This window comes from Cataglyphis hispanica, chromosome 16, assembly GCF_021464435.1.
Source record: "Cataglyphis hispanica isolate Lineage 1 chromosome 16, ULB_Chis1_1.0, whole genome shotgun sequence".
Classification (NCBI taxonomy): Eukaryota; Metazoa; Arthropoda; class Insecta; order Hymenoptera; family Formicidae; genus Cataglyphis; species Cataglyphis hispanica.
In genome coordinates this window covers 1-72089 of record NC_065969.1, presented here as the reverse complement: position 1 = coordinate 72089, position 72089 = coordinate 1, and the positions used below count along the sequence as shown (strand labels likewise).

Here is a 72089-nt window from a genome sequence, read left to right as displayed (position 1 = left end):
ATGAACAAGTAGAAGCTGTCTATGTTAACTGCTCCAACCACGATATTAAAATAATTGTGGACTTCAACGCACGGGAGAGAACCGGAACTGATAGGTAGGTACAGGCCTTACGAGAGAACCAGCGATAACGGAGAAAGACTAATAAGTTTTGCAGCCTCCAAGGCGCTGTCTATAGTGAGTACGATGTTCACAATAATATCACAGCAAACCTGGCTTTCTTCCGGTAGCACAACCGCTAATAGATCAAATAGATCACATCTTCATCTCTTACAGGCATTACAGTTGCGTCAGGGATATCAGATCACACCGGGAAGCCGATGTCAACTCAGATTACTTTATGGTACACATGAACTTTAAAGAAAGAATTAGAATTAACAAGCAGTACTCGAGAGGGTTAAGAAGTGGAATCTGGAGTGCCTTGATCTGGAGGTGTTGTGTGATCTGAAATGTCTGGAGATCTTTGTTTTCTCTTGATGATAATATACTGACAATAAATGAATAATCACGTTTTTACAAGGAACAGATTCTTTTTCTCGTTTTTTCACAATTAATGTGATCCGTGTTAGCTCGCTCGATGGACAATAACGCTCTCTTCGCGCTTGCGCAAAACTCAGCCGCGCCACTTATCGATATCTCAAGACAAGTCTTCTCGCCAGGCAACCACGATATATAACTCTTACGAATAATAAGTTCGTAACAGAGGGAGAAAAGAAGGGAGTTCCAGGAGGCCATCGTATCGAGCGGGAGATAGGCTAAGGCGGAGGGAGCTCGAGGGCAAATAGAGACAGCATGGGCTGAACTAAGGGAGCTGGTGACTGGAGCCAAGCAAGTATATAAGGAGAAGATAAGACCGCCAAAGAACAACTGGTTCGATGACGAATGCGAAAAGGTCCAGAGAGTGCGGGACGAGCGGAGATTGAGCTGGATGAACAGGCAAATGAGATGCAGCTGGGAGGAATTTCAAGAAGTGAGAGCAAATGTCAAGAGGATTTTCAGAGGGAAGAAGAAGGAGGCCCTAAAGGAAATAATAGAACAAATAGAATCGGCTAGAGTACGCAAAGAAAATTCTATAAAAACATCGACACTTTTCGGAAGGAGTTTATAGCCCATGAAGGCATAATAAGAAACAAAGACAGATATCTGCTGGTCCTGGAGAACGAAGTACTCAATAGATAAAGGAATCACTTCCGGGATTTATTGAACCCAGTAAGTGAAACGGAGGAACTTGTAGACCAGCTGCAATGGACGCTGCACACCGAGGACGCAGAAACGAAAATGACTCCACTGACTACCGAGGAAGTAATGGACATCATTATTAACCTCAGGAACAATAAATTCCCTAGAGCAGATGGAATACCTTCGGAACTATATACAAGGCAGGAGCTGATCGACGAGAGCTGATAGCATAGGTATGGGAGCAAGAGACGTTGCCGGACGAGTGGAGAGAAGGCCTAGTGGTCCCCATATATAAGAGCAGTGCTAGGATTTACTTGCACATTTCGGACCGATTCCGTGGCTCACCTCCACTCCTTGCTCGCACGTTAGCAATGAGTCGCCAGATACGCGTAACTAAAGCTATGTCCTCACTGGAGCAACAATGAGCAACTTTTTGTTGCTTGTTGCTAAATGTTTCAAAATAATCCGACATATGTCAACTGAAGGTAATAATTCGTCCTGAAGCAACATAATCAAAAGAATATTTGGATTTTGTTCCTATTCCCATCTTCCCATTTGTTGCCAGTAACAAGTTGTCCACATTGAAGAAACAAATCAGTTTAGTTGCAAATAGAATAATGACAGAAGAAGACGTGCTTCTTGCAGCTGTAGTGTATGTCATTATTAATAGCAACAAAAAGAAAAAACATTTCTGCATTTATATTTTTTATCAAAAGGTGCCCATAAATATATATTTTTCTTATATTCTTCTATTATCTTGATAATTATTTCATTATTCCATTTTATAGAAGACAAATGTGGATAATGCGACCGTAATCACGACTGTATTGTTGGCAACTGAATGTCCACACTGAAGGAACATTTGTTCCTGTTATGTTTTGTTGATGCTCGTGTTACTAATTTTCCTTTCATCTTTACCGCTTTGAATGGAAACACGCAACAAGCGGAAACTTTTGTCCCTGGCAACAGAAACAGTAAGAAACCTCAAGAAACTTTCGGTAACAACCAGCAACTGTTTTAAGAAACATGGAACATCAACAAAAAGTTGTTTGTTATTGCTCTAGTGAGGACGCAGCTTAAGGAGCGCGACGCTACGTCTCAGGAGTCAGCATGTAAGAATGCCTAAATATAAGATAAGACAATATTTTTCTGAAAGCACCGTGAAAATTGTCAAAATTAAAACTTTTTTTTATTAAAATGTTTTATATTTTATTGATATAAAATATTATATTTTTTTCTATCACATTAAATTATTAAATCAATATGTTATATTATATATTCCGTTAATTTACATATTTTGTGATACTTTATTCAAAGTTTTTTCTTAACCTGCTTTACAATTATAATTATAATATAGAACAATTGCAATATAATTATAATTACAATTACAAGACAATAGATTTCCCCATCACCCATAAGGTACTATTGTTAATGCGTTTTTTTAAAGTGGTTTCCCTAGTAGGCCCATTCTACTAAAGAAGAATAATCCGCTCGCGTACATATATATATGGAAAGGAAAAATTATATTAAAGATGAAAAAATAAAAGAACAAAAGCAGAGACCAATCTTGTAAACATTAATTTGATTTTCTAAGCCGTTTATGTGAATTTACATGGGATAAAATATCTATGGGAATATTAGATGAACTAGAGCGCATCAACGAAGATAATGGTACATCACTCAAACAACGTTTACCTGTTTTCGTATAATTTAATTTTAAAAAGGAACATTTACATAAATACGTAGAACCGAACATAGAAAAAATTCGAAGACCAAATTTTATAAGTTTGGGATACTTTGATAAATCTAAAATCTTTAAAAATTTATCTTTTTCTGGTTTAAGAGGCAGATCATTTTGCAAATAGCAAAGTTCTGCCTGAAGTTCTACATTTTGTTCTTCAATCGGAACAATAAGAGGATTCTCAAAAAGAATTAAATCTTTTCTAAGTAATTCGAAATCATTAAATCGCGTATCAAACTAAGTTATTAAAGAATTAATTAAATGAAGTTATTTTTTAAAATTACAATCTTTGCCGTATTCTTCAAAAAGAATTTTGCAAGATGGATAAAAGTGAAAACTATCTTTTTCTAAATGATGTTTAAATAATAGTAATTATTTATGGAATTACTCGATATGACTGACTAATTTTGATATCGTTTAGTTGGCCTTTTGCAGTTTCAAATATAAATTATTTAAATGGAAAATTAATGGAAAATCTGTAATAACAGCTAACTCAGAAAGAAAATCTAGGTTTTCGAAAAAAAATTTAAATTCGTTATAATTTACAGATATTTTTTGCAAGAAAAGAAAGATTTCTTTTCTTATTGCAAAGAATTTCTCTAAACATTTCCCTGCGGTAAGCCATCGAACTTTGGAATGTAAAGGTATATTTGTATAAAATGCATTATACTCTTCGAAAAAGAATTGGAACTTTCTATAACTCAGAAATTTGTGTCCGTTTTTTATTGCATTAATAATTTTAGAAACTATCTGCTTTGCGGTACACTATTTTCTAGTTACCTTCCTTGTTAAATGTCTCGTGATTTCTTAATGTTTCCTGTGCATACTTTAACTTTCTTTCACATTAATTTTTTCATATGTGAAAGATGGCTAATGGACAGAGGTATGTGTAACATTATGATAAAAATTGGGAGAATAATTTTTTCACGTTTATTCGTAATAGAAAAATTTTTTTATATGGTTATAAACCTTCTCATGTTAAAAAATTTTTGATCGAAAGACATTATATAGAAACATTTCAATGAATATGCAAAATATAACTGTGAAGAAAAAATTAATTTAATAAATAGTTTAAAATTAGTATATGAAGAAGATTGTAATGATAATACAAAATCGATTTTGAAATCTATAATAATGCTGTATCTTCTAAAAAAGCAGGAAACACTAAGAAATCTCTGTGCACTTTAAAACTCTGTACTTAAAGGCACTTTGCACAAGACACTTTGCACGAGACATTTAACAAGGAAGTGACAACCGTTAGCTTAAGAAACAAAAAAAGACCTTCGGGGCTCGATTCGCTTGTCGACGTGGCCGTGTCACACAATCGCAATTATGCTAATGCCAACACGATAAACACTAATAATTTCGAGCCGAGCTCGAACGCAAAAATAACACGAAATCGCAGCCACGACGGCAGAACGAAGAATTCCAATCGCGATCGCGCGTGGCTACTATATAGCGGGATAACCTCACCGGCAACGATGCTCTTTCCTCGGGTATCCGGGAGCTCGGCAGCCTCTCTCCGTTCGGCCTCTCGAAGTCCTGCCGCAATCCCTTGCACCCTCTTGCTCTCTGCCGGGATCCCTCCTCGCTCTCGCTCACGCTTATTCGCACTTGCTCTCGACTTTGTTCTCGCCAAAACATGTCTATCGCTCTCTCATGCTCGCGGCAGTCTGACCCGGGAGCACCGCGATCTAGAATCGGTAACGCCGGGCCAGCCGGGGATGCGCAACCGGGGTGCGTGTTATCACGGCCAATCACGCGATAACACGCGAGGCCGCCGCCTGGCGGCACGCTCATGATCGTACTGGGGGCGCGCGCACCCCCGAGATCGCGATCAATATATTTTCCACGGGGCCCTTCGGAGAGGACCTTGGCGGTTCCGCCGGGATCTCGGAAGCGAGGAATGCAACGGTGTCCCTCGCCGACCTTCTCTTTTTCTCACCGTGTCTTGCGGTGATGGAGCTCCTTCGGGATCCTTCGGGGCACGTCTCTGCACGGTCCTGCGTCGAGGCGCGAGGATCCTCCTCGTCCTCTCGCGCTTCTCGCCCCGAATTCGGTGGCTGATAATTCCTTTGCTTTTTCCTTTCGTCCTCCCGAAAGTCGTCTTCCGAGTTGTTGGGATCGTTGTTTTTGATGCGGCCGTTTTCCCGCTTCTCCGGTAAGGCTCCCATGTTGTATCGCAATAAGGAAATAATAATACAATTAAAAAGTTGAAATAAATCCGACAAATAACGCCCCTCTGGAGATTTCGGTACGGCTCTAACGTTTTGAGACTGGCACGGATGCTTTTTTCGCACTCAGCGATCGGAGAGGGATCCGTCACAGTTCATACCCTAAAAAATATAGATTTTATAACATTTCTCTTATTTTTATATTTAATTCAATGATATGCCTGAAAAAGGATTATTTTGATAGAATAAACCATACATTTTAAATTAATAAATGTTTTCATTATTTAGTTACTATCTAACAATTTCATTTTAATTCAATATAAAAATTAAATTTTATAATTTTATTTTAATTTTATAAAAATTTAAAAAAATTTTTAAATAATAATTTTTAAAATTATTTTAATTTTAAATTTCTATATATTTTTTCTTTTAATTTATTTAATAAATTTTTATTATTTGAAATTTAATCAATTTTGCTTTAATTCCATTATTTTTTATGATCTCATCATAATATGATTTTTATAGAAATTAATAATTTTTATTTATTTGTTATTTATGTATAAAATTAATTGATAAAAAATTATTTTTATATATTATATCATTTAAGAAATTGCATCTTTAATATTAATTTTTTCATTATCAATAAATAATTTTTTTTAAATAATAATTTTTAAACCTTAATTTTTTAATTGCTCTTATATTAAAATTAGGAATTCCTCCTTTCCATTTACGAATACCCTTAATTTCTTTATTTCTCTCATGAGATATTTTATTTTTATTTTTAACTATTCGAAAAACTATTCCCTTTTATATAATATCCATTATTGAAATAAAAAAAATTATTTTATACTTATTATAATCCTTTCCATCTTCATTCATTCCTACTTTTAAAATAATTAATTTACTTATTTTACTTAATTTTAAAATTTACTTAATTTTAAATTATTATTAACTTATTCTTCAATTAATCAATCTAGATGAATATTAATATTAATTTTCTTAAAAACCTTATTTTGATTAACCTACATAATTTTTTATAGACTAATTCTTTTCCTAATTAATTTATTTTTAACTTATTTCAAATTCTGTTTTAATTTTTTTAAAATAATTTTTCTTTAAATTTCAATTTAATTTCTTTAATATTTCTTTAATATTCTTTTATATTCTTTAAGATTTAATTTAGCAAGAATTCCTTCCTTATCATTTTTTATAATAAAATAATTAAGAATTTATATTTTTATCTTTAATTCTAATTTACATTTAATTTTTATTTTAATAATTTTTAATTCTTTTATATTAATTTATATTTACATTAATTTAATAAATTTAACAATATTTTTTTATATTAAAAACTAAATTAATTAATAATTTTATTAACTTTAAATACTTTAATTTTAAAAATTTATCTATTTTCTTATATATTAGATTATTATTATCTAATAATTTTTCTCATTTAATTTTAAAAGATTTTAAGTTAAATAAAACTTTAAGCCTTCAAAGTTTAATATATAAATATTTTTATAAATCTTATTTATTAATATTTTAATTTTTTTTAAAAAACATCTTTAAATTTGCAATTTAATATTTTTTAACTATAAAATATAATATTTTTTAGCATCAGAAAAATTAACTTTTCATCAATAAATTTATAATTTATTACTTTTATCAGACATAATACTTTTCACATCTTATTATTTTTAATTAATATGAATAAATGATTATATTCAACTAATCATAAAGATATTGGAATTTTTTATTTGCCATCTGGCCGGAATAATTGAATCATCAAAAATAATTATTCGCTTTGAATTAGGATCCTGTTGCTCATTAATTAATAATGATCAAATTTACGGGGAGGTCCCGTTTGTCTACATTCTTGATTGCCTACAGCTTCGTTTGCCTACAACGTTTTGTCAACATCAATTGCCGACATTCCCGATTGCCTACAGAGCGATTGCCTACAAGCATTATTGTACACATAAATGTACATATAAATGTTGTGCCTCACAGGGAGGCACTGGAATTTTCGGGATTCACCACTAAGCGACATGACCAAATATGGTTGTGTCGCTTGTTTCGAATTGTTAGGCCGAAATGCAAGTTAAGATCGTTCGATCGAAATTCCTTGCATTTCCGGTAGTTCGATCCTTTCGCAATTGCTCAGCCTCGGCGCATGGCTCGCTTCGTCAGCGTTTCATACAGCGTTTCATACAGCGCTGGTAACCTTACACGTCTTTCTCAATATCTCGCTACTCGTGTTAAGAAATATCTCTTTAAGCTATTTAATATTAATAATAATTCGGTTATAGCTATTTGGGCTATAACATAAAAATTAAAAATACAAACGTACGTTTGTACACATGTCATTGTGCACATACACATTGTACACATGACATTATTGCGCACATTCACATTGTACACATGATATTATTGTGCACATACACATTGGACACATGACATTATTGTGCATATACACATTGTACACATGACATTATTGTGCACATACACATTGTACACGTGACATTATTGTAATACATTCCCTCCCCTTGGGGAGTGAAAGAGGGACCTTCGGCCTCCATCCCGCTGGTAGGCTGGGTGGACTTTGCTTTACATTGTAATACAATTTCACACATAATTATTTAAAAAAATGTTAGTCGTCGGCTAACATCATACGAATGTGTTACAATGTGTATAGCGCAAATAACGTCATGTGTACAAAACGTTAATATAAATTTCTTATATTATGTGCACAATAATGTTATGTGTATAATGTGTATGTGCACAATAATGTCATGTGTACAATGTGTATGTGCACAATAATGACATGTGTACAAACGTACGTTCGTATTTTTAATTTTTATATGTGTACAATAATGCTTGTAGGCAATCACTCTGTACACAATCGGGAATGTCGAAAATTGAAGCTGTCGGCAAAACGGGCAAACAAGGCTGTAGGCAATCGGGAATGTAGGCAAACGAAGTCTCCTCAAATTTATAACTCTATAGTAACTAGACATGTTTTTATTATAATCTTTTTTATAGTTATATCTTTTATAATTGCAGGATTTGGAAATTTTCTAATTCCTTTAATATTAGGATCTCCAGATATAGCCTATCCTCGAATAAATAATATAAGATTTTGATTACTACCTCCTTCAATTACCCTATTAATTTTAAGAAATTTTATTAATGATGGAACAGAAACTGGATGAACTATTTATCCTCCTTTAGCTTCTAATATTTTTCACAATGGCCCTTCTGTTGAACTTATTTTTTCTCTCCACATCACCGGTATATCTTCAATTCTAGGTGCAATTAATTTTATTTCTACAATTTTAAATATACATCATAATAATATTTCAATAGATAAAATTCCCTTACTCGTTTGAACAATTTTAATTACAGCTATTCTTCTTCTTCTTTCTCTTCCTGTTCTAGCTAGAGCTATCACTATACTACTAACAGATCGAAATTTAAATACTTCTTTTTTTTATCCTTCTGGAAGGGGAGATTCCATTCTTTATCAACATTTATTTTGATTTTTTGATCATCCTGAAGTTTACATTTTAATTCTTCCTGGATTTGGATTAATTTCTCATATTATTATAAATGAAAGAGAAAAAAAAGAAACTTTTGGAGCTTTAGGAATAATTTATGCAATTATAGCAGTTGGATTTTTAGGATTTGTTGTTTGAGCTCACCATATATTTACTATTGGATTATATGTTGATACTCATGCATATTTTACCTCTGCAACTATAATTATTGCCATTCCTACTGGAATTAAAATTTTCAGATGAATTACAACCTTACATGGTACAAAAATCAATAACAATTCATCTTTATGATGAACCACAGGATTTGTTTTTCTATTCACTATAGGAGATTTAACTGGAGTAATACTTTCAAATTCATCTATTGATATTGTTCTTCATGATACTTATTATATAGTAGCTCATTTTCATTATGTTTTATCTGTAGGGGCCGTATTTGCTATCATTGCTAGATATATTCATTGATTTCCTTTAATTACAGGTCATTCTTTAAATAATTTCTTATTAAATATTCAATTTATTTCTATATTTATTAGAGTTAATATAATATTTTTCCCGCAAAATTTTTTAGGATTAAGAGGAATACCACGACGTTACTCAGATTATCCTGATACATTTTTATCATGAAATATTATCTCTTCAATTGGCTTTATTCTTTTAACAATTAGTTTAATTTTTTTAATGTACCTAATCTGAGAAGCTTTATCTTCTAAACGAATAATTATAAATTTATTTTTCCTAAATTCTTCATTAGAATGACTAAGATCATATCCCCCTATTAATCATAGATACAATGAAATTCCATCAATTTAATATTAATTATATTTAATAATATTAAATTTAATATGGCAGATAAAGTGCAATGAATTTAAACTTCATATATAAAGATTTTTCTTTTATTAAAAATTAATACTTGATTATTAACTTTACAAAATTCAAATTCTCCCATTTATAATATAATAATAAATCTTTTTTCATGATTTTACTATAATAATTTTAGCTTTTATTACATTATTAATTTTTTTTATTATACTCACTATAATTAACAATAAACTTATTAATCGATTTTTACTTCAGGGTCTCTACTCAAAGTCGTTTAATTGAAATAATTTGAACAATTACTCCTATATTAATTTTAACTTTTATTGCTATACCTTCAATTAAAATTTTATATTTAACTGATGAAATATTTAATAATAAAATTACAATTAAATCTATCGGACTCCTATGATACTGAAGATGAATATTCTGATTTTATTAATATCGAATTTGATTCATTCATAATTCCTACACAAGATCTTAAACCCAATGAATTTCGTTTATTAGACGTAGATAATCGATGTATCTTACCTTTTAATTATAATATTCGAATTTTAACAACCTCTATAGATGTAATTCATTCCTGAACTGTCCCCTCTCTTGGTATTAAAATAGACTCTACTCCAGGACGACTTAATCAATCTCTTTTATTTGTAAATCGTCCCGGATTATTTTTTGGTCAATGTTCTGAAATTTGTGATATAAATCGCAGATTTATACCCATTGTTATTGAATCAACTAATTTTATTAATTTTAAAAACTGATTAAAATCATTTTTGCTTAAATAATTCAAATAAAATCTTTATAATTTAAATTTTATCATTAAATGACTGAAAAAGTAAGTTTTGATTTTTTAAATCAACCAATAATAGTTTTATAAATATTTTTAATGTAAAGAATTAGTTTAAATAGATAACATTAAATTGTCAAATTAAAATATTTTCTTATTAATTGAATCTAACCTCGATGGGTCTCTCGACTTGCACGTTCTCGGTATCGAGTGTCCCATGAACAGGTTATTACGGATCTTTACATCTATCGCTTCGACGTCGAAAGCGACTCCCCGTAATCTCTTTAAGAATAGAATACAAAGGCGCGAAGAAGAAGGGGCAATTTTGACGCGGATATATAAGGACAGTCCTGTCGTTAAGCGCTTCATTACCAACGCTATTTTAAGAGAGCTCGAACAGATAACGGATAAAAATATTGAAAAGCTTCTTACGAACAAATATTTTTATTATCTTTATCGCTTTCTCTCTAATCATCCGCGTCTACTTTTTCCAGACAAGCTAGCGACCAAATGCCGAGACGCAACGCTAACAACGCAATCGCGAGACCTCTCAGAATCTTGGGAAAGTGCTCCTCATTGACGAAAACGGGATACAAACATCTGGAAGTCTGTATCAACGCCAGTCGACCTTTGTTCATGGAAATCGTTCTCGAAGATAGTCGCGGCAAGGAGATCTCACTAACGCCGGATACGTGGAAGGAACTGATCGATCTACGACCTACCTGTCGTATTTTCGTCCGACGAGACGCGTCCTCCGACACCGATATATATCGGGCAATTGACGCTTCGATTCGGCAGACTGTTTAGTCTCCGAATTCTCCGTCTCGAAACGCCCAAGGATGGCTATATTGAGAAACACCGTCATATATGTATTACATCTGGAGCATTGCGTCAACTGCCTCGTTATATCCTTGAACTGTTTAACCGCCTTCACCGACAACAAGCTGGCTCGTTTCCTCATTACGATAGACGCTCGCGATCCCGCGCTTATTCCCGCGATGATACGCTACAACGAGAACTTCGACCGCAACTGATTGACCACGAGTTGCAGGCTCTGTTCTTCGGAGAATCGTAATACGTCTACCGATGTATTATCAATATATTATAAAAGAATAAATATATATATAAATACGTATGCAAAAAGGAAATACGGGAATTATATTTCGCGTTATAAAAGAAAAAATAAAGCGCTCTTTCTCTCTCACGAATCGATCTCTCGTCTCTCAATCGTCTTCCACCGATACTCTGTCCTGTTTCTTCGCCGATCGTCTCACGGCGATATCTCGTTTGAGAGACGATGCTCGATTCGCGCGGAGCGGAGTCGTTATCTCCACTTCTTAAAATTTACCGTACGTCGCGACGCCTTTTAATAGATCGTGCTTCCAAATCGCGCTCTCTAAGCGACACCGATAAAAACCGCGAGTTTGTCTTCCGAAATCCCCCTCATCCCTCTTCCGCCCCTCGTCCTCAACGACACGCGCACTTCCCCTTGCCCCACGCCCCCTCGCCCTACGTACTCCCCTGCCGTTCCCCGTCGCTTCCCTCTGAGATATCTTTCTATCTTACTTTTTCATATATCTATCTCTTACTCTTACAACCAGTTCTTAAGAACCGGGTGGGTTGAAAGCGGCCATTCTTTCCTATTCCTATAGAATGGGCTTCCGAACCGGCGCTCTACTCTCTGGTTTCTCAAATTGAGAAAGATCTCATGGAGGGAGGCTACGCGGTGAAGACATTTTTGGATATAGAGGGTGTCTTTAATAACACGTCTCACGAGATGGTTTGCAGGGAAGCAGCGCTGCGAGGCGTCCCACAAGCTGGTCCAGTGGATCAGGAGTATGCTCCGTCGGAGAGTTGTAACGACGCTTGGCGCTGTTAGTCGGCGGCTGAATGGAGCCCACAAGGCGGAGTGCTCTCTCCACTATAGTGGTGCTTAGTCGATGGACTACTCATCAAGTTTAATAATAAGGTTAATAACCTTTCTTTGAGCAGGGATATGCGGATGATTTGGCGATCGTTATGCGAGGACCCTTCCTGGACACGCTCATGTAGTAGTAGTAGAGTAATATGCTCTGAACTCGGTTAATCCTCGAAAACGGAGCTGGTCATTCACTCGCAGACACAAACTAGGCTGTGGGATCCACCTTCAGAAGTATCAGGCTGATACCGTCTAAGTTGGTGAAATACCTTGGAGTCATCCTGGATAGGAAACTGATTGAAGGAGGATCGGTGTAAGAATGTGATCTCCTACTTCTGGCTGTGCAGAAAATCTCTTGACCAGACCTAAGGCCTCAGGCTGGGGATGGTCTACTGGATTTATTTTGTTATCCTTAGATCTAGATTGCTGTATACTGCAGTATGATGGCCTAGAGTACTGTTGGTCTCGGCAAAAACATCGCTGCAGTACCTGAAGGCTCTTATCCTAAGAGGGGCTTTTGAAGTTATGAAAACCACATCAATTGCTGCGATGGGAATGCTGCTCAATATTGAGCCGCTTTGCCATACGGTAGTCAGCGCAGCTGCATCAGCGGTCTGAGATGCGAGGAAAAATGGAGGGGTGGTAATAAGTAAACCAAGCTTTCCGATGGGGTTTCCTATCTTTAACATGGGGTCCTTTCCCATCCTATCTTTAGCTTGGGGCAGGACAAAATCAGTTCTTCGTGCTCTGAAGGCGCCGTTCAAGGTGTGCTTTCCGAGCGAGAGAACTGGCTTAGGCCGCAGAGTCCAGTGCTGAAGAATGGGCTCATTCTTTTCACGGATGGATCCAGGATCGGCTCGGAGTCAGGAGCCGGCGTTCACTGTCGAGGAAAGGGATCAATGAATCAATCCCATTCGGTAAATTTGCCACTGTCTTCCAAGCAGAGATAGTGGCAATCTTATGCTGTGCGCAAAGACTTCTCACCAATGAAGAGAGGGCAAACGCATCAGCATTTGCTCGGATGTCAACATAGAAGAATACAAAAGAACATAATTGATCATTGATTGTAATAATGAAAAATATTAATCAATAACTTTTATAAAGTTAACCTAATTTTTAATAACGATACATTTATATTTTAAACTAATTAAATTAATTTTATTTTAATTCTACTTTTATGTCAATTACAGGTGATGAAACGCAAAAGTATATTTTGTTTAATTGAAACTATTGACATATGTAATGATAATGATGATTATCACACTTTAAATACATATAAGATTTCTTAAAATGTTGATAACAGTCGGACATTTTACACGCTTCTACTTTTATTGTATCGAGTAGTGTAACAGTGCGTCGCAGTTGAAACACTCCGTGTCAAACACAGTTATACAGTAGTGTAACACTATTACTTCTCCCTTTGGAAAAAGAAAATTAACTACTTGTGAATTTTTGTCTACATAATTTTTCACATTTTACAATGGTTTCTTAAGATTACTTTATTTAATATAGCATTGCGATATTATTTGTCAGTTTTATCTCCGCTGTTACGTTTATTTCGCTTGCAGTTTCGTAGATGTGCTCTTGAATTATTTTTGGTCTTCACATCGAGTTTATGCTAGTTTTTATTGGTTTTTGTTAAACATTTTTCTTAATGTATACTATCGTTATTATAGCGATTATTATTATTTCCATACAATTTGACGTTACTGGATATATGATATGTTTGTTTGTAGAAGAATAGTTATTGTTTAGATAGATAGATAGATATACGATTTATTGATTCCCTTTGGGGTTACAATCTCTTGCAATTACAACTCTCAACCCCTCTCCTACCCCGTCCTAGCCTATAAAGCTTACATAGCTATACTCCCTTCCACTCTTCGTCTTCCCCATCCGCTTCCTCGCATCCTTCCTCCATCTCCATTCTCCATTCCTCCCAATCCGCTGTTTCATCCATCCCTCCTCTCTACCGTCCATCTTCTTTCCATCTTCCACTCATCCTGTCCTTCCTCTTCCTCCACTCTTCCTTCCTCTCCTTCCTCCATCTCTTCCTATCTTCACCTCCTGATTCTCGTCCTCTCCCTCCATTTCTTCCTCCATTCTCTCTCTCTCACACTTCCTCTCTCTCCTACCTCCTCTCTCCACTGTCCTCCATTATCCTTCATTCTCCACTCTAATCTATTCTATCTTCATCCATCTGTGATCTATCGTTCCTATGTCTCAATCCTATCGATCCATGTCCATCCGTTCCATGTCCTCATCCTCCTTGGATTTCCTGCCTCATCATTATTTGTCCTTTTCCAATGACGCGCCCTGTGTTGTTCCATGCGTCCTCTCTCTTGTCAACATCTTCTGTTCCTCTGTCTTCTTTTCTCCTCTTCTTCTTTCCATATGTCTCTTTCTCTTTCTCTCTTTCTCTCATTATTTCTTTCTGTCCTAACCTCCAACTGCCAATATATCCTTAACTCCTTTTAATTTCTTCATTTTCTGTATATCTTTCTTCCCTTCATTCTCATCTGATCTCCTCTCTCCGCTCTTCCTTCTCCTCCCTTCCTTGCCTTCTTCCTTGCTCCTGCATTCCATGCTTTTTTCCTCGAGCACATTTATGACCACCCTCCCTCCGCCACCCAGACACGGAACCCCAATAGTTATTGTTTAAGTCTTCGTTTATTTCGTCGAGTCTTTCGCTCAGATCCCTTAATTAGATCGGATTTCTAATGATTTTACGTAATATTATTGGCTTTATTTTACCTAGTAATTTGTCAGTTCGTTCGTCATTTCTAATTGTTAAATTGTAATTCGGTAGACTTGTTTGTACTATGCTTATTATCGCGGATTTGTTGTTCATATTATCACGTCTTGTGTCGTCAATTTACATTTTTCTTTTAATGTAATTCGTCCGATTCTTCTTATTTCTAGTTTTCGCGTTTCGTTTTTACATGCTAATTCGACCAGTTGTTTTTCTCGTATGGAATATAACCATGAATTCGCGTTGCTTAGCGCTATCCATATTGTGTTTGTGTATATGTGTCAAATATTACAATTGTTTGTGTAAGTATCTAATTGTACGTACACTTATACTTCGCATAACGCTCCGTCGTCTATGGATGAGTTCAGAAAACACAACTGTTGTATAACTGCTGAGTGAGCGCTCACTGAGCAGAATACTTTGTCCGAATAGTTTTCTAAACAGGTTTTTTTTTGTTTACGCTGCGCGATTGAGCAAAGTAAAGACGCGAACAACACAGCTAGTCAAAAATAGAAAGTCAAAAATAATGAATATACACAATTTTTTAATTCTTAATTTATTAAATGACAATCTTATAGAAAGAAATATTGTAAAATATATTTATATAATTGAAAAATTAGATATATAAGACAATATAATTTTATATATAATTTTATATATAATATAATATAATTATATTATATATTATTATATTATGATATAATATAATAATATTATATATTATATTATATATTATATTATGATATTATATATTATATTATGATATTATATATTATATTATATAATATTATATATAATATTATATATTATATTATGATAACATAATTTTATATATAAGATAATATTAAGATTAATTGAATATAATTATATATCCATGCTATATATAAATATATAAGCCATTAAATTAATAATTTTTTAATAACTCATGTGTTTCTCCAGTATCCATTTTACTGTAGGAAGTATTATTGTAAGTATATGTATATTACTTTGTACATGTTATTATTCATCATTATACAAATGCGCGAATTTGAAATGTTATACTGATTGCAATGTGTTGTGTTCACTGAGCGTACTTGGAAACCGCTCAGAAAAATGGCGTCCGCTCATTAAACGTGTTGAGTTACGTACACTGATCAGAGTGTGTTCAAAGAATACTCAGTCAATGGTTGTGCAACGGTTGTATCTTCTGAATGCACCCTGGGTAGGGTAATTCTGTTCGCAGATATATTGATCGTTATTTCACACATTTATCTAGGTCGCCTTTGGTAGGCGTAAAATACGTTCGACTTTCCGTGTTTATCGCTATTATCGACTAATTTACTTCTATGAATATAAGTGTTTTATTAGCTTTATGCGTCGGGATGACTTTTAATATTTTGGATATGTGATTAATGGAACTTTTATAACTGTGAATATATTCGCGTTGTCGTGGTACGCGCTAATTGTTAAGAAATTTTCGATTATTCTCCAGTTTTCTGCGAATATTTGAAATGGGAAGTGCGTTACCTGCGGTATTTGTGACGCAGTTTCTTTAAGGTTTTCTAAAATGATTTCTATATACTAACTTTATGTTAATTGTTCCGCTTTTTTTGCACTCGTCATGTGTGCGATAATGTCCGTTAGAATAGAATAGAATAGAAATGAAGTATGAAGGGCAATTCTCAGGAGCGAAGCTCCGCCTACGGCAGGTAGAGCAAGTCTATCGTACCTTTCTGATAAGCGGCTTAGTTCAAACCTATTCTCTTCCAGAAGAGAAGGAAAGTTTTAACCAAGAGGTTTCCTATCTGCTGAGGCCTTGGAAAAGCAGACCAAAAGCAGTTCCAGTCTAACCATGGCATAAGTTGAGCAGTCACACGACACATGGAGGTTGGTTTCCTTCAGTGCGTCACATTTCTTGCAGTTGGGCCTTATGCTGATGCCCAATTTATGTGAGTGATAGTTGAGAGTGCCGTGCCCCGTGAAAATACGAGTCATCATCCGGCTTCTCGTCTACTTTAACTTTTTGATACAGCTGGCGAGGTCCTCCCACGGAGAATGCCCGAGGAGAGTTTTCGCCTGTCTACATCCAACCACTCCTTTTCAGGAGGCCAAATGATCAGCACCAGCGACTGATCTCTCTCTTGCCTAAACTGAGGGGATTCCGACCGCCGGCTCCGATCCCACCAACGCAGTCGAGCCAGCTCTGGCAAGCTGATCGGCCGCTTCATTGCCTCTGATATCAGAATACCCAGGCACCCAGATCAGAGCAACTTCATTGTCTCTCGCAAATTCTCTCAGATGCATCTGTAGTCCCTCTTTTATTAAGCGTTATAGAAAAAAAATGATACATGACATTTCTTCTCAGTTTTATCTGCTCTACCTGCACACGACGGGTAGTGCGACTGCCTCGGGACATCCTGTATATTTTGTTATATAAATATTATTATACAGAGTGTCCCAGACCACCCGTACACCCCTTTTCTTTCAAAAATTAAGCATTTTAGAGAAAAACATTTTGAACAAAAATTATATGGTTTTAAAGGCAACATAAGACGGTGTCATTGGTTTGACCATAAATGGCATCGTTAAGGTCAAGTCAAGAACACCTTTAATTTTTTAAATAGAATCCCCTATTTTTTATTGCATATTCTTATAGCTTATGTCGAGAGCTTTCCAAAGCACTATAATAAAGTATTTTTTTATTAAGAATTTTTTGAGTTATTTTGTATCTTATGCTGACATATTTTAGTATAAAATATATATCTCGAAAATTATTCAGTATTCATTAATTGTATCGTAAGACTTTTAAGTACAGAATAATAAGATGAATCAAATGGTGTACAGAAAATAATTGTTTTTTAAAAAAAGTATGCAATTATTTGCAATATATTTTTTTATAACAATTACTTATTTTTTCTTTACACCATTTGATTCATCTTATTATTCTGTACATATAATTATTACGATACAATTATCGAACACTAAATAATTTTCGAGATATTTTATATTTTATACTAAAATATGTCAGCATAAGATACAAAATAACTCAAAAAATTTTTAATGAAAAAATATTTTATTATAGTATTTTGAAAAGCTCTCGAGATAAGCTACAAGAATATGCAATAAAAAATGGGGATTTTTATTAAAAAAATTTAAGTTAACCTTGACCTGACTTTGGCAATGCCACCTATGGTCAAATTAATACTATCATTAAATTCGTCTTTTTATGCCTTACAACTTTTATCTGAAATATTTTTTTCTAAGATGTAATGTTTACGAGCTATTTGAGTATCCAGACTTTTGACACACCCTGTATATATAATTTTACATCTTAAATAGAGAATAAAGGATAATTTTAAGTTTATCTACCCAATTTTTAAATCAAGAAACAATCAGTCCAATATCTAAATTTTCTATGTTAGGAATGTAACTGATAGAAATAGTTACAATTTTAATCTTCTGCCATTTAATCATCTCAATTGCTCTTTACAAACTTTATATAATTCTCATGACTGAATCTCAAATGCGAGATAGATGCATCGCGCGTCACATAGCAATAAATAAGTGAACTAGCGATTGAATACTACATATTTTTTTGTAAAATTTTTGAAATATTACGCGCAGTAACATTTCTCAAATGAAATATTAAATAAATAATAATTTTGGATCTATGAAAACATGCACATTGATTATTAATATTAAACGATTTTTCATAATTTTGTAATATTTTCAGTATACGCGAAAAGTGAAATGATTGCACGTAAGTTCACTGAAATATTGAAAAAAAATAAGGTTCTATTAATTTTTCAACAATATTATAAAGATTTGTAAAGTAAGTGGTAAATATCAGTAATGTGATCATTAAAATGTTTAAGTTGTAACCTACCTATAATCCCTATTACATTGTTCAATGCTGTGAGGGACACATTCCTCAGATATAAATATTGGAAAAAGTTAAAATCATCTGTGATCTACTTAAAATAAAAAATATATATACAATATATATATATATATATATATATATATCTTATATTTTCAAAAATATGCTGATAAAGAGCTCGTTTTATTTGATTTTATGGATTTTTTGTGAGATTCCATATACATTAAAAGAAAAAGTTTGAACTATTCAATTATTGGTAAAAGAACGATTGAAAATAGTATTTAATCGATTTTTGTCAATGTAATATTTTTTTGTAAGAGTTTCTTAATAAAAATAATATTAGAAGGTTTGTGGCATGTTATATGAATATTAATATAACATTACATGCAAGATTTCTATATAAATGAAATGAGTTTGAACAAACATTTTCATGCTATTGGGAGATTAATAGTAGGTTTGATAATTTCCGTTGAATGTTATCGTTTTATGTACAATTTAAAGTGACTGCATCAATCTTATAACTAATTATATAGATTTATTAAAGAGGTTTTCTCTACAAAAATTAAAAATTAAATTATCATTTATAAATTCGTTAAATTAATACTATTATCTTATCTTTGTGTGCGCACTAATTGCATCAAGAAATCTATTTCATAAATTCAAAAATATATTAGTTTTTAATATAATTATTTAGGCAATTGGATATATTTTATTTATCTATTTATCTATTTTTGTGCGAAAAAAACAACTAAAAAATATATTTTTGATTTTATAAAATACAAACCAATTATATCATTCAGAAATCTATAATTTTAATCTATAAAATAAAAATTTTCTTTGTTAAATTGATGATATATTATATATGGATTTTGTAAAATATTTTGATATCAAAGAAATCATTTATGTTAGTATAAAAATTTTGCTGATTATTAAAGTTTAGTAAAATTTTTTAATAAATTTGAATTATCTATATATTAAAATATACAGGATCTAATAATAATCGCACTATACGTTATGTGCAAGTAGAGCGGATTAAATTAAGCAGGAAAGTTCTTTACCATTTTTATGTATAACGCTTAATAAATAAATAATTATTCTCAATAAAAAAATTATTATTGAGTAAAGTTTGGCCAAACATCGCCAATCTTTAGCTAGGCGCACATCGGTGAGCCGCGCTGTGACAGTTGAATGTTCACGTACACTACCAAGCATGCGGCTCACCGACGTTTGTCCGGCTAAAGATCAGCGATAATTGATCAGACTTTACTCAATAATAATTCTTTTATTAAATGTTATACAAAAAAATGGTATAAGTCCTACTTGCTTTAATCTGCTCTGCACATCTGTCTGCACATTATGGGTGGGACAATTATTATCAGAAACCTTATATATATATATATATATATATATATATATATATATATATATTCAAATAGAAACATATCCATTACTCATTATAGATTATGGAAATCGAATCAATTGACACTAAACAATTGTGCCGGGAACGCTTCTCAGTTCTAATTACACACCTAGAATCACCGCTACTGTTCCGACTTAGAAATAATGAAAGGAGCTTTAGAAAAATTAGAAGACCTAAATTTTTGGATGACAGGACGGATCGCGGTACACTTCGAATCACGAGAGATAAAAAGAGGTATAGCCGTCGCTGTAAAAAATGATGGGTTCTGGCAAAGGGAATTACTAATTAGAACCAAAAGAGCAGGAGATATGGTCAAAGTTTTACTTAGATATCGGCAAAGCGATCATTCTACCAAAGAATGATATTTATAAATTGGAAAATGAATTCAAAAGACTGCCGTGGCAAGCAAAAGCATGCGGCTTGCCCTATACGAGCCCGGTAACTGTTACCTCAATATGGCCCGATGACATAAGAAACTTTTGTCGGCTCATAGCAGAAGAGCACAAGGAATGGATAAAAATAAAATAACCTCTCTGGCAAGGTGCAGCCCTTGTTAATTTACAAATACGGACGGAAAGTTTTTATGGATCCTATGACTTCAAAAGGACATTGATTCGATTTGGCATCGCTCGGCAAAGCACCAAGAAGATCGAACATGATTTTCCTGCATATTTCCCTGCATATAAAAAGAAAACAAAAGAAGGACGCATGAAAAAAAACAGAAAAAAATCCCCTGGTGTACATAAACTTATACAACATCTCACCCATATTAGATTTCCATGTTCTACTACTATTAATATTATACCACACACGCACGCACGCACGCACGCATCCACACACACACACACACATATTGCAACGTCTTTTCCCTCCGCGTCTAACCGTCGAATGTTGCGCGCATACGCCGTCGCGATTTCTCCGTCGCGCCGACGAACGGGAGTATGATCCGCCCGGACGGGGGAAAAGGGAAAAGGGATCGTCGTTAAAAAAAAGAGAGTGAATCGAAATATAATTACCCGCCGGGTGGAAACGGGGTGGAAGGCGTTCCGCGCGTGCCTTGACGAAACCTTAAAACTCGCGAGAATTTTAATTGGGCGCCAGATCCGGTCTTGCACGTATCAATTCGCTAAATATGCGAAATAGGCGCGAAAAAGACGCCAAAGAAAGAAATAGATTTCATCGCGAGCGGACTAGCTCACCTAACGGTAGAGGGGCAGGGCGTATGTTGAACGAATGCGATATAGAGACAAGAAGCGACAAATACACGTAAAAAGAAAGTAAAGTCGTCAAACGTAACAAAGAAATAACAGCTTTATTAATTTGGAAAAGTTGTGTCCAAATAATAAACAAAGAAGCGGCTTATTTGGTGTCGATAAATTCGCGGAAGCGAGACTGGATGTTAGAGTCGGCTTAGCGCCACAGAAAAAAGACGCCGTTAAATCAAGGTCGGTCGGTCAGTATGCTCGAGCGCAATTATACTGGTCGATTATCGGACCCCTCATGGATCGATAATATATCGCTCGCTATTTTAACATGCTGTATGTTCACCATATGCATCCAGTGCACCCCTAAGCATGCACCGCGCAAATATAGCTCGCAACGCTCTGTACAATTTTACGCACCAACCACGAAATCACTCTATCGCTCATCTACTTCACGCATGTTATTTGATAAAAGAAATAAACGGAAATATATCCGCACGAAACACACAAATTACTCCACGACAGACTACTCACACATACCGGACTTAAACGCTAGACAGGCGAGAAATTTCACGACTATTATATTACGCCGTATTACCGAGCCGCGATCTCCAGAGAGACTACTTATGGTGTATATAACGCACGATAATAATTGAATCCGCGAAACCAATGCTCAGGACGCTTCGCGGTTCGAATCGCTTGCCGACGTGGCCGTGTCGCAGTTACAATTACGCTAAGGACGACGCTATAAACACGTCTGGCGGCTTCTCCGCGTCTGGCCTCGTTCTCGGGAACCGTCGGAATCAGGCCATGCACTCTCTCGATCCCCTTCGCTTTCGTCAGGGAGCACTCCGCTCATGATCGTATCGGGGACGCGCACACCCCCGAGATTGCGATCAATAATTTTCGCCTCTTCTGAGGGACACCGGCGAGTTCCGCCTGGGATCGAGGAACGCACTCTCGCGGCGGTGGAGCTCTTTCGGGGTCCTTCGGGGACACGTCTCCGCACGGTCCTGCGTCCAGGCGCGAGGATCCTCTTGTTTTCTCGCGCTCCGCACTTCATGCTTCAGAATTCGGCTGTTGATGATTCCCTTCCGTCTCATGTCCTCCCGAAGGTCGCCCCTCGTCTTCCGAGCTGTTTTGATGGTTGTTTTTCCGGCTGTTTTCCCGCTCCTCCGATAAGGCTCCCATATCGTATCGAAATATTAAAACAATAATTGAAATTAAAAATAACGAAGTAAATCTGACAAATAACCCCTCTAGAGATTTCGGTACGGCTCTCGCTATTTTCGACTGACGTGGGCGCGTATTCCGCGCTCAGCGATCGGGGAGAGATCCGGTGGACGTGCACGGGACGGCAACATCACATATATACAACAATATATATATATATATATATATATATATATATATATATAAATTTATTGAATCCCCTTGAGGTTACAATCTCTTACACTGTATACTTACAACTATCTTAACTCTAGCTTACAACTACTTATCTCTAACTTAGCTTAACCTCTATCAATTCCTAACCTACCTATACACATACACAACGTTATTACCCTCCTCTAATTTGGGACCTCCGCTTCCGGTTCATATCGCGTTTTCCTTCCTTTCATACATCTCATTCGCACATCCCACATCAATCCTCTCCCTCTCTCCCTCTCCCTCTCTCCCCCACTCTCTCTCTCTCTCTCTCTCTCTCTCACACACACGCATCGCACGCACGCACGCACGCACGCACGCACACTCTTTACCTTGGCGTCGCGATACTACTGCGTATCGCGTCGTTTAATACATATTATATATATATATATATATATACATACACATTGTCTCTAAAGGCGTATTTGCACATCAAACGAATAATCGTACATGAACGGTATGAACATGAAGGACAAAATCGCTTTGCGTGCGAGCATACGTACGTGAGTCTGAAACATATTCTGAAGAAAAATAAGACCAAAAGTCTCACATTGATAATATACGATATCATTTCTCAGGATTGACTACATCAATCTTATTCAAACTGGTCGCAATCGAAAGCTTATGTTCACATTATATGATAAAAGTGTTTTTGATAGATGATTTAGATTTTTGATTACTGTTCTAGTTCCTCAGTTTTTTTAATCGAAAGTTTTTTAAAACGATAATAGATATAAAAACTCTGGATAAACTACTTGGCAACGTCGCGGCCCCTATACATAGGCAAAACTTTTGACAAGCCAGAAAAATTTCTTTTATACTTGGCGTTTTTTTATGAACTTAGTGTCGCGATGCTACCGCGTCTCTTGTTCACACATCAGATGTTTTAATAAAATTTTTTATATATAAATGTTTTATTATATAAATTATTATATTTTTTATATTATTTTATATTATATTATATTATAAGTTATTATATTTTGTATAAAAATTATATTTATATTCAAAACAATTTTAAAAATTTCAAAAATATATTCAGTATATTTAAGATAATCATTAGATTTTCTTTCTTAGTTATTTTTATTTATTTTATTACAAGATATTATTAATAACAAAATAAATTTTTTATACATGTAATGTACAATATATGTATATAGTTTCCAAATGGTTTCCAACATATTTTTCAAATTTTAACAATTGTTCTAAATATAATTCTAAATATGATTCACACAAAATATAATAACATTTATATAACAAAAAATATATTTAAAAATTTTGTTGAGATGCCTATGGAATTGAACTCGAGTCTACTGCGTGATAGATTGAACACTCTTGCACTGAGCCACATTACATATTTCTTATAAATGCTTTTATGTTATTAATATTTATGCAGCTGTTTTTTACACGATAAAATGATGTTTTTTACACGATAAAATCGATATAATCAAAAAGAATTCAAGATAGCACATTGTTGGTAATATCTATAAATCTGTAATTGCTGAAAAATAATGTCAGCTAAGAATTAATAATCATGCTCTCAATGTCGCTCTATTATGCTGGCAATATATGAAGTATAACGATGAAAAACAACAACTAAAAAAGCAATAAATTGCCAAGTGTAATAAGTGCCCATGCTTTACATATTTTATATTAGTTCACTCTGTGAAGTATTATTCTATTGTTATTACTTATCATTATACAATTTTTAATTCTACATAATTTTTAAATATTATTGGTACTTAATACGCACATGTGTGCGTAAGCAAATATAAAATTCATATAAAACGGGCTCTTGTTAGCTTTGTTGCACTATTGCTTTCTGTCACGAAAGGCCAGAAAACATTTTCAGGCCATATTTCGGCCGTAAACGATACGCTAGAAGAACAAATATTGCATGATTGTCGATTTTTTTCCATCCTTTCTCTCTACGGTGCATCCACGCGAACGATGCAATGGTGTTTGTACGTATATGGACATATATCTATACATCGAGATTGAGAATTTATCTTAGCATTGGTAATCCTGAAAACGGAGTTTCACATTGTCATCGTGCGAGGTCTCTAATATCAATTCGGCGATCGCTCGTCACTCCTGCCGACCCTTAAGGATCTTTAGATTAACCGGTTAAAATTAGCAGTCAAGAGAAAATAGAGATGAGGGAAAACCAAGCATTCTTATCATTTTAGTTGGTTAATCTAACCGGACATGGTATTCGTATGATGTTAACCGACGACTAACACTTTTTTTAAATAATTATGAGTGAAATCGATTATATTTCGTTTATAGATTATTGTAGTGCATTTATTTTTGTTTGTTAGTTCATAATTAATTTTTAATTAATTATTTAATTGTAGACCATGAAACTAACTGACATGTACTATAAAATTACAAAAATGGATGTGAAATCGATTGTATTTCGTTTGTCGGTTATTGTAGTGCATTCATTTTTGTTTGTTAGTTTATAATTAACTTTTAATTATTTAATGTGTTAGTCGTCGGCTAACATCATATGATACCTCATACATATTATAAAATAAAAAGAACTCTTTTGTAATCAATTGTATTTTGTTTGTAGAGTTTTGTAATGAATTTAAAAAGCTTTGTTGTCTCTTAAAATTGTTTATAATTAATAAATAGATTTGTTGAACTATATATAACTACTCGACATAATCAAGCTGCTACTCTCTGTTGTTTGACATGCCAAGTTTTAACTTGAAATTTGAGATTAGAAAACTTTACTCTGATTAGTGAAATTTCAATCCAATCTCAATTCTAATTCGTAATCTGATGATGTTTTCGACGGGTTAATCCAATCCGAATCAATTAGTCACTATATTTTACTAGGAATTCAAGTTTTTGATTGACAGAGACAATGCAATGACGTCATTAATCGCTCTCAAAACGATTAAATTTTTGAAAACGCCATGATACAGGCTTTAGGTACGCATTCACATGTAAATTTAAATATAAATGTGAAAAGAAAAGTTTTAACTTAATAATTATTTATTGCCATATAGGGTGTCCCATAATTCGCGGATCACCCATTGTGTGCATATAAAGGATGTCAAAGTGAATAGAAAAGTCCTTTACCATTTTACGATTTTCCTAATAATTATTGAGATATTCATTTAAAAATATCGGCCAATCCGCGCCTTATACAAGCGCGCGAAGAGAAGAGACGTCCTACTGTAATGCGATATTAGACGCGCAGTGAAGCGGTGAGAAGAGTGTTCTACACGCTTGTACGTAGCCTTCATAGAGCGTCTCTCCCACCGTTTCACATTACAGTAGGACGTCTCTTCTCGTCGCGCGCTTGTATAAGGCGCGGATTGGCCGATCATTTTTAATGAATATCTCAATAATTATTAGGAAAATCGTAAAATGGTAAAGGACTTTCTTATTCACTTTGACAACCTTTATATGCACACTATGATTGATCCGCGAATTATGGGACACCCTGTATACAAAATACTTTGTTAATCATTGAAGATTACGAATATGTTTGCAAAATGCTGAAAATTTTTATCAGTTATATATATTGATAATGTGCACAATCAATAAAAAATGCCAAAAGAAAAATATACTTTTACGTGAACGCATATCTGAAGCCAGTATCAGATTACGAGAATTGAGATTAGATTGAAATTTCACCAATCAGAGCAAAGTTTGCTAATCTCAAATTTCAAGTTAGAACTTGACATGTCAAACAATAGAGGGTAGCAGCTTAATTGATTTTGTGACGCAGATTCAATAAATAACTAGACTTCGTAACGTTTGATAAAGTTTAATGTTCAAACAATGCGTACAATAAGATGGTCAGCAAACAAATGAATAAATGTTATAAAGTTTTGTAAATGTTTTTCATGTTGCTCTATGTATCAAATTAAGTCAATAAATTACATAAATGAAATTAGTTGGCAAATGAATGAAATGAAGTTGGTAGCGTTGAAGTTGGTAGTACTGAAGTTGTCGCTGTACGCCACAGAGAGATAGAAATATACGCTGTAACGTTCTGCCAATTTTAAAAACTATATTTTAGCTAGTAATTAAGTACCGCTTTTATCCCTGCAAAATACCTATGGAATAATTATGTAATCCATTTGCTTTTATTTTAATTGTTAACTAATTTCATTAATCGCTTATTATTTTAGTTCCATATGGTTATTTAGCCTAAAACCTGAATATATTTTAATCCTTTTAGTAATAATAATCGATGGCGCAAGGAATTGAGAATTCCTTAGATCGACGAATCAGGAAGCATTATTTAGAACTAGCTAGCTGTACAGCAGTGACTTTCTAGAACTAACCTGCTGATCACTTTAAGAACGAACTTGCGAGCGAGTTTCATACTCGATAATATCGATACTAATATCTAACTTTTAAGATTTTAATATTTAATCATACAGACAAATATATATATATAATAATTACTCACTCTTAAATTGAGGAGTAAATGCGTCATACTTTATGGAATCATAAAACGTATATAATAATAATTTGTTAACTATAATTTGTTGAATATTTATAATTATTTTATCCAAAACATCACATATAAAACTTTCAACTATATACTATATTCAATACAATTATACATTATAAATAATTAAAATCATATTAATTAAAACAGGTTATTATATAATGCGCGAATGCTTCCATAAAGAAATGATTTTAATAAAATTAATATGCTTTATTGTAGTATCGATCAAGCGACCATAAATATAAATTTAAGAGCTTATATTCTATGGAATCATAAATTATATACATTATTATATACATTACATATAATACATATAAGTTATCTAAAATATCTATATTTTTAAACTATAGAATGCCATAACTTTATTTAAATTGCCAACTTATTATCAGAACTGAAATAAATAGAACAAATGATTCCATAAATTAATAAGCATAAATATTAACCATATTATTAAGGATTTTATATTATAAAATATTAACTAAGCTTAAGAAGAGAATGCGCATAAGAGGTCTCATATCAGTGAAACCTGATATTGCGAGCGATAAGTCGAACGGACACGCGACGGCTACGACCACGAGCGCCGAAACTCAATAGTCAGATAAACATATCGATCGACAATTCTCAGAAGAATTGTTGTTAAAAATCTTTCTCAGAAGTCCTCCACTGAATCATTCTAAGAACCTTCCAGAGCGCGACGCGTGTGCTGCGCACAGCCCGAAGACCCTTTGTTTCGACAGTATATAAGCCGGCGATTTCGAACCTTCGGGGCATTACATTCAGATCATTCAGCATTGCAGTCAATTCGGAGCATTCAGTTCGGCAGTAAAATCGGGGCAGTCAGTTTGGTCAGTCAATTAAGAGATCTTCAAGCATTCGAATCATTTATTCTTAACTAACATTATTCATTACTAATTCCTTACTATTTCGTACAAGTATTCGCTCCGTATTATTCGTTCATTGTTCGCGTACTATTCACTATTCCATTTCGATTAATATAATTGTCGATTCAGTGTTAAGTTGTGTAAAACTAAGGAAATAATAAAAAACTTTGTGCATACATCTGTGTACTTTTATCCGGCCTACTTCATCCACGACCGAGGTTTTAAAGGACGAGAGAAGGGCCAAACAAAGTACGACCAGAACTTGAACAGAAGGAAGGATTTTCCTGCCACATCACGGTAAGTACTTACAATTACTATAAATCCCCATCTTTCCATAAATATTAGAAACTTTATTTGAATTGACTGACAACCCCTAATATCATTTAATTACCTTTTCATCCTCTAAATAATAAGAAATCCTCTGTCAAGCATTAGCATGTGGCTGACAGTTTCCAGTCAGTCAACTTTAATCTATTATCCTACTATTATGTAAAACACACCCATAATATCAATACTAAGTAAGATTTATAAATTCCATGCAAAATATATACTACTGTTGTCATTTGAACCTGACTCAATCTTGCAACACTTTGCTCTTTTTCCCGAAAATCCATCGTTGCCGAGCGCTTATGGTGCCCCTGGCGACTCCTCCTTTCTTCCTAAATTCTGAATATAATCCTTAAACCTCCTTGCCGAGCGCTTATAGTGCCCCTGGCGACTCCCTTTTTCCTAAATTTTGACCTCGTTGCCGAGCGCTTATGGTGCCCCTGGCGACTTCCTCCTTTCTTCTTGAATTCTTTATATAACCCTTAAACCTAGTTGCCGAGCGCTGATCGAGGTGCCCTGGCGGCGTTTCCTATCAATTTAAAAACCTCCCACAAGAAATGACAACAGGAGATTAAATTGAAATCAAATTTATTATCTAATTTTCTGAACACGACCCAATCCTTGAACCTAGTTGCCGAGCGCTAATTACGGTGCCCTGGCGACATTACACATTCTCCCTAAAATTCCATCGTTGCCGAGCGCTTATTACGGTGCCCCTGGCGACATCCGACCTCTTTTCTAAACCTTCCCTTTCTATCAGAAATTTAGAGTCATAATATAATCAAGTATTGATATTAAATAAAAGACCTTATTCCTTAGACAATTTTCATAATAAATTAATTCGATCTAACTAACTCTCTATTATTTAGTGTCCACGATTTATTAATTACTCTTAATTTCTATTATAATATTCCTTTCCGAATCTTAATTCCCTAACTCTTGTACTGTTTCTAATTAATATATATTTATATATATCTTAAGTAATAAGCCCCTTGCATATTACTTAATGAACCCGCAATACAAGCGGACTTGCCATAAAAAACGGAACCATAGATCCGGCATAAAGAAACGCGTCAAAAGCATTTCTAATCTATTTCAGTTTAAATGTTCTACTAATAAATCAAAACCTCGTATAATATCTTGTAAAAGACTTTTTTCCTCTCTAGCTCTTATAAATCGCCTGAAATTCTCACATAGATTTCATAAAGACATTCAAAAACATTCACGAACAAAACTTCATAATAAAATCAACTTAACTAATAACGGTCTCTATCTAATAAGTGACCCTACTGACCTACTTACGTATACCCCAGAATTTATATTACTAAACCAACTACATCAAAATATAACACATGTTAAGAGCAGTTATCAACATAATTTAACAATTCCTTCTCGTGATCTAAGCTCCCAATTAAAATATCAATTAACTGAAAATCATTTGAACATAGATGAATATATTAGGTATTTAGATACATAATCGATATATTTCTTTTATTATAATATTAAAATTCTATTCTTTAAACCTGATTAACCTTCGAATTACATATACCTAGTTGCGTCTATATCCCTAAAATACCTAGTGAAAATTCCTAGTAACCAACTAGTTCCGCGCCTACATCATTCCCCTAGATCCACTAGATTAGTCCTAGCTCTCGGCGTCCCTGGGGTATAGCCGGTGGAAGCAGGTTGCCCTATAAAAGTAGAGAGCAATCTTTTTCTCACTAACTGAGGTATAGAGAGAGAAAGAGCGTCGCTGAGACGTTACAACGCTATCTTACTCTAAACGAACGCATGCGCATGACAGTTGCTACTACATATGACTATAATAGAAAGTGCTGAATTGTGATGAGAAGTATATTTGAAGAATAATTCTGCAAAATGGGTGTGCTGCACCTTTTTGCAATAATTCCGACATTATTTTAAATATTTTTTAAATATAGGTAATATAAATTTTAAATCATTTTTCATATCTAAATTTAACGATGTTCCTGCTGATCACATTTTAAATTGTCATAAATTATATTCCAAAATTATCAGAAGATTTATTGTTTTGCGTTTACATATTTATGAAAAGAAAAGTACCATGCTTAGAAAATGTAGGTATGATAGCAAATCTATGGCTATGCATAATATTTTTTCTTAATGTGCCTTTATCTTTTTTTTCAATAATTTATTAAATTTTAAAAAATGTTTTGTTTATCATTACATGTTCTATATTTCTATTATTACATAGTTTATTTTGTATTTTACAATGTTTTTAAATATAAATATTTTAATACAATAATTTTTTATTATAATATTTTTGTTCTTTATTTTTTTTATCTCCTTTTATTTTCTTACTCAAAATGTTTCTTTACACGTTTCCTGTACAATAGAAATTTTTATGTATATATTGTTTTTACTACGTATATTTTTAATTTCAATTGTGACAATTTACTGTTATTGCCATTTCCATTCAAATATCAGCGGGAGTTGCCAAAAAATGACGGACCAATCAAAAGTTGCTATTACGTGGCCGACCCTGTTACATGGACTCTAGGATTATGGTTGGCGATTGCGGATTAACCAATCAGCCGGTAAGTTACTTTGCTCTGATTGGCCAATCGGCAACCGTTAACCGTCTCAACCGCAATCAAGCTTGCAACTCGTAGTGTAATATGGTCTTAACATAGCGCTCTCTTTCGCTATGCTACACGCGAATTCATATGATTAAAAATAAAGCCCATACCACAGTATAAGTAAGTACAGTAGGGTCACTCTGCTGAAAATTGTGCTAATGGTTGTTCCTTGCGCATGACCAAGTTGCACAACTAACAATATGGCGGCCACATAGTGCCCAGTAGCGCCACAGTAATGAAGAAGGCTACATGTGATATGTGATATTTTAATGTATACTTTAATTATATATAAAGTTTTATTTTATTTATATTTTATAAAGTATTATTCAATATGAGATATTTTATTGTATAATTCTTTTTTCGCTTATTGTCGCTTTATATTTTTGTTGTATAATCATATTATATTTACTATTTTTATTAAGCGTATAGATTCATTAATATATAAAATAGTATTATGAATTAAAAGCAATATTAAATGTTAAATTAATTTTTCTTATGACATCTTTTGTAAGCCTCACAATACATAGATTTCTATCTTAACTAATATCTATCATCAACCAAATTAAAGCACACATCCAGCAATATGGCGATCGTTTAGCTTCGAGAACAAGAGCCGACCTAGAGTGACCCTACTGTATTTACCTATACTGTGTCTATAGTTTACGTCACGTGTAATATAGATTTTCAATATTGAACACAGTGAATATCTATGTGTGATGCAGATATTGAGATATTCCCACTTCCGATGATACAAGGAGTTTAATGATCTTGTTCTCTATTCTTTACTTCTATATATGGTTAGGAAATGCTTTAAAGTTTTGAAGAGGAAAAGTGAATTAAACTGTGGTGTTTTGTCTAGCCAAGACATAGAAATCCGTATAAAAGAAGAAAATAATAGTGAGTTAAAAGTTGAGTTGATTAAATTCTCACTATATTAAAGAACAAAATTTTGTAATATTAAATGTGAGTGATAAACATTACCAAAATTAATTAATGACGATATTTCTTTTGAGCATATTTTTACTTTCATGTTAATAGTTTTTGAAGACTATTTTTCTTATTTTACTTAAACAGTTTTTAATTACACTATATTGGCGAAAATGTAATAGATGCAAAATGTATAAATATTTCTCTAATTGGCAGAAATGGAGGCTGTACTTCAACAAAAAGTCATAGATGTTGCCAACCATGTTGAGCAGCAATTGGATGCAGAGTTGGAGAAATTAGATAATTTGGATATAAATGATTATGAGAAGATACGTGCACACAGATTAAATGAACTAAAGCAAATGCAAAAACAAAAACAGAATTGGCTGTCTTTGGTAATATATCATGATATGTAAAAAAACATTAATCTGTCCAAAAGTAGTAACATATAATACATGTAAAAAAACACATGATATTTATTATTAAATTTCTAATATTATATTAAGGAGAAATGTTATATAATATCTGTTAAACAAAAGAAATATACAAATGTATATTAAAATATAATATGTTATATATATAATTATATATTATTACAGGGTCATGGAGAATATACAGAAATATATGATGAGAAAGAGTTCTTTGAAATATCCAAGAAGTCAGAAAATATCGTTTGTTTATTTTATAAAGATGATTCTCAACGATGTAAAATTGTAGATTATCATTTCAAGATTCTTGCAAAAAAACACATTGAAGCAAGATTTTGTAAATTAAATGTTGAAAGATGTCCATTTTTAACAGGTATTAAAATATCTGTCTAAAATATTGTAGTAATACAGTATATTTATTGTATTATAATGCATATTTATATATTACAGAACGATTACGGATTAAAATTATACCTACAATCACGCTAATTGTGAATGGTAAAACTAAGGATTATATTGTAGGCTTTACTGAATTAGGGAATTGTGATGATTTTTCTACAGAAACACTGCAGTATCGTCTTGCACAATCTGGTGTAATCAATTATGATGATGATTTGCATCTTTCAGAAACTGGCAAAAAGTCATTAAGCCTATTTAAACCTTCAAAGCCTAAGACCATTAAAGGACGCAATTTGGATGATTCTGATGATGATTAAAGCTATATTTAAATATGAAAATTTATACAAATTTTTCTTTATGCATTTACTTTATGCATTAAATTTAATTATTATGCTTTTCTTGTTTAATAGTATGAATATTTCTGAATATTTCTTATAATAAAAAAAAATTAATGTGTTCTGTATTCTAACACATTTGGGATTATTTATAGCACAATAGCTAGAATTATAAATAGCGCCAATTTTTATTACTAATTTCTTTTTATTTTTGCTTATTTATGAACACATTCTAAATTATATTTTTGTATCAAAATAAATTTATGATAAACTTTCCACATGTAATTTAAATTCTATTGAAATAAAGTTGTTTTATACCAATTGTAATAAAAATTATATATATTTCATAATATTTTAAATATTGTAGTATAAATATATCTTTAATTGTTATGTAGAGGAGAAAAGGAGTTTTCTTAAGTAGGATATAGAGAGAGAAAAGAAAAAAAAAATTTATATCTTTAAAGAAAATTTATATGATAAAATTATGTTTGAAACATTACAAAAATAATATAAAATGAATTGTAACATAAATGTTTAATTTTTATTTATATATTCATAAGATCTTACAAATGAGAGAAACAACATGACACTTTTTGTTTTACAATAAAGAGAAAAAATTAAATTAGATTTTTGAAAGTAATATACAGAATATAGAAAAATAGTAACTTTATATTCCATATTAAACTGCAATATATTGTAAAATATGATAGATTGCTGTACAAGTTATTCAGAATATCACAGTAATAAGAATTGCAGTGACAGAATTATATATACATCAAATTAATTTTCTAATTTTAAAATGTTCCAAAATATGTATATATGCGTTTATATGTTTATCTCCATAATAAGAAGAGAATTTTATTATCATAATAAAGCAACTAGTATATTATTGTATTTGGAAAATAACTATATTTAATCGCAATCATCAAAATTACTTTTAAATTATAATGTTACAAAAATCTATGCTCTATCCACAGTTTTTACAAGAAAAAATATTAACCTAGTCAGATTTTCTTTTTAAACTTTTTAAATCACGTTAGATTGTTGCATCAATATCGAATAATCATACTATAAGTATTTGTAATTATTTTATGTATTAAGGAAAATAAAGTAAAATATTAGAAAAACTTTTTAATCTTTCATATCATGAACAATTTTGTATCAGTATCAGAAGGAAAATTTGTTTACAATATATATGTAAAATATATGATTTAAAAAATTGTAAAATAAGATAAGACATATTGACACATGAAACTATTTACAAAGTATAGGAAATATTTTCTTGTGATCATATATATGTAAGTATACCAGTTTCAATGCGCTGATCGCTCCTTATCTACGTACATGGAATTTAATTAGGCTAATCTATATATAATACTCATAGGGCAATGGTAAATTTATTAACAAAAATATTTGCATTACAACTAATTAATGCAAACTTATACTTTTCTGAATTAATGAAACAACAGAACTTCTGACAAGAATCCAAAAGTTAAACTTTAAATTTATTTTAATTAAGCTCTAAAATTGTCACTATATGATAATAAACCATCCGAAAATAAACCATTGTCAATGTATATTCACATTTGTAACAATCTATGTATTTTAGTTTGTTTCCATTATTGAAAACATAATCTAATCCAGCCATTGAGAAATGCATCAATTCAGATTATTTTATACAAATATTCATATGTGAGAAAATCACATAAGCATATGTCTTCTACCTTTAATACGGTTTACCAAATTACAAATCTTAAGTGCTGGCCCAAGTTTTAGCCCCATATACTTCATCATCATATCACTATTAAGAAGAAGTAAAGCTTTGCCATCAATTTCCTAAAAATATTATTAATTTTACAATAAGTCATTTAATAAATAAAACATTATAATACTTTTTTGTATTTAACTCACGTGTTTCCTAAACAAATCTGCGTGTTGTCCTAGTGCTGGATCTGTAATGGCAATATAATGTATTACATCTTCAATGGTCCATTCTGCTGGTTCAGTGGAAGGAATGCGAGTTGTAGAAGATTCAGTAGATTGAGTAGTAGATGTTGCTGCTTCAAGTTCTAAATGTAAATATATTTTTTAATCACTATGTTTTTTATTTTACGAAAATGTTTAATGTCTATTAATTTCACATTGAAACTCTCCAGATAATTTTCCCTATGTTATATTATTTTGAGTATTTATATATTTTAAGATATTGAGGATTATAATAATAATAATATAAATATGTACAGGGTGTCTGATAATAATCGCCCCACCCGAAATGTGCAAGTAGAGCGGATTAAATCAAGCAGGAAAGTTCTTTACAATTTTTTTGTATAACGCTTAATAAAAGAATTATTGAGTAATGTTTGGCCAACCATCGTCGATTAGCCGGGTACACATCGATGAGTCGCGCTGTGACCGCTCATGCACACTACTAGGCGCGCGGCTCACCGACGTGCGTCCGGCTAAAGATCAGCGATGATTGCGAAACTTTACTCAATAATAATTCTTTTATTAAGCGTTATACAAAAAAATGGTAAAGAATTTTCCTGCTTGGTTTAATCCGCTCCATCTGCACATTACGGATGGGGCAATTATTATCACATCCTGTATATCTACACTCATGCACACACGCACATACGCACGCATGCACGCACACGCACGCACGCGCACACATGACCGCACCATATATATATATATATATATATATATATATATATATATATAAAGATGTAATACATTACATTATATATAAAGTTTTTCAAAAACCCCATATTATATGATATACATATATGAATACAGAAATTGTAAGGTTTGAATGATTCAATATACACTTGCACACACTTGCGCGCGCACACATACACACATACATACATGCACACACATATATAATACAAGAGATATAAATCCATGCAATCTTCATGTAATGTATCTTATTTAATGCTAATTCTGATGGTACTCAAACTTTGAGAACTTATAACTCACAAAGTTTCCGACCCAAAAAGTTTATTTGTTTATTTTAAAAATGTTTCAATATTAGCTAAAAAAATGCAATAAAAGAAATAAGTTTTCGTTTAAATAATTCTTGTTCTTTTTCATTTGATCTTGATAACATCAACTAAAACTAAAACAATATCACTATCTAATAGAATCATTCAAATCTTACAACTTTTGTATGAATCATTTGCTCCAGAAGTGAGCTGTTTCCATAATATCATTTTCTGACTTTTTATGCATATCCTGTGTATATATTAAAATTTTGTACAAAGCATGGAATAATTACCAGGAACAGACTTGCGAGATTGTTTTGCAGGTGTAGGAGAAGACACTGTTGAATTATTTGTACTTTGTACAGTGCTCTGTTGTTGTTGTGTAGTAGATGTTAAATTTTGTTGACTTTGTGATGACCATCTTCTTTTTTCTGCTACTATGTTATTTGCTTCATCACTATTAGTACATTGTTGTTGTTGCGTACTAGGACATTTGTTGCAAGCCTCTTTTCTTCTTACTAACATGTGTTCACATGCACATAGATTTTCGAGTTGCCGCCTAATATATATATAAAAATCTTCTTCTTCCAGAAAAATCGGTAATCTAACAGAGGCAGGTTTACTTTCCAAAGTCAAGTTTATCGTTTCACCTTCGCCACGTTTCAACAAACTCAACATTTGTCTAGGACTCAAGGCTGCCATTAAAAACGCTTGAAAAATTTCTCTTGCAACATTTAGTATAGGACCAATACCAAATTGTGCTGGCATGGCTTTTACTTTTCGAGGATCAAAATATGGTCCACAGGAACAGTTATGATTGACATAAATTGTAACTGCAATGTACAATTGTTATATTCTTTAAGTGTTATTCTTATATATACTTTATTATGTCTTTTCACATCATGTGTTTGATAAGTGTATAATTTACTAACCATTTTCAAGTGCATGTGGTTTTATATTGGCTGTACTAGTATCAGGTTCTGTAGCTGGTTGTGGTGGTGCACTGGAACCTGCAGGGCTCACTAAAGCAACTGCTGGTTCTCTGCTAGTATTATTTCCAGAAACTGCCATTACTAACAAAACATTACTAGCTCTGGATTTAAATCTGTTGGGGCCTGTTGCTGTATTAATTAAAATTGCAAAAATTATTAACAGAAAAGTGTGTGTATGAATTATAGAAATTTAAATATATATATATATATATATATATATATATATATATATATATATATATGTATATATATGTATATATATATGAAATAGTATATATAAAATGTATATATAGTATATATAATAGTGCAAAATATATCTATATATTGATTAATTTTGGAAATTATGTTCAATCTGTTTCATACATTTTTGTCTTGGTGGTTGTAACGGGTGCCCGCTCTTAAAGCACCATCCTGCGGGGAAAATATCTCGGGAATCATAACGACACCAATAATCAAAAGCACCACGCCAACCATCAAATGTAATATGTATCATATCATCTTTAACTGCACCGACAGTTGCAGTGCATATAAGTTGAGGATTTTTCTTATCAATAGCTTCTAATTTATGTCCAACTTCGAACATATTAGAACGTGGTGTCTTTGGTTCGCGTTTGAATACTTTTGCTGGTGCCATTTCGGCACCGTTCAACGTTTTTAGAAGGAACATTGGCCAGCTGGAAGCATTCATCCGGAAGCCTAACGGAGGTTGAAGCATCCCACCAGATTTCTCACAATGACCTATTGGATGTATTTCGTTACTGTCAACTAATCGCCAGAAATCATTTTTATTATCAGAACCGTCTAATCTTAATCTCAACCGAGGTCCAAGAACGCCTACTACGGTGGCAATACAAGTTGATGTTAAGTTTCGTGGATCTAATGCTTCCAATTTCATATTGATTTTAAATTCATTTGTTGGCGGCACCTCATGCTGAAATTAAAATATATAATATAAATACTAAACATTAAATTATTTTATAAGAATAAATAAATAAATAAAAAGATATTTATTTACTTATATAACTTTCATATTAGAAAAATGAAACTAATATAAATATAAATTGAGTCATAAATATTATTTAATAGGACAATATGGACAATATACATATTATATATATATATATATATATATATATATATATATATATATAATTATTCATATTATTTTGTACCTGTTTGAAGCATTCAACTGGAGCTGCTGTACTTTTTGTTTCTCTTAAGTAAAGATCCCAATCAAAAGTCTGATAGGTTTCATATTGAAATGGTCCAGTAGATGTTGATGGTGAATGAGATATGGTTGTGTGATTATTCGTACTTGTATAAGATTGTGTAGTCGATGGTACATTACTGCTGCTTGGTAATCCAGATGGAGCAGGAGATTGTGCAGGTGATGTCAGATCTCTATTACCTGTAAATTCCATATATATTTTTGTTATACAAGTAGAATGTTCTTTTATATAAATTTATAGGAAATGTCCACTGAAAATAGCCACTCACTTTTCTTTGTGTCAGTTTGGCTCTCCTTTTTTTGATATGCATTTAAACAGAATGAAGAGCAAAAATCTTTTGTTGGACCATCCTTTTGTTCTAATCTAACAGGTGTATTTCTGATTACATTGTCACATTGTACACACGCACCTCGTGCATAAGTCTTACGAGATTCAGACAGACACGTTTCCGAACAGAACTCCTTCTTGCCATGTTGAGTAGGAAGAACATATTTCAATGGTTGTTTTGTCTCTCCGCACCATGTGCAAGAGTTCTTTGATTTTGGTGGTCGACCAGGACCTATAATAAAAATATTCAAAACCTTAATGAAAATTTTTTTTCTTTTTTTTGCATTTTCTTTGTACTTGTTAATCAAAACATATAATCAAATATGCATATCTCTTTCTAAAAAAAGGCATAATATTTGCATTCTTGCCATGATGTTGATTGGTTGTCTCGTATATATAAAATAACTTTGAGATGAAGTAATAACGAGATACACCGACATATAAAGCGAATAATCGATGCAAGAAAAATTTACAAGGTTATTTTTACAAATATTTTCACGTACCTCGCATTTTGCTCTGCGTAGACGACATGTTTCGGCATATAAAAACAACAATTAACAGTGAAATCGCTACTAAAGCTAACTAGTATAGCCAGACAAAATCATGTTCGCGTATGTAATATCGAAATAAATTTCGAAGTCACTGCAAGATTGAGACAGTGACGAAATCTTACACAAAGGCAGGTCACCACTCCTAACACCCGTATAAAAGAAGCAAAATATTTTTCCTAATGGACTTTTCTATTTATTGTAACTTGATCTGCTGCAGAGTATACAGTGTGCAATCAAAATAATCTATATATTCCGCATTATAAGTTATTGTGTCAGTCCGCCATATTGCTTCAATTTGGCCGCGCAATCCACGTATAAGGGTAATTTACATTTGTCGACAAACTTTTGTACGACTAAAGGCCATTGCACGTTAAAAAATTTTAGACGTAATCATAAAGCGTAAGTAAATCAACCAATCACAGTTCAAACATTCTTATTATGTTAGAATGTTTGATTGGTCAATTTTCTTACGGCCTTATGATTACGACTAAAAATTTTTAACGTGCAATGGCCTTAACTTTTTAAGCGCATTGATTAGCTAATTTCTAGAGATTCAAGAAATTTTCTCTTTTGCAACAATTCAATATGCTCAAAAAGTTTATTGTACGATAAATGCAACATTATTCTAAGGCTGGGTTCGGTGAGCACGCTTTTAGCGCTATGCGCGTGCTCTATCCTTGTTTAACTTCAATAAATAACAAAGATAGAGCACGCTTATAAGGCTAAAAGCGGGTTCCCCGAACCCAGCCTGATAGTGCGAATGAAAAGAAAAATAAAAAGCGGAAAAAATAAATCTGTTTTTATATTTGATTATATTATATTTTATTAAAAATTTGATTATATGATATTAAAAATGTGATTATAAAAATGTGATTATATTATATCTTATTAAAAAGATATATTTATAATAATTATTATAATATAATAACTAAATATTTTGGAAAAAAAAGAAGAATAAAAAGTGAAAGAAAGAATGCAAAAAGAGGAATTAAAAAGAAAAGATCTACATGGGTGCGTTCGGAAATGCTATATGTGGGATTAAAAAGCCCGTATTGTTATGTTACTCTATTTTTCGAAACTATTTTAGATAATAATTAAGTACAGCTGTTTTGTATTATACCTATGGAATATAAAACAATTATTTAATCGATTTGTTTTATTTCAGTTATTAATTAATTTTATTAATTGTTTATCGTTCTGGTTTCATATTATTTAGCTTAGAAATTAAATATATTTTAGTTCTTTTAATAATAATAACCGATTGCGCAAAGAAATGAAACTTAGAATAGATTGCAAGCGAACTTTAACCTAATAAAAGCCAATTTTACCAAGTCCATTTGTATGATGTTAGCCGACGACTAACACTTTTTTAAAATAATTATGTGTGAAATCGATTGTATTTTGTTTGTAGATTATTGTAGTGCATTTATTTTATAAATGTTTACCTTTACATACCCCACCCCAAATGACTTCCGGTTGACCTTGACGTTGACCTTGATCTCTAAGAAGTCAAAGTCATCGACTCTTCACTCGATTAGTAAAATAAAGTTTTGACTACTTAAACTTAAAAGTTTATAATTATACAATTTCTTATGAGTTTGCAACTTTCTGCGCGAAGCAAGATTTAATCCATATCGTCTTATGCTTTTAGACATAAAACAAGATTTATAATTATATTATTTTCACATGGATTAGCAACTTTAATAAAGTTCCAAAAACGATAAACCTCCGATTGCGCTAAAATTTTAATCAAAGCTTGTCCTTGACTTGAGTGTAAAGCACCTTGAGAGTTTTTTGCCGCTGAAGTCCCATTTGCTCTCTATGTCTCCTCAAAGTTCCAAACATTTTTACTGTATATCTTCGAAAATATTGATTTTAAAGAAAAAAGTTTCAGACAAATAATGAAGCTCTTTAAAAAAATTCTACAAAAACATAAATTCATTATTTTTTAGGAGTTACGCAATAAAATAATAATTTTAACGTTATCGTGTAATACAATGAATCGGACCTGATTCATAGCGAAATATATTAATAGATTTTCTTCAGTTATAGATTCCTAAATCAATTTCTTTTTGTAAACTCATGTAGGACCTCATTTTGCATTAAAACGTGTATGCGTGGAAACAACAGTGTGTTCTGCTTCTCTTATGGGAGAGCTCCACTAATTAAAATGAGATAAATTGGTTTGGATAGCCCTCTGACACTTTTCCTATATCATCTACACAGAACGGTGGCAAAATAATGTCATCGGCCACTATGTAGCGCTAGTAGGATATCTTGTCCATAATGCACCATGATACCGAGATATCATTAAAGATCGGATTTGTATGATGTTAGCCGACGACTAACACTTCTTTTAAATAATTATGTGTGAAATCAATTGTATTTCGTTATTAGCCGACATGTATTATAAAATTACAAAAATAGTTGTGAAATTGATTGTATTTCATTTGTAGATGATTGTAGTGCATTTTTTTGTTTGTTAGTTTATAATTAATTTTTAATTAATTATTTAAAGTGTCAGTCGTCGGCTAACATCATACGATACATTATACATATTATAAAATAAAAAGAACTCTTTTGTAATCAATTGTATTTTGTTTGTAGAGTTTTATAATGGATTAAAAAGCTTTTTAGTCTCTTAAAATTGTTTATAATTAATAAATAGATTTGTTGAACTATGTATAACTACCCGACACAAATCAATCAAGCTGCTGTCTTCTGTTGTTTGACATGCCAAGTTCTAACTTGAAATTTGAGATTAGAAAAACTTTACTTTGATTGTATATTTCAAACTTTAAATTAAATAATTAATTAAAAATTAATTATAAACTAACAAACAAAAATAAATGCACTACAATCATCTACAAACAAAATACAATAGATTTCACACATAATTATTTAAAAAAAGTGTTAGTCGGCTAACATCATACGAATCCCTTGAACTAGTGCAGCCAGTAAAGAACAAACCCTATGTATTCGGTTCCGGATACACGTTTTCACGTTTTCGTCCTAGGGAAAAAGTTACATGATCGACCCCCTGACAGAAAATTAATTATTATAAAATAAACTATTATTTCCTAAACGTTAAAAACATTATAGACGTGTTTCCCAAATGATTTCCTGTTGATTAAAAATTTTTTTTTTTTAAATTATGTCTGTTAACTATACACTCATTAATTTTCATTTATTATAAATAAATTATTATTTCCTAAACTATGAAAATATATTCTTAAATTTGCCCAAACGATTGCCAAACGATTGCAATAATAAAAAATAAGAAACATTAAATTTGTCTGCTAAGTATACAGTGTAGTCTTATGGGATTTAATGTGAAAAAAACTGGAAAAAAAAATTGGTGTGCGTTATTTTAATCCATCCAGTTGTTTTATTATCAAAAATGTATAAATCTTTTATGTAATTGCTTCAAGAACAACAAAATAATTATTTTATTGTAAAATTAATGTTTTATTATCGACAATGCAAAGATTTACTTATCTACAGAAGCGCATGGCAAACTTTTTTCGTGGCAAACTTTTTTCCCCGCTTAAGCGGGGAGCACACACTTTTGCATAAGCGCATAACCATAAACATAAAGAAATTGATTGGTCCACAAATATATGCATAAGGAAATGAACCAATCAATTTCCTTATGCTTATAATTATGCGCTTATGCAAAAGTGTGTGCTCTTCGCTTTTACTTCATGATTAAAACGGAACAATCTTATGCGTTCGTATGCGCATCATGCGAGAAACGGAACGCTGAGTGTATCCTTTTCTATGTGACTTTTATCCCTATTTCTTATATAAAAAGCAAACGTTCGGTCGCCTAGATATACTACTGTTTATGATCGGAAAGCAACCATTGTCTGTGCGGATATTTTTGCGGGATTGAAAAGATAAAGATTTAAAATCTATTGTAACGATCAACAAGATAGACTTATGAATCTAGCCGACAGAAATTAAATATGATTATTAAATGATATTAAATCTGATTATTTTTAATTTTTCTGATTGTATTTGATTTGTAGATCGTTTGTGAGTCTGTTTTTAACATTTGTGACAAATTAGGTTTTTTGTAATTAACAATTTTATTTTATAGCGTTTTTGACTGAACTGATTAATCCAATTCGGATCAATTAATATGCTATGAATTCAAGTCTTATTACCAGAGGCAATGACATCATTAATCGTCCTCTAAGCGACTAAACCTGTTATATTCGAAAACGCCATAAGTTTTTTTGTATGCCACAGCCTTAATATATAGAAGTCTGTGGTTTTCTCTTGCTTGCGTTGCTTGCGCAGGTTAAAGGTTATGATACTTTCTACGTTAAATGAATAGGCATATTAAAAATACAATTAATTGAATATTGTCACATCACATTACAATAAATCTTTTTAAATATAATTCTTGTATTATTTTTTTTGAATGTTATTATTTTATATCATTAAACAATTTGATTAATTTCAAAATCAATTTTTGGTTTCCACACAAGTTGGGGAATTGTTTCTCCTGAAAAGTCAAAATTCTCTGAATTCTTATATCTTGTTTTTATAGAATGGATTGAGTGGACTCGATATTGGACTTGTTTTCAGTACACTAGCCAATGGTTTTTTGTTTGCATCAAAGGGGATAGCTGGGCTTTTACGAATTTGCTGAAGATATTCTGATGTATGTTGTGCAGTATTTCGTAAGAGGCTAAAGATTACTTTTTTCTTTTCCAAAGAATTATTTAAATTAGTTTGTTTTTTTGTCCGAGTTGATAATTCCTGCAATAATTAGTTTTATATATTATTTCCATAATACATTTCTGTAAAAATATCAATTATAAGATAAAATTAGAATATTGGTACTTACATCTTTATGCATTCCTTGATCATTATGTATAACATTTTTTTCTAATGTCTCTTTTAAGACTAAAGATTTTTTTTTTGTAGCTTCTTTAAGTAATTTTTTTTTCTTTAAAATTGGTGAGATGACAATGGACTGATCTTTATTAAAAGTATGTTTCTCATGAAATACTGTTTTCTTTGGTTTACATGTTATATTATTATCTGTCATGAATGTATCATTCATCTGGCTCAATTTAATTTTTTTAGTTTTATTAAATTTTTTATGGGCTTTTGTTTTTAATTTCTCCTTGTCTTCAATGGTTACATTTTTATCAAATTTATCACATGTTAAATTATGCTTTTGTTTCTTATGTGGCACTATATCTATATCTATATCTTGCAAATTAGCCTTCATATTCATAATTGAATCAATTGATTCACTTTCTAAATCAATAGTGTCTATAATAGAATTTAACTCTAAATGATTTTTATTTTTTAGGCTATCATAAGAAGATATATCACTAGCAACGGCTTCTCCATTTCTTTTCCTTTTTTGTTTTTTATTAATATTGTCAGAAAATAATTCTTTCTCAAATTGAATGAGGCGTAATGTAGCCTTTCTCGATTCTTTCCTTGAGTCTCGTCTCTCTAAATTTGAGTTTTTAATTTTCTTTATTCCAAGGGGCATTCTTCCCTCTGATAATTCCTTAAATCTGAAAGTGTAATTTTTGCACAATGCAAGTATAATTTAGAGTACATATAAAAAAAACTTGATAGACTATTAAGACAAAATAGCACAATATACATACTCTTCAATAAGTCTTGAAAGTTGTCTTCGTGATTTTGCCTTTGATGATGGATGAAAATGATATGTTGAAAGCATGTTAACAATTTTTGCAGCATTAAAAGGTATTTGTGGTAGTTCCATATCCACTTTACCTGCTCTTGGGTCTAAAGGTTTTTCACTTTTATGTTGTATTTCATTTTCCAAAAATTGACTATTTGCATTATCAACATTTTTTTCTGTGTCTTCTATCTCAATTTTTTGCATACTATCCACATGTGTGCAAGGAAAACCAGCCTATTTACACACATATATATATATATATACACACACACACACACACACACACACGCGCACGCGAGCACGCACACACGCACGCACGCGAGCACGCACGCACGCACGCGAGCACGCACACCATATATATACATATACACACACACCATATATATACAATATATATCTTAAAAAATTACTAGATATCTTTTTAATGATAAATTTCTTGGAACATTCTAAAATAAAAATCATGTTAAAATTATTTATATACATTGTATAAATGTATTGTATATAAACAAAAAAATTCTTTACTAAAAATTTTATTTCTATAATAATTTGATCTAATCAACACAAGTTCATAATAACTTGTATGGATTAGATTAAAACTCTTAGCATTATTAACTATTTTTTGCCACATTTAAATATACAAAATATTAGAAATGTAATTCATAAATTTTAATGGCTTTCAATTTAAATACTATAATTACTGTAAATTACTGAATTAAAATATTCCAAATTTTCCATTCCGATCATTGTATAGTTTGAAACATTGTATTAGAGAAAAATGTTATATTAAATATTAGAATAATTTTTATATTTACCCTTTTCCAAGCTTCAAATTTCTCCATATAATCTAAACCTATATCTGATTGAAATATCAAATATCTAAAAACATGTTGCATGATATGTTTCATTTGACGTTCATCATCTGTTGTCATTAAATATGTAACAAACGGTTTAATAAATTCATGGACAACATATTCCGGTATATTTCCGTTGCTAACCTATACAATAACATGTAAATAACAATGTTTCATTAAAGCTTAAACAAAAAATTAAAAACTGAGAATCTTATTATTCAAATTTTTAAAATACCTTTGCAAGTTCTTGCAAATATATTTCTATCATGTGCAAATTGAATCCCAAACCAGTTTTTGGATGTAAAAACAGTTGTAAAAACATTTGTGACAATTCTGTCACCCATTTGATGTTCCATGATTTATCTTTACAGATTACAAATGTTTGACGAAGAATTCTTCTAATTAACTAAAAAAATAGAAGTAAATAATTTGTATATATTCTAAAGTATTAGATGCATAAGAAAAATAATAAAATACCATTAAAAATTTATCTAATCTATATTGATCTATACCAAACCACTCAACAGCAAGTGTCTTTAAAGCACAACTGGTATAAAGTAAAATAGTATCTTTTGAATTGAAACAATGTACAAGTTTACTAAGTGATTCAGCTAACTCTTCTTGAATCAACATTTTGTCAGACATCCACATACAATAAAACAGACCTTTCCACAAGCTCATAAAGTCAGTTTTTGTAAAAGCTGTAAAGGTTACAATATAGCATAGTATTATAAAATAGTATTAAGTTTCAAAATGTATATAAAATATTTTTATTTAAATCTATTTGTACGTAAATTCCATAATCTATTTAATAAAATATTATGAACAGCAACTTACCAAACGAACTTTGTGATCGTACTGATAGCCACTTTTTCAATCTTTTTAACACTTTATCTCTTATTCTTTTATCATTATTAGCTAATAGTCGCGCCATTTTAATTTCTTGCGCGATGAGTACATTCTTTTTAATTTCGGCTTTAGCATCTATGGGTCGCATCTCGTTCTTAACCTTCAACGTCTTTATTGTATCTTTTTGTAGAGGTACACGTGTACGATATCGCTCTCTCACCGCCATTTTTTTGTAATAAGCAGTAAGCAGTAAGCAGTAGCAGAGAGAAACCTGAGAGGAGCCACCGTTTTTTCTGTAACGTTTTTTCTCTAGTGTAATGTCCTGCCAATTATAGAAACTATATTTTAGCTACTAATTAAATACCGCTTTTATCCCTACAAAATACCTATGGAATATAGAAAAATTACTTAATCCATTTGCTTTTGTTTCAGTTGTTAACTAATTTCATTAATCGCTTATCGTTCTAGTTCCATATGGTTATTTAGCCTAAAACCTGAATATATTTTAATCCTTTTAGTAATAATAATCGATGGCGCAAGGAATTGAGAATTCCTTAGATCGACGAATCAGGAATTATATCCAAATAATATATTCTCTTCTGCGACTGTCCATTTATTTAGTCATATTTCGGTTGGTAATTTTTTATATTTAATTTTTTATATTAATTTTAAGTAGTTAATAAAAATAACCATTAATTATGATTCTTGCAAATAATGTTAATTCAATAATGCTTAATATATTTAAATTCAATGTGTAAAAGTAATGAATTTCTTTTTATTATTTTATCTTTAATCAAAGTTTTTTTACTTTTTTTAGGTAACACGTTTTATAATGAAAAATTACCACTTCTATCTAAAATATCATCAAAAATATTGCAGGGATTTCAATATTATTTTCATTTTACTATACCGATATTTTGCAGTAGACAAGCCCATAAATATTGAAAATATATACGAAATGATTATAGATACAATAGAGGTAAGTTGTAACGCATCGTATAATGTGCTAAATAAATATATTCATATATTTAACAAATTAAAAAATTATATTATTTAAAATTATACTAGTTTACAAGGTTTTTTGTCAAAGTATTTGAACTGTTTCTAGAGTAATTTTTAATAGTAAGCACATATCTACCATCAAAACATTTCTATCGGTTCTGATTTTTGGGATATAAAAATAGTCATTTTTATAATATATAGTAAATATTTGTTGAATTTACAGAAACATATTTTAATTAAACATTAATTTTTTGTTACGTGTCTGCATTATATTTTTGTGAATAAACGCGATCCAATATATTAAAACTGTGAAGAAAACTGGAAGGCTACTAACTTACTATGTCTAAAAAAATTGACTCAATGAAATTTTTCTGATGGCATATTTATATATATATAAGTTCAATCCCAAAATTCATCCCAAAATACATTAAAAAAATATTTATTTCTTTTCTGGCATTAAAAGAAATATGAAAGATTTGTAAATTAGTATGTTATTTATAACTTAAATCACTACATTATTTTAAAAATTGTTTGTAACAAGAAATCTATTAAATTTTGTTATTATGTTTCCACAGATTAATTCTGACAAAGTCAAAAAATCAGTAAAAAGGACAAAAGAAGTTAAATTTGCTGTTGGAATGATAGTAAGGCATACGTGGAAAAATCATCTTTTTAATGGCCATGACGGCGTAATTATTGGGTGACACAATAAATGTGACGCAATGTTCCTAAACAATGTAAAGAGGCCTCCTTTGCTTTCCTTTCTACAATGTTTTGAATTCAGTCATATTTGCGAATGTAAGAAATTTTCATCCAGTGCCTATCAACAGTACTATATACTTCTCACCGAGAATATTGAGATAAGTTATGCCCAGCAAGGTATAATTATTTTAGTAACGTTTTTACAAATCACATATGTAATTTATGATCTTTTATCTGTATAATGTATAAACATATTTTTTTTTTATTTTAGATCATCTATCAATATGTCCACCAAAAAATATAAATCATATGGAAATTGGAAGATATTTCTGCAGTTTCGAAGAGATTCATTACGTACCGAATGAAAGCTTAAAAGAAGAATATCCAGAAGATATTGCTGCAATAACCAGAATACTTGCCAAACAATAGTTTTTATTAAAATATCCAGCTGTTCTCTCAACAATATTTCTCAATTTTATCTTACATTATGAATGACATGTGTACGTGTACATATACAATTAATATATATAAAATTTTATTTTATAAATTTTGTAAATCTTACAATATAAAAAAGTACATTTTATTGTAGATATAAATAAAAAAAAAATAAAGGTTGTATTGCATCAAAGTTTGTGTAATTTATTAATATGTACTTAAAAATTAAAAAATTAAAATAAAAATTTTAAAAGAAAATTATTATGAATAAAATAAGTTTCGATATTCTGTACATGGAAGAATTTCAAAAAATTTTCTTTTATAAATAAAGTTTGTTAAATAGCTTTAATATTTCTCAAAATATGTAATTAAAAGTTTTATATGTATTTAAAAATATTATATTGCTAATTATATTGCTAATTATTATTTTTTATATTTAATAATATAAGAAAAAAGAAATTTTGATAAAAGCGTGAAAAAAATAAGATAAATATTTATGGAACATTTAAAATTTATTTGTATTACTTGTATTATAAAAAAAGAAAAAGAAAACAAAACAAAAATTATTTTTATTAAAATTTCAATATTTGTTGACACGGCAAATGCAAACACAAAATGAAACAGCAATGACTCTCCGCAGCTAATACTAATTCTAAAGCAATTACTTCATGGAGATACTTACTTAAATTTTGAAAATAATTTATGGAAAAAAACTCTCTCTTGTCAACTACATAATTTTTCAAAATTCAAGCTGTCGATCAATTAAAATTCCCAAAAAAACAAATTTTTTTTGTGTCTTTTTATTACAACAATAGGCAAACTAAAAATGAAAAAAAGCGAAAAATTCCTTTAAAGTAACATTAGAGCAAAATCTTAAACGCTATAAATCCCTAGGTCGGCAAAGAAAGATTGTCTCAAAATATTTTTAAAAAAATTACACGTGTATTTATTATTGTCTTTTTTTTTTAATTTGACCAATCAAAACCATAAAATCTATGTTCTCTTTATCCTGATTGGTCAAACGTTTCGAGAATTTCTAACACGAAGCAAAGTATATCTACATATCAAACGAAGTACGCGTTAAGAAATACAGACGCATGGCAACAGTTCTAGAAGCAATAACAAACTTTGTGCGCTCACGTTCGTAATTTGTTATACATATTCATATAAGTATACAAATAAAATTAGTGCTACGAAACCAGTAAATAACGCCCATTTTGCCACTTGTTTTGTGTATTAAATTATTTCTAATGGCTACGATAACAGAATTGCCGGACGAAGCAATTACTATTATTTTAGAAAAGGAAAGCATCAGCTTTGAAGAAATCGTGAATTTTAAATCCACGTGTAAGAGATTCGAGCAGATAACATTATCCAACAAGTTTTGGGAAAAGAAATATTATCAGAGGTATATTTTTTTATATCTATTTTAATATTTATTTTATTTAATTTATTATAATTTATTTATAATAATTTATTTATATCTATAAGAAAAAAATTAGCTGCCATAACTAAAAGCTGCGTATGATAATTAGATTTGAGTCGTAATATATAAACCGTGAACATCTTATCTGTGATATTTATTTATTTGGTGCTACAGCAAACATTTATGCTACTTATTTATTCGACGAAATAGCAAACCGTTTTGCAGTGATTTAGAAATTTATTTTACAAGCCATGATTAGCTACGGTAGTAAAAATTTTCTCTTCCGTATATTTTACATGTAATCAATTTTCTTCATTCAACAAAAGAATAAAATGAAAAGGCAACAATAAAAAAGTAAAAGTAAAGTTATTACGTTGTTATCTTATTATATATATATATATATATATATATATATATATATATATATATATATAATTTGTGTCTGCGTATACGTTCGCGCGCGCACGCGTTTGTATTTATAATATGTGTCTATTGAATCGATAGAAATAGAAAATAAGCATGTTTTCGACGTTAAAATTTAATAAAATTGTAGTAAAAATCAAAATTTAATAAAGCCGAAATCTTCATACATCTATCTGCTTGATGAGTCACTATTTAATCTACATCGATCAATTCCAAATTTCTCACCATTCGATAAAAATAGCTTGCTATTGTTTATAGTTATTTATAAATTATTTTTATAGCTTTTAATTTCAACTTTTTTATCTAGGTTTCATTATTAAATTATGAGCATAAAAATTATTTTATTTTTTACTAGTTTCTTTGGTTATAACATGTATAAAATTGTATGTGCATAGTTTTTCTAAATAAATTCTTTTAAATTGAAACATGTGATTTTAAAACAACGCATCCAGTCAACTAAACTTTTCATTAAAAAAAATTTATAATATTTGCTTTGATACTTTTTAACATTTCAAAAGATAAAAACTTTGATTATTTTGCACAAAACAGGAACACATTTAATTAAAAATGATCATGGACATATGTTGTTTTAAAAATACATAAGATGTATATTATTTGTAAACAATATAAATTGTTTATGTATGAGTATAGTTTATTTATTAAATAAAACCACATTTATGCATAAAAAATAATATTTTATCATTAAATTATTCAAATAAGTGGTTTTTGTTATAATTCTTTGATTAAGTCATCTATGTTTGTTCTTGCATCTAGGCTATTGAAAAATTTCTTCGTAAGAGCCTCGTTAAGCTTCTAAAGAAGGTAATGTCGGCGTGTTAGAACTATTATATTTTTTTAGACGAAAAGTGCATTGAATCAATTCGTCTTTCTTTCGCTATGTTACATCTAGGACTTTTTTATAAAATTTAAATCGATAAACTGATAATTAATTTTTATTTTATTTATGACACTTGCATTTGTCGATTCCATTATTATTAATTTTATTATTAATGTTTTTTGAGATTAAGCTCAGCCAGTCAATTGTTTAAATATTAAAGTGCGCAATTTATAACTAAGATATTCACTCATACATTTACTCATTATTGTATATGCATTACAATTTATGGCATAAGATTTTAAAACAACACAAGAGATGGAAAAATACTTTTTCTAATGAAATGAGAAAATAAAAAAAATGTTCAAACCACTGATAGCGCGTTCAAGTTAAAACTTTAAAATTCAAAACGCTTTTTTATTTATTGTATTATTTGTCTATGATAATTTTTCGTCGAGTTTTAGCGGTTTAAAAATAGCCCTTTTTTTAACATAAAAAATGTTCCCTATTTTTTTTAGAGTATATATTTTTTAGAAAATTAATTTATTAAAATGTATTTATGTGTAGCATAGTTTAATATAATTTTTGAAAATTTTCTTTCTTAATTTTAGATGCTCTACTGCGGAAAAAAGAATATAATAGAGAAAAACGGGAGAAAATATTTCAAAGAAATACTAGAAGAAGGATTATATTGTATCCAAAAGTTACGACAATATACGGTTTTGATATCTGAAAATAAGTTATATGATACCGACAAGAAACAATTGGAACATATTTTCTGTTCAATTGCTGAGAATTCCATTAAGTATTATTTTGTGTGGGATGAGATAAATAAGATTTTGCACAACAATCATAGTAAACTAAATTGTCATTGACATTATAAATTAATGCAATTATATGTTGTAAGTAATATGTAATCTTTTTTTTTAGCTAATTTTTTTCCGACTTGACACGTAAATACAATTTTGAACTAATTTTTTACTATCAAAAACAGCATCGAATTATGCATAAGCGTAGAAAATTTATGAATATGCCAACAACAAAGTCGATTTTTGAAAAACAGCTTACGATCGTGGCACAATATTTTCAGCCACACGTGTCCTATTCGACCGTAAAATACGGTTAGATGAAATAGCGCAGACAGTACTATTTCGCTTGAAAAAAAATATCCGCGTCATTCAATTTGCTCTACGACTTTAGAGCAATTTTTTTTAAAGATAACAATATTGATGATAATTTGTGGAATGAAATTGAATCAAGGCAAATTATGTGTATACTCGATGAATATATATTTTTGGAATTAGAGATCCATGAATTATTAATGATATCAGATTTTGAAATCAAACATATGCAATATGTAAGTTAGTCTAAATTATATTAAATTATAATAATACTCTCTTATGCGCTGCGCAAATATGACTATAATTTTTATAACTTATAAATGTTCAATATATAAGTTTTTATATAATTTAATTCTAATATTAATTTATAGATTGCAGAAAGTCTTCAAAAATATCTATTGACTTTTACGTATCATATCGTAGCTAGAAGACTTGGCATACATACTGTTTTGAGATCAAATGGAATGGGTATATTAGTCATATGGAAATCTAAATAGTAAGTATAATATAATTTTAATTTATTGCTAAAACTGTTTCAACATTTTTGGATGCATATTTTTTTATAAAGGCATTTCTGCGATTTCTCAGGTTATTTATTTGTTGAACTAATAAAACTAATAAAACAAAAAAAAGTGCATAGAAATATTTTTCTTTTTTGAGCATTTAACAATACGTTAACATGCGCATTTATACATACAAACACAAAAGAAAATGATAAAATCTTTTTCTCTTGGTAAGAAATTAGTCATCTTAAAATTTTTATATGAAACAATATATAATTTCTTTTAAAAGAATATTCTTTTTATTTATTTTGCACACAAACATATTCATATACTTAGATTTAAAAAAAAATAACGCTTTATAAATTATAGTTCACTAATAAAACTAATTAATTTTTTATAACTTTTATTAACATGTACAAAATGATGAAATAACTTTATATGCAAAATAACAGATGTAATTTAATAAATTAATTTATTCAATTAAAACTTATTATAATTATATTACTATAATTTTTTAAGTATGTAAGGCATGTATTTTGCTTTCTCATAAAGAAAGCTTTGTTTTTGTGACAAAATATTTTTTCTAATTTTTTATATCAGTGTTCTGGATATTCTAAAACGTCAAAAGTCACATTTATTAAAAATGACCGTACGTATGTATATATGTGTGTGTATATGTATGAAATGTTTGTATAAGTTTCACTTTCGCAAATTTTGATGCTAAGTTTTTTAACCTAAATAGAGTATCGGGATGCTTAAAGGATGCTTGGTATTGAATTTATTGATAATTAGTGAAAGAGTTCAGTTTTATAAAACTTTGAATTTTTGGGAAATGTCTATGCATGCTCTAACTTTTTCAAATTTCGAGATATCGGGCTAAATATTTTAACATGATAAAATTTCCTTTATGAAGAAGCTAAAATTGAAAAATGTTTATTCTAAGGGAGAGCTGAACGAAATAAAATAATAAGAGAGAAATGTGCAAGTTTTTAATTTGCACAAATTACATATTTTTATCTTGCACTAAAATTTGCGATTAAATCTCTTCGATAATTTTTAAAAATTAAGCTTGTTGCGCAGTAGAAATTTATACACATTTTTAAACAATGTAAATATTAAAAAATTATGATAATGTTAATTACAATAAACATTCTTACTACATGTTTATATATATATATATATATATATATATATATATATATATATATATATATGCGTGTGCGTGTTCGTGTGCGTGTGTGTGTGTGTGTATAAATATACAAATGTTTTATTTTTTATTTTCAGTAACACAAATGTGAATAATGCAGAGTACTTTTATCTCAGCCATGATTTGAATCCATCAAATATTATATATAGAGGGATATGGCCGAATAATGTAGATTTAGTGATAAAACAAATACAATATATTTGGGTTAATAATTTTTATATTTGATTTCTTATATTAAATTAAAGTAATTAATAAAAATAACATTCAATTATAAGTAAATAACATGTTTAATAATATTAATCCAATAAATTTCAATATATTGTAAGTCAACGAAAGTAATAAAATTCTTTTTATTGTTTTATCTTTATTTGAAATTTTCTTTACATACCTGTTTTTTTTTTTTTTTTTTAGTTAATACGAAAAATTATGAAAATATTCTATCAAACATTAGCACTTAGTTATAATATATATTGCGACTGGAATTTAAAGATCTTCCTTAATTTTTTACTTTTATGCCTCTCAAATAATAAGAACATTAAAATTAATACGAAATTATTACAAATACAATAGAGGTAAGTCCAAAATATATCGTATAATGTAATTTAATATATATAATATTCACATATCAACATATGAAAAGATTATATTAATTATAATTAATTATAACTTAAGGCATTATTTTAAGAATTGCTTATAATAAGAAACTTGAATTTTGTTATTATGTTTACACAGACTAATTCTGACGAAGTCAAGAAATCATTAAAAAGACGGACAAAGAAAGTCAGATTCGCCGTTGGAATAATCGTAAGTATTTATAGCAGCATTTTCCTTTGTATCATCATTATGGCGTAATTATTGGCTGGCACTGTGAATGTAATACGATGTTCAAGAACATATTGGTGAGAACTGATGTATGCCCATATCTACCATGGCCTAAATATTCTCACAGTTGTAAATGTGACAAATTTTCACACGATGCCCATCAAACGCATTACATCCTTCTCGCTGATCAAAATAGAATATGTACCAGAAGGTATGATTATTAATAGCATTCTTATCAATCATATTTGTGTTTTATGATCTTTTATTTGTAAAATGTAAAATATGTCTTTTTTATTTTAGATCAATTAGAAATGTGTCCAGCGAAAAAATTGATAACATATAAATTGGAAGATACTTCTCCAGTTTCGAAGGCACTCATTACATGTCGCATAAAAGCTTAAGAGAACATTATCCAAATTATACCGCTGCAATAGCCAAACTACTTGCCAAGTAGCAGCAATTATTATCATTATATTCCTTACAAAATAAATAACTTGTTATATGCAGAATTTTCCAAAAACTTGAAATCAAATATCTCTAAAATTAAGCATTTTTGAAAGAAATGTTTGAAACAAAAGTTTGAAACAAAAATAAGATTTTAATGGGCGCATTAAGTATCAATGTTATTATGACTTTAAATTGCATTGTTAAAATAAACACTTTAAAGTTTTTTAATGAAAATGTTCATTATTTATTACATATTCTTGTAACTTAACTGAAGAGTTTTTCAAAACATAATAAAGTATAATAAAGTTATTTTTTTCACTAAATATTTTCCGAGTTATAAGTCTTGAAAAGTATAGTGTCGCCAGCATTAGTATTAACCGAAAGTGATTTTTACTAGGCCTTAACAATATTTAAATTATCACACTAACATCGCTACCTGAAACTAGTGCGGCATTTAAAACCCTATAATTTTTATCTGAAACATTTTTTTAGAAATGTTTTATTTTTGAGAATATTTTTCATAAAACTTTTCGCATAAACATATTTTTCAATTTAACACTTTATAAACGATATATATATATTCACTAGGATAGGATCATTTTATAAATTTTTAAATCTTATATTGTAAAAAATATTTTGCGCTGTAGATTTAATTAAATAAGAAAAATAAAGATGCTAAAGCAATGCACTTCAGATCAAATATCCTTTGACTTTTTTCTATTTCTCAAGAAAGGCATTAAAAATCGTTATTGAGAGTCATGAGAGGAGATAGAATGACACGTTTCAAATAACCTCACGAAGAATAATTTTCAAAACCGTTCCAACAATAAAAAACGTTAGACCGATTGCATTGTTTAAGGAGAGAACTATTTTAAAGGGGACTGTGTACTAGATAACGAATCAGTGCGTTTTTGTATATGATACAATGTGCATAATTGTATATGATACGAGGATCTTTTTCTTAGACAAAGATAAAAAAAGATTTAAAAATAAAGAAGACTGGCCAAGAAAGTAAAGATTAAAAAGTACTTAAAATAATTGTATATAAAATAATTGTTTTAGTCTCAGGTAACGAAAGTTTTATTAATATTCATATCTAGAGAAGAATAAGTCAATAGAAAAACATAACAAAAAAAAGAAATTTTGATAAAAGCATAATGACGTGAAGTAGAGATAAGATAAAGATTTATGGAAAATCTAAAATTTATTTATATTATCAAAAAAAGAAAGAAAAGAAAAATTAATTCTTTTTAATATTTTATATATAATTTTTAAATTCAAAAATAATTTGTGATAGGGAAAAATTTATAGTTAATTACTTAATAATTTCTCAAAATTTTAGCTATTGACCAATTAAAATTCTCAAATAAACTTTCTTAATTTTTATTGTAATAATAGACAATTGAAAATATGAAAAGGGCAACAAATTTCTTTGAAATAACATTAGAGCATAATCTTATCTATAAAATGCCATAAAGAACAATGAAAGAACAATGAAAAGAGATTAGAAATAATTATTCATTCTTTTATCTGACTTTTAATTTCGTCGACCAATCAAAACCAACAAATCTAATTGCTCTTTCTGATTGGTCAGTCGAAACATTTTAACATTGAGCAAAGTGAATCTACTCCAAACGAAGTACAAACACACGTTATAGTCACATGACGACAGTCTTAGAAGCTACACTAAATTTTGTGCATTTACACATTCGTGATTTGTTATATATACGTATAAGTATATAAATAAAATTAGTGATACAAAATCAGTAAATAACACTTGCCAGTTGTTTTGTGTTGAATTTTTTCCGATGGCTATGATAACATACTTGCCCGACGATGTGATTATCATTCTAGAAGAGAAAACATCAGCTTGGAGAATATCATGAACTTTAAGTCCACGTGTGAAAGATTCCAGGAGATGACACTATCTAACAAGTTTTAGGAAAGGAAATATTATGAGAGGTATATTCTTATTTATAAATTCTTTATTTTAATTTAATTATATTTATTTAACACTAGGGCGATTTTCGTTAATTTAACAAATTTAACGCAAAAAAAAAATAGTAAAAAAGTTGAAATTATTATGTTGTTATCTTATTAATTTTAGTTTGTGTGTGTGTGTGTGTGTGTGTGTGTGTGTGTTTGTGTGTGTGTGTGTGTGTGTGTGTGTGTGTGTGTGTGTGTGTGTGTGTGTGTGTGTGTGTGTGTGTGTGTGTGTGTGAGTGTGTGTGTGTATCTAAAAAGTGAAAATTAAGGATGTTTACAACTTAATATAATTGCAGTAAAAAAATCGAGATTTAATAAAGTCGAAATCTTTACTCATATAAAAGATAATCAATATAAAGGGTGTTCGGAAATTCAACCAACAGACTTTCACAGTCGGGGGCACCAAAAGAATCACTTTTGCAAATGGACCTAAGGTCGTTATATCGCTACGGCAAAGTGTTCGAAAAAGGTCGAACTTCGAAATATCTGAATAAATATAAGTTTTATAAAAACTGTTTTAGACAAAAGTTGTTGGGTGTAAAAGATCTATTTACTGATTTTATGAGTTTGATCTTGGATAGCGGCGCCAAATCTATTACTATTGTAATTATAGTTTGATTAAAGGAGTAAATTATATATTTTTTACAAATAGAAAAATCCATATCGCTATTTGTGAATTTTTCAATTTGTTTTGAATATTAATGTACATAATTATAAAATTTATACATAATTATTAAATTTATATATACTTTAAAAAGTATATTAAAAAGTATATTTTCTAAAATTTATTGTGTTATTATATGTATATTAGCGTTATATATTATTTAACAATTTTTTTTTATTTTAGCTGTCCTACGAAAAAAAAGTATAACAGAGAAAAACAGAAGAAAATAGTTTACAATATTGAATTCAAAGAAAGAATTAAAGCGGGATTATATTATATCCAAATGTTACAATATTATGCGATTTTGAAAATCGGAATGAAGTCGGAAAATAAGTTATGTGATTCTGATAAAGAACAATTGGAGAGCCTTCTACGTTCAATTGCTGAAAATTCCATGATGTATTTTTTCGTGTGGGATCAGATAAGTAGAATTTCTGTACAAAAATCATGGTGAAAAAGTTAATAATGGATTGTTATTGATATTATAATTATTAAGGTAACTAATTTTATATTTATTATGTAAATTTTTTCAGTAAACTGTTTTCCAATTTGACACGTGAATATTACTTTAAGCTAATTTTTTACTATCCGAAAACAGTATCGATTTATACATAAGCAAATAAAATTTATGATTACAGCGAAGACAAAATTTCTTTTAAAGAAACAATTTATGATCGTGGTGCAACATTTTCAGCTACATCTTATTCGATCGTAAAACATGGCTAGATGGAAGTGCAGTACTGTGTCTTGTGAAAATTAAATATCCCGCTCATTCAATTTGCTCTACCGCTTTGGAACAATTTTCTTTTTGGCGGGATAACAATATTCATGACAATTTTTGGAATGAAATAGATTCAAAGCAAATTATGTGTATTCTGGAAGAATATATATTTTCGGAATTAGAAATCCATCAATTATTAATAACATTAGATCTTGAAGCCAAATACATAAAATATGTAAGTTATTTTAAATTATAATAATAATTTGTTTTTGGCTGTGCAAATATAATTTTTGTATTTTATAAATATTTAATACACAAATTTTTTAATATAATTTATTATAGATTTCAGGATGTTTTCGAATATATCTATTGACTGTCACGTATCATATCTGAGCTAGAAGACTCGGCATACATTGCATTCTGAGAATATATGGAATAGTTATTGCAGTCATATGGAAACCAAAATAGTAAGCATAATTTTAATTTATTAGATAAACTCATTCAATATATATATATATATATATATATATATATATATATATATATATATATATGAGTATTTTTAAAATCCTCTACTGTCGATAGTCAAAATAATATTATTTTGTACATTTGATAATGGTTATCTCAAAACCTATGAAATATCCTACAATCATTTTATATTTATTTAAAAGATAATTTAATTCTCTACAATTTTTGTTTTGATATTTTTTATTAAAAACGCATTCTTTTTCTGATATTTGCAAAAAAAAATATAAAACTATGATTTCAGAGGTTTTGAGTTATAACTTTGTAGGAAAGTATTTTTCAACTTTTGTTTATAGGAAATTTTTGTTCAGAAACAAATTTCCTATAAAATCTCAAAGTCTGGCCAGAATGTTTAAGTGTACCTTGTACATAAATGCTTCTTTTATTTTCAATAATACAAACAATTGGGATAATGCAGAGTATTTTTGTACGTCTCAGAATTTCAATATACTTTATCCATCAAACATTATCAGAGAGATACTCGAATAATGAACATTTACTGATGGAGCCATCAGAATATATTTGAGTTGATAACTTTTTATATTAATTTTAAGTAATTAATAAAATGTTAATAATTTAATTTAATAAAAATAACAGTCAATTATAAATCTTGTAAATAACACGTTAATTCAATAAATCTCAATACATTTAAAATTAATGAGTAAAAATAATCAATTCCTTTTTGTCTGTAGACAAATTTTTTATATTGTTTGTCTTTTTTAGATGATACGCGAGTTGATGATAATTTACCGTATAAAACTAGAATGTTATCATAATATATATTGCAAGTGGAATTTCAAAATCTTCAATTTTATAGGGCAATATTTTCTGACAAACATTAAAGACATAAATATTGAAATTGAATATAAAAATATTACAAATACAATAGAGGTAGATTATAACATATTATATAATATATTCATATAGCAATATATAAAAAATTATATTAATTACAATTACTTATAACTTGAGTCATTATATTTTAAAAATTACTTGCGTAACAAGATATCGATTAAATTTTGCTATTGTGTTTCTACAGGTTAAATCTAACGCAGAGAAGAAATCATTAAAAATAAGGGCAAGAAAAGTTAAATTTGCTGTTGGAATGATTGTATCGCATACATGGCGAGATCCCTATAATAATCATAACGGCGTAATAATTGGATAGCGACGTAAATATGACAGAAAGTTTCAAGATAAATTAGACAAGTCTATTAAGTTCCCACATCTACGACAATGCTCTGAACATTATCATATCTGTGAATGTAATCAAGTTTCAACTAGTGCTCATCAACTGCACTACATTATTCTCACTGAGAATAATGAAATGTGTTATGTGCGACAAGGTATAATTAGTAGTAGCGTTCTTTTAAAAAATATGTTTTATAATCTTTTATCTGTGCAATGTAAAATATTTTTTTTATTTTTAAATAACAGGGCAATACAAATAATTAAGGCGCAAGAATAGTTTAATATAATGTGTCAATATATATACACTCACAGAGTATATGTTTCCGTGTCATTCTTTGGGCCATCTTGAGAATAATATTAACAAAAAATTAATCAATAATAAATTAACACTGGTGAAAAATTAAAATAAAAGACTAATTAATATAAAAAATAACGGCAATAAATATATCACTAAGTTAAAAGCGATCAAGTCAAAAACGATAGAAAAAATATATATAAATAAAATAAAAAAAATAAATAAAAAGAATAAAATATTATTGTAGTCCTCTCATGTCGACTTGATCTTTAACTTAGCTATGCATTTATTGCCTTTATTTTTATTTCAATGTTTTATCGATGTTAACTTATTATTGGTTATTTTTTATTAATATAGCGTTGAAGATGAATGAAGAAATTAAGCTGAAAAATGGAACCGAAACTTACTCTCTATGCTTTATTAAATTGACATTATAATAAATTATCTTTGCGCCCCAATTACCGCGCTTGGCTTGTATTAACCTTTTATTTTATTTATGTTAATTATATTCTTAAAAGTCTATTATATCTTACATATTTTTTTCATTTTAGATCAACCATTGATGTGTCCACTAAAAGAAATTAGTAACATAGAAATCGGAAGATACTTCTCCAATTTTGAAGGGACTTATTACGAGCCGAATGAAAGCTTAAGAAGATGTTATTCAAATGATACTGTTGCAATAGCTGAAATACTTACTAAACAGTAGTTTTTATTATTTTAAAATATACAACAGTTTCCTCTACAATATTTTTCAATTTAGCTCTCATTATGAATCTGATTATGCAGGGTATCTCACAACCTCCGTACAATACTTTATTAGCGTGTATTAGAGGTAAAATAGAGTAAAAAATTCTAATACAAAAATTTTAAGACTGCAATAGTTTCTGAGCGATCAAAGTTTGCCAATAATCTCATGTAAAACTCGCAGGCTCATGACTATACTTATACGCATATCTATTATCTGTTATTAATTGTTTTAAGTCAAGTGATATTAATTTTTAGTGCGCATCTGATTTTATTTAATCGTTTCTTATATATTACGCCTACATCGTACGTTATGGCGATAAGCTAATATTAACAAATTATAAATCTTACAGAAAACTTAATAAGTGGATATATTTTTGTTTTATATGTAATTTATGATTATTTTTAAATTTTTGTATTTTGAAAAAATAAAATAATTTATTAAAACCACACAATTTCACTTCTTTCTCAAAATTTGAAAAACAAAGAAACAAAAGATAATAATTGATTTAATTTCGACAAATCTTTGATTAAGAAAAAAGTTGTCTCTTTGTAAGTGTGTGAGAACATTACGTTTTACAATTCAAAAAATTAAGAATTAAATAATATAATAATAATAAAATAATTAAACTTTATTAATTGCTCTACGAAGGCTACGTACGAGCATGTAGGACACTCTTCTCACCGCTTCGCTGCGCGCCTAGTATCGCATTACAGTAGGATGTCTCATCGCGTGCTTGTACAAAGCGCGGATTGGCCTTTTTTAATTAATTTCTTATTAATTGTCCTTAAAATTGCAAAATGGTAGAAGAGTTTCCTAACCAGTTTAACATGCGTTATATGCACACTAAAGATGATCCGCGAATTATGAGACACCCTGTATATTTCTCTTGATTTACTATTTCCGAAAATTAATCTCTTAAAACTGATGTCATCCTTGAATTATGAAATTGCCTTCAAGATTACGAGTAATTTTTTTTAACATTATATAATTTTTCAAATTTTGAAAATAATTTATAGGAAAAAAAATTTTTTCTTGTTAACCACATAATTTTTCAAAATTCCCCAAAATTCACCATCAGTTAAAATCCCTAAACAAAATTTTCTTATCTTTTCATTGTATAACAATGGACAAACGAAAATATGAAAAGAGCGAAAAATCTCTTTGAAATAATTAAAACAAAACGCCTAAACGCCATAAATCTCTAGAAAAGTGATAAAAGAAATTGTTGTGAAATTTTTTCCAAGAATTACTTATTCTTGCTTTACTTTTTCAGTTTTATTTTTGACCAATCAAAACCATAGAGAACTAGAAATCTGTTTAAACGTTTCGAAGCATTTCTACAACGCTGAGCAAAGTGCTCTGAGTCTACGTCATATCAAACTGGTGGTGCACGTTTCAGACGTAAAACATATACTTATATTTATATATGTATATAAGTATATAAATAAAATTTGTGATACAAAACCAATAAATAATACACATTGTCAGTTATTTTGCTGAATTTTTCTGATGGCTACAATAACAGATTTGCCCGACGATGTGATTATTATCATTCTGGGAAGGACGAGCTTCGAGGATATCGTGAATTTTCAGTCCACGTGCAAAAGACTTCAGCAGATAACACTATTCAACAAGTTTTGCTGAAGGAAATATTATCAGAGGTATTTTTTATTTATAAGTACTTTATATTATTATTATATAATTTAATTTATTGAAATTAATTTATTTATATCTATTTCGTGTGTATGCCTGTGTATGTGTGTATGTGTGTATGCTTATTGAATCAATAAAAAGTATATTTTTGATGTTACAATTTAATATAATTGTAATAAGAAATCGTCATGTAATAAGAAAAAGTAATTTAATAAAGACGAAATTTTTATGCGTGTAAAGACTTGACTAGTCATTGTAATATACATCGATCAATACCAAGTTTCCAAGAAACTTACTCGTTTTTTCTAGAACACAAAATAAATATCAGATTATATAGATCTGTTATTATTGTGATAATTATAATTTGGTTAAAAAAGTAAATCATATCGTTTTTCTTAAATAGAAAAATCTATATTTTTATTTATTTTTTAAAAGTTGTTTTAAGTATTAATTTATATATAATTATAAAATTTAATTATTCTTTAAAAACATATCATTTTAATTTATTGTTGATATTGTGGCATTGTTTAATATAAATAAAACCTTTTTTTGTTTTCTTTTTTTTAATTTTAGCTGTCCTACTGCAGAAAATAAATATAACAAAACGAAACAGAAGAAAATATTTCATCAAATCAATTTCAAAGAAAAACTAAAAGCAGGATTATATCATGTTCAAAAGTTCCAAAATTATGTGTCTTTGATGTCCGAAAATAAGTTAACTGATATTGACAAAAACAATTCAAACACCATTTGCGTTCAACTGTTCAAATTTCCATGACGTATTATCTTGTGTGGGATGAGATAGAAAGAATTTCTGCGCAAAAATTATAGTAAAAAATTCAATCGTTATTGACATTATAAATTAATGAAATTATTGTATATGTAATATATAAATCTTTTTCAGCGAATTGTTTCCCAATTTGACGCGTGAATATTACTTGAAGCTGACTTGTCACTACCTAAAACAGTATCGATTTATACATAAGCAAATGAAACTTATGTTAAAGCAGAAGACAAAATTACTTTTGGAAAAACAACTTACGATTATAGCGCAATATTTTCAACTACATGTGTCTGTAAAAACGTGGCTAGATGAAATAGCAATCAGTACTATCTCGTCTGAAAAATAAATATAGTAATCATTCAATTTACAACTACGGCTTCAGAGCAATTTTCTTTTTGGAGAGATTATAATATTGATGATAATTTCTGGGATGAAACAGAATCAAGGCAAATTATGTGTGTTCTCAAACAATATATATTTTCCGAATTAGAGATTCCTGAATTTCATAAATTATTAATTTCCTCAACATTAGACTTTGAAGCCGAAGATATGAAATATGTAAGTAATTTTAAATTATTTTAAATTGTGATAGTAATCCATAATGCACTGCACAAATTTAATTATATTGAATTTTCTATATTTATATAATTTTCATATTTTATCAATTTTCAATATGCAATTTTTCTAATATAATTTAATATAGATTGCAGAATATTTACAAAAATATCTGATTAATTATCGCGTATCAGATCGTAGCTAGAAGACTCGGCACTGACTACTATGCTTTCTGAAAACATATGAAGATAGGAATAACGTAATTGGAGTTGTATGGAAACCAAAATAGTAAATATGACTTTAGTGTATTGCTAAAACTCTTTCAATATATAGGTATCTGATAATAATTGCCCTACCGTATGTACAGATAGAGCGGATCAAGCTTCACAAAAAATGTTAAAGAACTTTCCTGTTTGGTTTAATCCGCTCTACTTTTATGGGTGGGGCAATTACTATCAGACACTTTGTATAATTTTTATATAGATTTCTAGAATGATTTCTTAGAATATTTATTTGTTATAATAAAATTTGTTTTGATGAAACAAAAGATCGTAACATAAAAATATTTTTTTTGTCGAACACTAGCACATTATATTATCGTACGTTATATATCCATATGCAAAAAGATAATAATTATCACTTTTTCTTGGTAAAAGATCAAAGTCACTATAAAATTTTTAAATGAAACAATATGATTTTTTTACAAAAATGTGTCTTTTATTTATTTCACACATAATATATTCACAGATTTAGATTAAAAAAAATAAAGTTTCATAAATTATATTTTACCGATAGAAGCTGTTAATTTTTTATAACTTTGTGTTAACATGTATGGAATGATAAAATGCAAAATAACCGATGGAATTTATTTAAAAGAAACTTAGTATAATTTTTTAAAATATGTTAGACAATTATTTTTTATTTGATATTGAAAATAATATTATGTCAAATTTCTTCGATTATTTTAAAAATGTAGCTTGTTGCGACAACTGAAATTTCTGCACATTTATAATCAGTCCATTGCAAATACTAGAAAAATTATAAATTTTAATTATAATGAACATTCTTTACTATATGTTTAAACGCACATATATGTATATAAAAATGTTTCTTTATAGTTTCAATGATACAAACAATGGAAATGATGCAGAGTTATTTTATGTAAATCAGAATTCCAGTCTATTATATCCATCAATTTTTGTTATATTCATCATTATATCCATCAATAATTCGTTACATATACATACAAATATATTATATATATGTAAATATATATATGTAAAGTGTTACAAAGTCGAAAAAGTGAAACAAAATTAATAACGCTTGTTGCCAGTTGTTTTGTGAATTATTATATATATTAAATTTTTTCCAGTGGCTACTATAACACAATTGCACGAAGAGGTAATTACTATTATTTTGGAAAACAAAACCATCACCATGGAGGATATTGTGAACTTTAAGTACACGTGTAAGAGATTTTGGCAAATAACATTAACTTCGCAAGTTTTGGGAAAAGAAATTTTATCAGAGGTATTTTTCTATTTCTACTTTTTTATATCTATTTTATATCTATCAAATCTAATTTATATATATACACTCGATAGATTTTTGTCACTAACAAAGCAATAGTAAAATTAGAAAATTGTAAAAAAGGTAAAACTAAAATTATTAGTTGTTATTTCAATAATTTAAATTGTGTGTGTATGTGTTTGTTGAATTAGTGAAAATTAAGCATGTTTTTGATGTTGCAATTTAATACGGAATTGTAGTAAAAATAAAAGATTTAGTAAAACCAAAATCTTCATACATCTAAGGGCTTGATGAGTAATTATCCAATCTATATATTTATAGATGTATTGCAAATTATTTGATAAACATACCTTCCTATTATTCGTAGTTAATTAATTTCATAGATTATACTTTCATAGATTATATTTTCAACTTTTCTTTACTTAAGATTTATTATTAAATTATAAGCATAAAGTATTATTCTATTTTTTAGTATTTCCTTTGGTTATAACATGCTTAACAATGTGTGCCATTTTACAATAAATTATTCTAAATTATTAAAAATGTTCAGAAGATCAGAAATAAATTTTTGTACTGTTGTATTAATCAGTTCTATTATATTTGTTTTATTTCATTTTATGGTTAAGAAGAAGTTTATTTCATTTTATATATAAAACATAAAGTACGCTATATTATTAAGATATTATTAAATTTATATGTATTTTAAGAAATATAATTTTAAAAATTTATGGCTGATATTATGGCGTTATATAAAATTTGGGTATTTTTTTTTTCTAAATTTTAGCTGCCCTACTGCCGAAAGAAAATATAACAAAGAAAAACAGAATAAAGTATTGCATCATATCAATTTGGAAAAAAAAAATGCAAGCAGGATTACATTATATCCAAGAGTTACAATATTTTGCAAATGTAGCGTCAGAAAATAAATTAAATAATACTGACGTAGAAAATTTGATGCATTTACTGCGTTTAATTGTAGGAAATTCCATGACTTATTATTTTGTGCGGGATGAGATAAATATAAATTTTGCACAAAAATCAAGGTAAAAAAATTAGTAAACTTGTTATTAACATTACAATATATAATAAGTTAATATAATTAATTATTATATATAATGTGTAAATTTTTTTTAGAAAATTGTTTTTCAACTTGACACATGAATATGCCTTTAAAAGAATTTTTAATTCTTTAAAACAATGTCGGTTTTTGTATAAACAAGTAAAACTTATGAATATGCCGAAGACGAAAAATATTTTGGAAAAACAATTAACTATCATAGCTCAATATTTTGCGCCACATATATCTTATTTGGGCGTAAAAACATGGTTAAATGGAATAACGCAGACAGTACTATCTCACCTGAAAATTAAACATCCGTCGCATTCAATCTGCTCTACAGCTTTAGAGCAATTTTCTTTTTGGAGAGACAATAATATTGAAGATAATTTCTGGAATGAAACAGAATCAAAGCAAATTATGTGCGTTCTGGAAGAGTATATATTTTCGGAATTGGAAATACATAAATTGCACCAAGTATTAAAGACAACAGATCTCGAAGCGAAATACATAAAATATGTAAGTTATTTTAAATTATGTCAAATTACAATAATAATATAATGATAATAAAAGTATGATAACAATTATCATTATAATAATATCTGTTGCGCAAATATAACGGTAATTTTTATACTTTACATATATTTTATATACAATTTATTTAATAAAATTTAAAACAGTTTGCAGAATCTTTTGGAAGACATTTATTGACTATCACGTATCACATCATAGCTAGAAGACTCGGCGTACGTTGATATCTAATAAAATATGAAAATAATATTGGAATCATGTGTGAACCAAAATAGTAAGTAGAATTTCAGTTTATTGCTAAATTTATTTAAATATTTCTGGATATATATACTCATATTGTATATAAATATATATTATATATGCACATTATTTTTTAAAACTTTCCTATGGTTTCTTGCTTATTTGACTTAAATGAAAAACGAAAGAGAAGATTGTAGCATAAAAATATTTTTTTATTTAATTTAACAAAACAACTTCTGTATATTATATACATACATACGTAAAAATAGTAAAACGTTAGAAAAATTATGAGTCTTAATTACAATGAACATTCTTTCCATATGTTTAAACATATATGTATATGTACATATAAATTATTGTTCTTATTTTCAGTTATACAAGTATTTGGTATGATGCAGAAATTTTTTATCTAAGTTGGAACTCCAATCTATCTTATCCATCGAACATTATCAGAAGATCATATCAAAATGGTATTTTTTGGGAGGAAACTGTGAAATTATTCAATAATATTTCGGTTGGTAATTTTTTATATTTAATTTTTTATATTAATTTTAAGTAATTAATAAAAATAACTATCAATTATGAATCTTGCAAATAAAGTTAATTCAATAATGCTTAATATATTTAAAATCAATGAGTAAAAGTAATGATTTTTTTTTATTATGATTTTATTTTGATTTTATTTTATCTTTAAACAAAATTTTCTTTATTTTTTTTAGGTGACAATTTTTATAATGGAAGATTCACTTCTACAAAGACTACAAATATATTATAAACATGACAATGATTTCAATTTTATTTCTTCTTTATTACACGAATGTTTTGCAGAATACGAGTACATTGCAGAATACATGAATATTGAAAATATATACAAAGTAATTATAACAAATTCACTAAGAGTAAGTTATAACACATCTTAGAATGTACTATTTTATATATTTAATACATCAAAAAATTATATTAATTATAATTACACTAGTTTACAAGGTATTGTGCCAAAGCATTTGAACACTGTTTCTAGAGTAATATTCAACACTAAGCACATATCTGTCATCAAAACATTTCTATCGGCTCTGATTTTTGGGATATAAAAATAGTCATTTTTATAATATGTAGTGAACTTTTGTTGAATTTAAAAACATATTAAAATTATTGAACTTTAAATTTTTGTTACACGTTTGCACGATATTTTTGTGAACAAATGTGATCCAATATAATGAAACTGAAAGAACAAACTGCAAGGCTAGTAAATATGTTTAAAAAAATTATCTCAATGAAATTTTTCTGATGGCAGATTTAAATTCAAGGCAGATTCAAATTCCCACAATACATTAAAAAAAATTTATTTTTGGCATTAAAAGAAATGTGAAATTTGTAAACTAGTATGTTATTTATAACTTAAATTATTGCATTATTTTAAAAATTGCTTATGTAACAGAAAATTTATTAAATTTTATTATTATATTTCCACAGATTAATTCTGACAAGAAAAACAAGAAATCATTAAAAAGAAGTTTGAGACAAATGAAGTTAAATTTGGAGTTGGAATGATCGTAAGACATAGGTGGACAGATCATTTTTCTAATAGCCATGACGGCGTAATTATTGGGTGGAACAATAAATGTGACGAAATGTTCTTAAACAAAGAGATATAGGAGAAATAGGATTCTTTGGCATTCACATCAATGTCTTAAATACAATCACGTTTGCGGATGTCAGAAATTTTTATCCAGTGCCCATCAACAGCACTATATCCTTCTCACCGAGAATAATGAAATATGTTACGTGGGACAAGGTATAATTATTTTATTAGAGTTTTAACAAATCACATATCTTTTTTATGACATTTTATCACATATCTATTTATCTGTATAATGTAAAAACATATTTTTTTTTATTTTAGATCAATTATCAATATGTCCTCCAAAAAAAATAAATCATATGGAAATTGGAAGATATTTCTCCAATTTTGAAAGGACCCATTACATACCAAATGAAAACTTGAGAGAAGAATATCCAGAAGATACTGCTGCAATAATCAGATTACTTGCTAATAATAGTTTTTATTAAAATGTACAGATTATCTCAACAATATTTTTCAATTTTAATTCACATTATGAATGACATGTGTATATATATATATATATATATATATATATATATATATATATATATATATGGTGTGATAGTTGCCGTCCCGCGCACGTCCGCCGGATCCCTCACCGATCGCTGAGCGCGGAAAACGCATCCGCGCCAGTCTCAAAACATTAGAGTCGTACCGAAATCTCCAGAGGGGCGTTATTTGTCGGAGTTATTTCATCTTTTAATTATGTTATTATTTCCTTATTTCGATACAACACGGGAGCCTTACCGGAGAAGCGAACACGGCCGCAGCAAAAACAAAGATAACAACAACTCGGAAGAGGACCTTCGGGAGGACGAAAGAAAAACAGCAAAGGAATTATCAACCACCGAATTCAGCAGCGTGGCGAGAAGCTCGTGAGGACAAGGGGATCTTGACGTATTGTGGCGAGAACAAAAGTCGAGAGCGATTTTGTGAAGCGTTAGCGAGAGCGAGGAGGGATCCCGGCTGAGAGCTAAGCGAGTGCGGGGATAGCGGCTGGACATCGAGAGGCCGACCGGCGAGAAGCTGCCAAGCCCCGAAGTCCCGAGGAAAAGAGCGTCGTTACCGGTGAGGTTATCCCGCTATAAAGTAGCCACGCGCGATCGCGATCGGAATCCTTCGTTCTGCCGTCGTGGCCGCGATTTCGCGTTATTTGTGCGTTCGAGCTCGGCTCGAAATTCTTGGTGTTTGTCGCGTTGGCCTTAGCGTAAGTGCGATTGTGACACGACCACGTCGGCAAGCGAAGCGAGCCCCGAAGCGTCTGGATCATTGGTTTCGCGGATTCGATTTATATCGTGCGGTAGAGTCAGCGTAAGTCGTCTCTCTGGAGATCGCGGTTCGATAATACGGCGTAATCTGATAGTCGCGAAATCTGTCGCCCGTCTAGCGTTTAAGTCCGGTATGTGTGAGTAGTCTGTCGTGCCGTGTGAGTGTGTTTCGCGATCCTGTATGTCGTCGGTTAGTCGTCGAGTGTGAGTGCGTTTCGCGCGAAAATAATTCGGTTTATGTGTGTCGAATGCCTCGTTCGAAGTGGATTAGCGATCGAGTGAATTCACGATTAATGCGTAATAGTGTATGGAGCGTTTCGAGCGACGTCTGCGCGGTGCATGTTAGAGGTGCACCGGATGCATGTGGTACTTGCATAGCATGTCCGAACAGCGAGCGGAATATTATCGATCCACGAGGGGTCCGATAATCGACCTGGTATAATTGCGCTCGGGCCCCGGCCCGACCGATTATGATTTAACGGCGTCTTAGTTTCGGTGGCGCTAAGTCGTTTCGAACACCCAGTCTCGCTTCGGCAAAATTATCGACATCGGGCATAACTCCGTTTATCTTTGTTCATCATTCGGACGCACCGTTTCCAAATTAATAAAGTTGTTATTTCTTTGTTACGCTTGACGAACTTAATTTCTTTTTCGCGTGTCTGTCGATCTATCTGTGTCGCCTCTTGCTTCCATATCGCGTAAGTTCAACATCCGCCCTGCCCCTCTACCGTTAGGTGAGCTAGTCCGCCCGTGACGAAATCGACTTCTTTCTTCGCGTCTTTTTCGCGCTTATCTCGCGTATTCGACGAAAATTGATACGTGCAAGACCGTATCTGGCGCCCAATTGCAATTCTCGCGAGTATTAAAGCTTCGTCACGGCACGCGCGGAACACTTTCCATCCCGTTCCTTCCCGGCGTGTAACCATTTCTCGATTTCCTTGTGTTTTTGACGACGATCGACCCTTTTTCCGTATCTCCCGACCGGCGAATCGTATTCCCGTTCGCCGGCGCCACGAAACATCCGCGCGACGGAGAGATCGCGACGGCGGACGCGCTCCGAGCTCGCGAAGGGAAAAGTCGTCGCAATACATATATATATAGAATCC

At 30.1% G+C, this 72089-nt stretch overlaps 3 protein-coding genes, 5 long non-coding RNA genes and 1 pseudogene across 14 annotated transcripts; 7 read left to right on the top strand and 2 right to left on the bottom strand.

Annotated features, from left to right (window-relative positions):
* Positions 1-7964: 7964 nt before the first annotated feature.
* On the top strand, positions 7965-9473 carry LOC126855692 (cytochrome c oxidase subunit 1-like; annotated as a pseudogene).
* Positions 9474-31350: 21877 nt separating this feature from the next.
* On the top strand, positions 31351-33555 carry LOC126855603 (thioredoxin domain-containing protein 9). 4 transcript variants are annotated; one of them, XM_050603416.1, is made up of 5 exons: positions 31351-31404; positions 31702-32030; positions 32277-32455; positions 32660-32861; positions 32939-33555. In XM_050603416.1, the coding sequence occupies exons 2-5, from the start codon at positions 31928-31930 to the stop codon at positions 33202-33204; spliced, it is 750 nt and encodes a 249-aa protein (XP_050459373.1). In that variant the 5' UTR covers positions 31351-31404; positions 31702-31927; the 3' UTR covers positions 33205-33555. The 4 variants fall into 4 exon arrangements, with proteins under 4 accessions (XP_050459373.1, XP_050459372.1, XP_050459375.1 ...); XM_050603415.1 differs by lacking the exon at positions 31351-31404 and having other exon boundaries at positions 31447-32030; XM_050603418.1 differs by lacking the exon at positions 31351-31404 and having other exon boundaries at positions 31914-32041.
* Positions 33556-33684: 129 nt separating this feature from the next.
* LOC126855579 (polycomb protein Scm) lies at positions 33685-39599 on the bottom strand. The gene is made up of 8 exons (XM_050603382.1): positions 39258-39599; positions 38696-38986; positions 38371-38606; positions 37562-38129; positions 37139-37327; positions 36500-37039; positions 35134-35291; positions 33685-35058 (listed from the first exon to the last, which is right to left on the bottom strand). Exons 1-8 carry the CDS (start codon positions 39283-39285, stop codon positions 34924-34926), a joined length of 2145 nt encoding a protein of 714 aa, XP_050459339.1. The 5' UTR covers positions 39286-39599; the 3' UTR covers positions 33685-34923.
* A 3778-nt stretch (positions 39600-43377) lies between these two features.
* Positions 43378-47133, bottom strand: LOC126855580 (ribosomal RNA processing protein 1 homolog). 2 transcript variants are annotated; one of them, XM_050603385.1, is made up of 8 exons: positions 47094-47133; positions 46674-47007; positions 46314-46537; positions 46072-46242; positions 45798-45980; positions 44948-45219; positions 44164-44851; positions 43378-44075 (listed from the first exon to the last, which is right to left on the bottom strand). In XM_050603385.1, the coding sequence occupies exons 2-8, from the start codon at positions 46909-46911 to the stop codon at positions 43845-43847; spliced, it is 2007 nt and encodes a 668-aa protein (XP_050459342.1). In that variant the 5' UTR covers positions 46912-47007; positions 47094-47133; the 3' UTR covers positions 43378-43844. The 2 variants fall into 2 exon arrangements, with proteins under 2 accessions (XP_050459342.1, XP_050459340.1); XM_050603383.1 differs by having other exon boundaries at positions 46674-47112.
* Positions 47134-47255: 122 nt separating this feature from the next.
* On the top strand, positions 47256-49004 carry LOC126855623 (uncharacterized). Of its 2 annotated transcripts, none has more exons than XR_007688266.1 (4): positions 47256-47316; positions 47503-47664; positions 48263-48566; positions 48661-49004. It is a non-coding gene; the product is annotated as an uncharacterized LOC126855623 (long non-coding RNA). The 2 variants fall into 2 exon arrangements; XR_007688265.1 differs by having other exon boundaries at positions 47262-47320.
* An 8277-nt stretch (positions 49005-57281) lies between these two features.
* On the top strand, positions 57282-62128 carry LOC126855621 (uncharacterized). 2 transcript variants are annotated; one of them, XR_007688263.1, is made up of 6 exons: positions 57282-57570; positions 58442-58754; positions 58897-59214; positions 59322-59446; positions 60544-60850; positions 61542-62128. It is a non-coding gene; the product is annotated as an uncharacterized LOC126855621 (long non-coding RNA). The 2 variants fall into 2 exon arrangements; XR_007688262.1 differs by having other exon boundaries at positions 58953-59214; positions 61542-62127.
* A 988-nt stretch (positions 62129-63116) lies between these two features.
* LOC126855483 (uncharacterized) lies at positions 63117-64730 on the top strand. Its single transcript, XR_007688243.1, has 3 exons — positions 63117-63402; positions 63968-64224; positions 64299-64730. It is a non-coding gene; the product is annotated as an uncharacterized LOC126855483 (long non-coding RNA).
* A 199-nt stretch (positions 64731-64929) lies between these two features.
* LOC126855485 (uncharacterized) lies at positions 64930-66231 on the top strand. The gene is made up of 2 exons (XR_007688245.1): positions 64930-65021; positions 66106-66231. It is a non-coding gene; the product is annotated as an uncharacterized LOC126855485 (long non-coding RNA).
* Positions 66232-67062: 831 nt separating this feature from the next.
* On the top strand, positions 67063-68506 carry LOC126855484 (uncharacterized). Its single transcript, XR_007688244.1, has 4 exons — positions 67063-67306; positions 67398-67839; positions 68001-68125; positions 68464-68506. It is a non-coding gene; the product is annotated as an uncharacterized LOC126855484 (long non-coding RNA).
* The last annotated feature ends 3583 nt before the right edge of the window (positions 68507-72089 follow it).

Excerpts from the sequence above, each read along its gene's own strand:
- LOC126855603 (XM_050603416.1), top strand. The coding sequence starts at position 31,928 with ATGGTTAGGAAATGCTTTAAAGTTTTGAAGAGGAAAAGTGAATTAAAC. Across the intron at positions 32,031-32,276 it reads TATAAAAGAAGAAAATAATA|AAATGGAGGCTGTACTTCAA; the intron begins GTGAGTTAAAAG and ends TCTAATTGGCAG. Across the intron at positions 32,456-32,659 it reads AACAGAATTGGCTGTCTTTG|GGTCATGGAGAATATACAGA; the intron begins GTAATATATCAT and ends ATATTATTACAG.
- LOC126855579 (XM_050603382.1), bottom strand. The coding sequence starts at position 39,285 with ATGTCGTCTACGCAGAGCAAAATGCGAG. Across the intron at positions 37,328-37,561 it reads ACAACCACCAAGACAAAAAT|CAACAGGCCCCAACAGATTT; the intron begins GTATGAAACAGA and ends TAATTAATACAG. Across the intron at positions 37,040-37,138 it reads ACCACATGCACTTGAAAATG|TTACAATTTATGTCAATCAT; the intron begins GTTAGTAAATTA and ends TGTACATTGCAG.
- LOC126855580 (XM_050603385.1), bottom strand. The coding sequence starts at position 46,911 with ATGGCGGTGAGAGAGCGATATCGTACACGTGTACCTCTACAAAAAGAT. Across the intron at positions 46,243-46,313 it reads GATTAGATAAATTTTTAATG|TTAATTAGAAGAATTCTTCG; the intron begins GTATTTTATTAT and ends CTATTTTTTTAG. Across the intron at positions 44,076-44,163 it reads ATCAAGGAATGCATAAAGAT|GAATTATCAACTCGGACAAA; the intron begins GTAAGTACCAAT and ends TAATTATTGCAG.